Source organism: Mercenaria mercenaria, chromosome 14 (assembly GCF_021730395.1).
Source record: "Mercenaria mercenaria strain notata chromosome 14, MADL_Memer_1, whole genome shotgun sequence".
In the NCBI taxonomy this organism is placed as follows: domain Eukaryota; kingdom Metazoa; phylum Mollusca; class Bivalvia; order Venerida; family Veneridae; genus Mercenaria; species Mercenaria mercenaria.
In genome coordinates, this window is record NC_069374.1 from 17716715 (window position 1) to 17788803 (window position 72089).

At 34.3% G+C, this 72089-nt stretch overlaps 2 protein-coding genes across 2 annotated transcripts; one reads left to right on the top strand and one right to left on the bottom strand.

Moving 5' to 3' along the window:
- The first annotated feature begins 10197 nt into the window (after positions 1-10197).
- On the top strand, positions 10198-40486 carry LOC123526635 (polycystic kidney disease protein 1-like 2). Its single transcript, XM_053522520.1, has 17 exons — positions 10198-10218; positions 12717-12950; positions 15332-15779; positions 19674-19765; positions 20407-20643; positions 21999-22169; positions 22810-22970; positions 25180-25501; positions 26014-26270; positions 26947-27109; positions 27969-28083; positions 28383-28445; positions 28700-28935; positions 31623-31797; positions 32983-33144; positions 33935-35041; positions 35493-40486. The coding sequence occupies exons 1-17, from the start codon at positions 10198-10200 to the stop codon at positions 35630-35632; spliced, it is 4104 nt and encodes a 1367-aa protein (XP_053378495.1). The 3' UTR covers positions 35633-40486.
- Positions 40487-58683: 18197 nt separating this feature from the next.
- LOC123528176 (polycystin-2-like) lies at positions 58684-67129 on the bottom strand. The gene is made up of 4 exons (XM_045307915.2): positions 66960-67129; positions 64673-64834; positions 62769-63866; positions 58684-62073 (listed from the first exon to the last, which is right to left on the bottom strand). Exons 1-3 carry the CDS (start codon positions 67114-67116, stop codon positions 62803-62805), a joined length of 1383 nt encoding a protein of 460 aa, XP_045163850.2. The 5' UTR covers positions 67117-67129; the 3' UTR covers positions 58684-62073; positions 62769-62802.
- Positions 67130-72089: the final 4960 nt, after the last annotated feature.

Genomic DNA, 72089 nt, shown 5'->3' on the forward strand with positions numbered 1-72089 from the left:
TCAACCAGTCTCGCGATCCTGCAACGTATGCACTACGACATGTATGCTGTATTTTGTCTTTTTTTCTGATTTAACGATGATATAATAAAATCAATTATATCTTCGGTCTCTTGGGCTAACAGAATAGGGAAAGAGCTACAGGAAAAAATGAATTTTAAAACTGATAACTTACTCGGCTTGTATTTTAAGTGGATCTAAACAAATGTTTCTATTGAATTGTTCTGCATTGAATGATCAATATGACTATACATTGTGTGTCTATAGTAAATCATAATGACTGTAAACAGGTAGAAAGAACACATATATGCACTTCATATAGGACAAGGGAAGGGTGGGTTAATATTTCAGTGATTATTTTAAGACAGTTTTAACAAAGTTCCTCCGATACTTAAAGTTACTATTTTTTTTTTATTTAATACCAGATGTGAAGTCATAAATTCAAACCCAGTCGCACATAAATGAACTATGGCAATTACCTCAAAGGCGGAGCATTTCTCAAGCTTCCACTCCTTTTAACCCTTTGCCTGCTGGCGGCAATAATTCTGCCTTTGCGACCAGTGCAGACCAAGATCAGCCTGCACATCCGTGCAGTCTGATCATGGTCTGCACTGTTCGCTATTCAGTCAGTAAATTTTCAATAAACACCCCTTCAAATAATAAATGATATTGCCCAAATTGAATGATGGACCAGTCCATTATAGAAATTTAGCAGGCTAAGGGTTAAGCTGCGCTAGCTAATATGCATCGTTCTGTGAGGTACGAGCATATAACCAGACGTCCACATAAAAAGTATGCGTTTTAACAAGTGTGAGATGTTCCAAAAGTCTAAAAGTTTGAAGATTTACAAGTTTACAACTTGTATAGCACTGGAATACTTAAAACCATATAAACTGGGGCTGTATAGGTCTCCTTTGCCATAGAACACATTTAACGCGTCTAATCTGTTACATATAGGTAGATATAGTTTTATTTCTTCAACATTTATGCATAGATTAATATTTTACTTTCGTTTGTAGTTACTCAAGAACATGAGTGGTGTGATATGTGCAATCGCTAAAAGAGTTTGTCAAGACGGTCATGATCAGCAAAATGACAAGCAAATATCCTCTCTGATTTCAAACGCATTTACAAATCTAGCAGCGAATGCAGAATTTCTAGACCCAAATATTATGGTAATAAGCTTTCTCATTACAAAATACAAATGAGCCGCGCCATGAGAAAACCAGCATAGTGGGTTTGCGACCAGCATGGACCCAGACAAGCCTGTGCATCCGCGCAGTCTGGTCAGGATCCATGCTGTTCGCTAACGGGTTCTCTAATTGCTATAGGCTTTGAAAGCGAACAGCATGGACCCTGGTGCCCCTCTTTGCATTATTTCATCACGAGCGGGCACCTGGGTAAAATCACCGACCTTCCGTGAGCCAGCTGGCTGGCTTCCTCTCATGCAGAATTCCACGCTCCGAGTGAGGCTCGAACCCTCATCGATGAGGGGTTAGTGTTTTGAAGTCAGCGACTTAACCACTCGGCCACGGAGGCCCCCGAGGGTGAAAATAGGAACGTTTTTAAATTTTCAAAAAATTTTAATCCGGTTTTTGTTTTATAAACAAAGTGGAACCATCTGTTCCATTGTTTACCAATTAGCGATGACTGACGTTTTCGTACGCCTGTCAGTCAAAGGATCAAACATCGCCGACCATCTTGATAACTAGGTAATGATATTTCATTAAAGAAATGATTAGCGGTTTAGATTTTGATGTATACATCTTCAGCTTAATCTTGTGAATAATACGTTGTCAAATTTTAATGAATATTTATCCCGCTAAGTAGGTTTATAAGTTATTGGCCCTTATGCGTGCTTCTAACTCAAACTGTTGCCTTTCCCTTTAAACTTAGTCTAAGGGTGTAATCTGTACTTCATTTCTTGAATTCAGTGTTACTGTACCGGTATTTTAGGGTAATTGAGTCGGATTAGTATATATGCAATAGGATGAAGTGGCTTAAGCCAGTGTTATGGGGCATGCAACCGTAACATTCGTCTTTACCTTAAAATTTCAGACCTAGCTCCAAGGTATAACATCTCATGTTAACATGAATATACGCAATACATATTAAAAGTCTATCAACGGTTATCGATTTGAAACAATATGGACCCTGTAAGACAGATTTCAAGTATGGGGCATTTACAATTATGTCGTGCTGTTATTTAACATCAGTTGAACATCCATAACAGAGTAATGAAACTTGGCACAACCTGTACACATTTGATTCCTAAGTATGAAGTATGATCTTGACCTTTGAGGTGTGAATTAAGTATTCCTTATGAGTTGTCGTCATGCTTGCTATATTATGCAAACATCAAACGGTGCATAAGAAAATATTGGATCATGCATTTAATAGATCTTTGACATGTGATCCAAAACTTTTACATAAGCCTGAGATTGGATTCTTCGAAGTTCCATAAGATACTTCTTCACTTTGAGACAAATATCTATAGCAACTTTTCTAAATCCCATGATGTATAAGTGGACACAGAATGTATCCTGTGATAAATCAATTTGTGCCGCCTTTAGGGGAATAAAGATTCTATACATGGTTTGTTGTACGTTCCATAACCGACATTTTCTGTTGATGTTATCAACATCAAGCTTTCCGAGGTAAGAAAAAACTACTTATTTCAACGTTCAACGTGTTTAAAGAAAGCATGCTCAGTTCGAGCTGCAGATCATTCATGCTTTCCATAGTAATGTGGTTTTGGCAAGTTATTCTCTAGTAGTTTCTTCAATCATTCGGGTTAACTTACATGTGGAGCCGGTGAGCTTGAGAGTGAAACCGACGCCACAACTCGAAAGATGGAAGAAACTAAAGAATGACTGTCCAAAACCACATTACCATAGGAAGCATGAATGATATACAGCTCGCACTGAACATGGCTTCTTTAAACACGTTGCACTTCAATAAAATAAATGTTTTTCTTACCTCAATGGACACATTGACTAATATAACTTTCAGGCGGACATTGTTGAACGCTTAAAAAGTACTGCGATTCATGCTTTGGGAACAGACGACAGCGACACGATACAAGAGGTCGCAGATGGTAAATTTAGCTTGATTCTTAATAAGCTTAGTATTATGAAATATACATGAAATTTATAATAGTGCAATATATTATATTTTAGATATAAAACATTATACTACAAAAGCGCTTTTGAGTTCATTTTTTTTTTTATATTTTTGAATGAAAATGACACAAAGAAAGAAACGTCGAATGACTCAAAATGGAAGTAAACAATATATTCTTATTTTTGATATTTTAGCAGAATCATCCAACTGCATTTGGTGTAATTGCTAATATAATTTCTAATTGTTTAGAAACCTTCACAATGGTAATGATGGCATCTAAAGCCAGCGTCCTGGATACACTTGACCAATACAGACCTACAGACAACATAAATGACGCAATGAAACAGGTATTATCAACACTTAACAATCAAATAATCATTGTGACGTTTATTGTAAAAAGGGAAAATTTTACGAAGTGTGATAATAGATACAGTTTTCTCTATTGAGAATTTTTGGAAAGAACCTGTGGGTTAGGCTGTCTGTTATAGTCAGAGGGAACTAACTCAATTTACATAGGCCTACAATGTAATGTTTCCGTACATGGGCCTTTCCTAACAGTTTAGCATTTTATGGTACCTACTCAGGATGAATGTAATATCCAAGAACTATCATAAAACTGCAAGGAATATTCATGTTGACTGTCACTTTTGTGCACTTTTTTTCTTTAAACCCGATAATCCGACATCATTTTCTAAATTTCCATGAACACGCTCTATTGTTAAAACATGTATTTTTCTCACATAAAATACATTTCACAAAATGTTAGCAAGTAATCATTGCTTACAATTTTGGCTTATCAAAGACATTTCTTGAACATATCCAACGCATTATATACCAGTGGGAGATCACTTTACATGGTAAAAATACACGGCTAACCTATACCTTTTCAACCAGAGGCCTTGTAAGTTGCTTCCATCTGACATAAAATGTTTGTTATGATAAAACTACTAAAAGATGTTGATCATAAGTTGAAGGTACAGGTGGAAATATCTGGTTCGAGTTTGAATGTCTCGGCGGTAACGAGGCTCTGCCGAATTACTGCATAGTTACTCGAGAAACATATTTCTATGCGCACTTTACACTAAAGATAGATTCATTTTTCTTGCAATAAATAGAAAAAATAAATTTAATGAAAGGAATGTTTTTCTTTGAAGCACTATTTTGTTACAGTAGCGTACGAAGTTACGCGTTCTTTTATAAATTACAGCAAATTATCTTTTACATCGGGTTGTATTACGCGTTTTTCTTTCCTGTCTGGTATGCAAAAAATACGGGTTCGCTAAAGTAAAGTAATAATCTAAATTATCTGTTTTCTCTATTTATGTGTGATGTCGTTCGCACCAAATATTAAGGGTTATAATCGAGTTCGGTTTGATGCACTGATTCGCCTCTCGGTCATAGTAAAGTACATATAAAGTTATCAAAATGGAATGCTGTGCTTAGATTGACATCATCAACGAATATTTAAGGATATTTAAGTTCTTTTATTAGACTCTTTGTCACAGTTTGTAAAAATATGATCATAAGAAAATAATTGAAGAATAGTGTTAAAGCTGTAATCATTATTTCGGATTTCAGATAGATGAAATGCTTGCTGTTATTGGACAAGATATAAATATTTACGATTCTCTCCTATCGCCTCAAGAAAGAGCAGTTCTGTTTATGAAGATGCATCGTCTTCTACTTCTTCATATCGATGAAACGAAGGAAAATGTAACATATTTTTACTTATTCTTGTTAACAAAAGCTTGTGATATAGATAGAGGTTATTTGTTTGTTTTAGTGTAAGATCAAAATTTATTTCACCGAGTGAACACTATAATGCAATATTTTCACTCGTGGCGCAGTCACCAGTGAAAATGTAAATAATGGTGTTCACGTGTGAAATATATTTTGATCTTACACTAAAACAAACACATTTTCTATTTTATTTTATGTATTTTAGATGGTTTATCAAATGATATCCATTTTGTCCGAGCAACGTCACGTGCATCGCAAGATGGCGTCATAATGTCATAACGTCAGGATATCTTTATAGAAACACTGTGAATAGTTCTATTACGTTTCCTGATTTCTATTACATTTTTTTATGATAGAATGTACATATCTATTATTCTGTTACATCTATATCTTTACTGAAGTATATTTTGCATGGAATTTTCTATTATTTATAATTTGTATTCTTTTGCGTTCAAGTGTAGTTCCTTACCAGTGAAAAATAAAAAATATTTTCACTGTTTCAAAACAATGAAAATGTCAATTTTATTTCACTGATAAATTTCAGTATTTCAATGAGGAGCAAAAATAAAGATATGTATTTAATGATTTTCTTAATATAGCTGATGAGTTACGTCTAAGTTGTTACCATTAATGTGTGTATTGACTACATGAATGAATATACGAATCCATATACCTCCATGGGTAATAGGGTTTTAAAAGCACACGATTTATAAAAGTACATTTCAATAATTTAGAACCTTATGAACATATAACAACTATCTTGGCCACCACGTAGAAGAACATACCATTATAATATCATAACTGCAGATCTAGAATCGATAATGAATGTAATGAACTGTGTATGTTTCAACATTATATAAAATGTAACAAAATGTATTATTCATCATAATATAACCAGAGCTAATTTCCTATAGCAAAACTTTAGCTTATACATCTCATTAGATTTCTTAGAGGAAATTCAAAATTATTTAAATTTAATAGATAAAAATGCAGTATCTCTTTAGTTAAGATTTAAAAGGCGAGATATTTCCTTCAATCTTTTAGAAAGAGTATAGTTTATTGATAAACAAATGACGCTAGATTTTTTCCTTACTAAGCCAATTTAATAAAGTGTCGGCTTAAAACTAGTTAATTTCATATTACAATTTTCGTAAATAGTTATTCGTGTGTGTTTTTTTTAAATATATATAAAGTATCATGTCATGGTTTTTATGTACCAGTGTATATTTATTGAATGGCTGAATGGCTTGCCAGTCAAATGACAAAACAATTGTCCGATTTTTGATCGGCAAGCCTTTCCATTATAAATTTTTTATTGTTTTACATATGACAATAAAACTATATTTCTTTAACTAAAGTTTTCAAGCTTTGATTGTTACCAACAAAATATGGTATCCGGTCACATAGCGCAACCTATGTACTGGCAATTCATAAGAGTTATGTAATAATGTTAAATGACTTCCCTATTCGGGAATAAATTTGTCGTAGTTTTGTAAATTGGCGCGACTGTTTGACACAAAACGTATAAGAATTAAAAGTACAAATTATCAATTTCTTTATTCTTTTTCGCATATTTAAAAGCATAATCTTGGTTTACGATAACAACATTAGCAAGTAAGCGTACAATCGCAATACAGGCGAATAATTCGATCCTTTTGTGGGACTTTAGCTCTGATGTTTGAGACATCTTTAAATGGTAGTATTTTCAAAAACTGATAAATCTTATAGTTTAGATCAGAGTATTAAAATAATTATATAGAATATAATATGTAGCATATTTTCGAAATGTTTGGTAGGCCGAATAATAAAAGAAATGGATCTTATAAAAATGAGAGAAAGTTTAAAATTCCTTGGTATCATAATGACTGTGAAACTGCTCGCCGTGAATTGAAGTGTGCAAACAAATTGTATAGAAAATAAAATCTGGAAATTAATAAGACTGATTGGCCAGTAATGTTGAATTGTTGGTTACTGAAAACGGAGATCACGGTCTAATTTTTATCTCGAGCAAAGAAAACAAAATACATAGTTTTGCTATAGATCAGCCTCAAAAGATTTGGCCAAAAATTCAAAAGAATTAGGAAAAAATTCAAATTTATTCTATATCGCCTTAAAAATTTAGATTTTACGGTTATTTTAAACACTATATGCAAATCACAATTTTATTTGAGTGATTACGTAGAAGAAAATTTATTACGTAATAATTTAAATGTTAATATAATTGAGCAGTTTGAAATTGATTGTTCTGTTGATGAAGGCAATATCATCATTAAAAAAGGTTAAATAGGGAGATATCCGAAATGTTTAATTATGTATGCATGCCTTTTCATACGGTGGTATGTTTAAGTCATATGTTATTTTTTTTTTAAGATTTAATTATCTCATGCGAACGACATCTTATCTTGAGCGATCAACATCTTATCTCGTGCGCACGACATCTTATCTCGAGCGATCAACATCTTATCTCGTGCGCACAACATCTTATCTCGAGCGATCAACATCTTATCTCGAGCGATCAACATACTATCTTGAGCGATCAACATTTTATCTCGAGCGATCAACATATTATCTTGAGCGATCAACATATTATCTCGAGTGATCAACATATTATCTTGAGCGATCAACATCTTATTTCGTGCGCACGACATCTTATCTCGAGCGATCAACGTATCATCTTGAGCGATCAACATATTATCTTGAGCGATCGACATCTTATCTTGAGCGATCAACATCTTATCTCGAGCGATCAACATTTTATCTTGAGCGATCAACATATTATCTTGAGCGGTCAGCATCTTACCTCGAGCGATCAACATATTATCTTAAGCGATCAACATCTTATCTTGAGCGATCAACATCTTATTTCGTGCACACAACATCTTATCGTGAGCGATCAACATGTTATCTCGAGCGATCAACATATTATCTGGAGCGATCAAGATATTATCTCGAGCGATCAACATCTTATCTTGAGCGATCAACATCTTATCTCGAGCGATCAACATATTATCAGGAGCGATCAACATCTTATCTTGAGCGATCAACATATTATTTTGAGCGATCAACATCTTATCTCGAGTGATCAACATATTATCTTGAGCGACTAGCATCTTATATTGAGCGATAAACATATTATCTTGAGCGATCAACATACTATCTTGAGCGATCAAAATCTTTTCTCGAGCGATCAACACCCTATTTTGTGTGCACGACATCTTATCTTGAGCGATCAACATCTTATCTCGAGCGATCAACATATTATCTTGAGCGATGAACATCTTATCTCGAGCGATCAACATATTATCTCGAGCGATGAACATCTTATCTCGAGCGATCAACATATTATCTTGAGCGATTAACATCTTATCTTGTGCGATCAACATCTTATCTCGAACGCATGACATCTTATTGATATATATTAAGGCCCTTTGTGTGTGCATTAAGGTCATCAGTAAAACATACGGACAAGTTGTTAATTAGGGTCCCGCCTATTCCGCAGTTATTTAAACTTCCCACAAGTACATGTACAAGTTTATCACATCAGTTGGTACAGCAATGCATATAATTGGTCATCCTATCTTCAAAATCAAATGAACATAACCAGTGATGCATACTGCATGTTAGAACAGCAGCAAATTTCAGTTCGACTGATAAATTCGCGCAGAAATGTTGCATGTATGAATTAAGGGAAAACAAGGAAAATCGTTTAATATATGGGTGAAGCCTACATACTATTTTTATGTCAAGGACTTAAATTTATTTCTTTGCATCATCACTGATTTTTTTGCTGCCTTTTTTTATCAGTTTCCGTATTTAAATTTCTAACCCTGCAAACATGTGAAACGGTTATAAGTATAATCTAAATAAAAATAAAAACGGTGGCAGCTGTATGTTTTTACTAATGACCTTAATAGATATTGATAAGATGACCGGGAAAAGATGTTGATCGCTCAAGATAAGATGTGATCACTCGAGATAAGATGTTGATCGCTCAAGATAATATGTTGATCGCTCGAGATAAGATGTTGATCGCTCAAGATAAGATGTCGTGCGCACGAAATAGGATGTTGATCGCTCAAGATAAGATGTTGTGTGCACGAGATAAGATGTTGATCGCTCAAGATTATATGTTGATCGCTCGAGATAAGATCTTGATCGCTCAAGATAATATGTTGATCGCTCGAGATAAGATGTTGATCGCTCGAGATAAGATGTTGATCGCTCAAGATAAGATGTCGTGCGCACGAAATAAGATGTTGATCGCTCAAGATAAGATGTTGTGTGCACGAGATAAGATGTTGATCGTTCAAGATAATATGTTGGTCGCTCGAGATAAGATGTTGATCGCTCAAGATAATATGTTGATCGCTCGAGATAAGATTTTGATCGCTCAAGATAAGATGTCGTGCGCACGAGATAAGATGTTGATCGCTCAAGATAAGATGTCGTGCGCACGAAATAAGATGTTGATCGCTCAAGATAAGATGTTGATCGCTCAAGATAATATGTTGATTGCTCAAGATAATATGTTGATCGCTCGAGATAAGATGTTGATCGCTCAAGGTAAGATGTCGTGCGCAAGAGATAAGATGTTGATCGCTCAAGATAATTTAATCCTAAAAAAATAATTGCATGTCCTAAACATACCACCGTATTTTCACTAGACTGTGTAAACATTTTAATTTCATTTTCTCATTTGGAGTATTTTCTCACACACCCTAGAGGTATTATTGTACCTATTCCGAAGACGGGAAGTTTGTACGATGTAAAAATCTTTAGAGGTTTTATATAGAACACTTTACTGGCATCTTTTCTAAAGCATTTCCAATATTACTTGATACATAAATATTTAAGTAGGCTAAGGATGATGATATTATTTCTGATAATCGATTTGGCTTTAGAAAGGGAAAATCTACAGCCGACTGCATAGCATTTGTCGCCTTTAAAATACGTTTGACTAAGTTCTGTAGAAATGGTAAATGGTTTAAAGTAATAAAATATGTAGTTCTTCTAGGGTTGTTAAATGCTACAAAGCATTTATAATAGTGTAACATTATGTGTAAAAGTAAATGGATCGCTTACTGATTATTATACATAGGTATATATAAGAGCGAGCTTGTCGGTTGGTCTGGTCGGTCTGTCGGTCCGTTGGTTTTCACGGTTTTCGGACAATAACTCATGAAAAGCTTGACAGATTTAAATAAATTTTAGTACACAGATGTAAATCATTAAAAACAGGTTAAATTCTACTTTGAGGTCAGTAGGTCAAGAGTCAAGGTCACAATGACCCAGAACAATTAAACGGTTTCCGGATGATAACTTGAGAACGCTCCTAGGATGAGGAAAGTTGATAGGGAGGTTGGTCATGACCAGCAGTTACTATTGATTTTGAGGTCAGTAGGTCAAAGATCAAGGTCAGTGTGACCCAGAACAGTTTAACCTTTTCCGGAATATAACTTGAGAACGCTTGTGTCTGTGATCACGAAACTTAACAGGGAGGTTGATCATGATTAGCAGATGACCCTATTGATTTTCAGGTTCGACTTTGACATTGCCTTACTTCTGTGACAAGGCCGTATTGTGGGAGTATAATTCGTCACTCCAGTGACAGCTCTAGTGTTTTATTGTTATATTGGTGTTAAACAAGGAGCACCACTCCTTTCTCTCCTTTTGTACTTTTCGTTAATGATATGGATGAACAATTGCACAATGATGCACAATTTCACACTTGATGAAATACAGATATTTAACCAGGTTTTCAACGAAAACCTGAATTATTAGATTGGGGTATGTCGTTGGTCGGGCGGGCTGGCTGGCGGCGGCGGCGGCGTCAAACTGGTGTTTCCGGTCAATAACTTTAGTTTCGGTAAAGATATTTGAATAAAACTTGGTAGATATGTAGCTTATATCAAGACAAAGGCTGGGATTGATTTTGGGGTTTCTGGGGTCAAGGTCAAGGTCACTGTTACTCAAAATAGAAAAAGGGTTTCCGGTCAATAACTTAACTTAGGAATGAGCTATCATGATGAAACTTGGTGTATAGAAAACTTACATAAAGTTGTAGCTTGGGATTGATTTTGGGGTTTCTGGGATCAAGGTCAAAGTCATTGTTACTAAAAATAGGATTAGGGTAAGGGTTAGGTTAGGGTTAGGGTTAGGGTTGTGCTTTAAAGTGGTGCACTGTGATTCAGTATACTTTTTTATTCTTATGTTGTAGCTTGGGATTGATTTTGGGGTTTCTGGGATCAAGGTCAAGGTCATTGTTACTAAAAATAGGGTTAGGGTTAGGTTAGGTTAGGGTTAGGGTTGTGCTTTAAAGTTAGGGTTAGCGTTAGGTTAGGGTTAGGGTAAGGCTTGTGCTTTAAAGTGGTGCACTGTGATTCAGTATACTTTTTTATTCTTATGAAAAGTGTTGAAAACCTGGTTTCGTGGCATTGCCGCGTTTCTTGTTCTGTTATTGTTTGCTGGTGATACTTTTTTTTCATAATCTAAAGAAACAACTACCCTTAAACAAATTGCATCTGTATTGCAGAAAGTAGAATTTAACAGTAAATGTGGACAAATCTGTTGTAATGGTATTCAATCAAGGTAATAGACGTGGGAATGTTGAGTTATATTATAACAGCCAAATATTGAAGGTAGCACATAGGTTTTTACGTTGTTTCCACTTAATACACCGTTTTATATTGTTAGTGTTTAAGCTATTTGATGCAATAAGTTTGCCAATATTAACATATGGATACAAAATCTAGGGTTTCCTTTGTGGTCCAGATATAGAGCGTGTTTATCTAATATTCTTAAAACAAATTTGGGTGTACGACAACAGACTACAAATATTGTTGTTTATGGTGAATTTAGAAAATGCCTTAATCTATCCTTCGTTTTATACGAATTATAAAATCCTGGACTAAATTCATGAAAACTCCTAGTACTATTTTGTATAAAATGTACTTAACAGATAATCGCGGAAACAATATTAATTCTTAGTCTTTAAATGTAAAGAAACTCCTATGTGAACTTAGATTCACGTTTCTTTTGGATAGGAAATCAGTAAGCAATTGACAAATAGATAATGTAATACTACGAATTAAAGATCAATATGTACAACAATGGTTTGCTGACATAAAAAGTTCTAGAAAACTTGAAATTTACAGAGAATTTAAAACAGAGTTTAACTTTGGAAAGTAGATGAACTATGTTAAAGTATTAAACAAAGAAATGCATTATCAAGATTTAGATGTTTTTCTCATAGATTAGCTATTGAAGAAGACCGATTTAGAAATATAGATAGAAACCCCAGACTTTGCACAAAATGCAATATACAGGTTGTTGAAACAGAGAACACTGTTTATTGACATATCCATATTAACTTGACATTTACCTAGATACTGTTGACCATGACTAAATTTTAAGTAATTTTAAGAATGTAATGAAATCTTCCAAGAGAAATGTGTTCTGATTATATTAGCCAAATTTATCTATCTTTCAACTGTTAAAAAGATTCTGCAAACTAAAGTCTTCGATAGTTATAATTTGTAAAATTGTAATTCTTGTTTTATAATTACATTTTTTGTTATCATACCATACCTATGTCATACTTTTGTATAGGTGTGTTTGTATTTATGTTAGTCTTTAACCGCCGAATATGTAGCTTTGCGACTTACATGTATATGTTTAAGCCAATAAACTGCTTGACTTCTTTTAGTGGATTCATTTGCATATTTGAAACCCGGACGATATTACGTGGGATCTCTTCCAGAATAGTCTGATAAAATTAACTAAGGAGTTCAAAGTGTCAATTTTTAGCAATATATCAATATAAATACTCTGTTACCTGACAGTTTTCATTATTTCAGGCTAAAACTGCTGCAAACTCGACGATAAGTGTAGTAAAAGATACTCAAGACAAATTAAAACAATGCAACGGCTGCCAAAATCGTGAAGACAAAAAAAAGCAGTTGCTAAAGAAAGCAGATGCATGCAGTCTAAGAGATGAAAAGTCCCATACAGAAACGTCTTCTTTTAAAGTGGATGGCATAGTGGATGTGCATGACAATAGAACATGTGATCAGAAATATATATCCCTTTCTGTAGGTTTTTAAATAATTTATTTTGTCATGATAAGTTAAAATCATAATACTTAATATCTACATTGTCTTGCAGTACTGTTACCTTTGTTTGTTTTGGGTTTAACGCCGTTTTTTTCAACAGTGTTTCAGTCAATTACCGATGGGCAGTTAACCTAACCAGTGTTCCTGGATTCTGAACTAGTACAAACCTGTTCTCCGAAAGTAACTGCTAACTTCCCCACATGAATCAGAGGTGGAGGGCTAATGATTTCAGACACAATGTCGTTTATCAAATAGTCACGGAGAACATACGCCCTGCCCGAGGATCAAACTCACGACCCTGCGGTCCATAGACCAACGCTCTACCTACTGGGCTAAGCGGGCGTGCTTGTTACCTTTATGTACCTTGAATACAGTTACGAGTACGGCTGATGTATGATATTTCAATCATATCAGCAATCAAGCACCAAGTCGGGTTATTGCCATTACTTTAATTAACTTATGATATATTCATAAAGTCAGTATAGTAGATAAGTCGCATTAGAATTTATGAGTCATTGTAACAGCTTAGCTGACGTAATCTGTTGATGAACGTCTCAAAAGATGTATCTCTATTTTTTTATAAATAATTTTCTTTATACTGGCAAGAGACCAATATTGGTCTATCGTTTCTTTCAGTTTTCCTACTGCAAATCTCAAATATTCACCCCTGTTACTAAATGTTTCATTTGAGCCACACCATGAGAAACCAACATAGTGCATTTGCGACCAGCATGGATCCAGACCAGCTTGCACATCCGCGCAGTCTGGTCAGAATCCATACTGTTCGCTAACGATTGCGCAGGCTGGACTTGATCCATGCTGGTCGCAAATCACTATGTTGGTTTTCTCAAAGCGCGGCTCATTTGTGTTTACTAAACAAGCTGTGTTAAAAATCAAACGAATATTGCAAATAGTTACAAACATATCATTTTTCGTTTCTCTTGTACCGTACCAAGATTTATTTCATGTGAAGAGATGTGGCGATCGAAACGTTATTCTTAACAAGTCATTTCGAATTTTTTATTATGTTTTAGACGTTAATATGAAATATAGGTACTGAATTTCTTATATACGTATAGAAGTTTTGGTTTCAAAATTAGTTTTAAGGCATTTATTTTAGCTAATACACAGAAACACTCTTCCCTTAATATTTTTTGCAGTAAGAATCTGTTTTAGAGCCCCAGAACAATGAATCTTCAAAGTTTATGAATAGAGGTACCTGAAAATTCAAACTGCATCTGATATTACTTTCTGTTGAAAACTTAGTACTGGAATATCTCAGCTATATATTAACTTTCATACTTCATGCTTCATGCTGAAAGGCAATATTTAATCCGAAAAATTTGGTCCTTTTACTAGGAAAAGTGAAGCCAGTGACAGATAACTCTTCTTGGCCTATTTAGTTATCTGAATAAAGTATGCATAGATTCGTATGTGTTTCCTAAAAATATAGTTTACTTCAAGATCTACGAATAATCATTCAAACAAGAAGGTTGAGCATTATCTTTTCTTATCTTATCATTTTATTTTCAAACGAACTAATTCAAAGAGAACTGTTTTTATTACTGCCGATGACTTACAGGTATGGTATGATCATAGGAAAGAAAATATTATTCGTGAAAAAAAATGTAAATAGACTATAAGAATTTTACGACATCGAATCCCTCAACATTTTACAATATCTGTTTGCCAAGAATAATCAAGGCCTCAAAATGTATGAATTTAAAACAGAGCGATATAAAAATGTATATTCTATCTGATAGTCACGCCAAAACCATACCAAAAACTGTGTCGAAAGAAGATATTTCAGTTTTTTGACACGCACCGTGTGTTTAAAATGTAACTAATTTGCATATTGACCGAGGCTTGCGGAATCGCATTTATCTTGCGGAATCTGCTGTAACAGAAACTTCTGTTAACATAATGCATACGTTCTTTAGTATAAAGAAAATGGTTGTATTAGTTAAAAAGAAATGACAATCGTCTTTCTTTAGCGAATCCACCAAAACAACGAAGCCGATGTCGCTGACAAACGTTCCCGTATTTACTGCACGGTGTTACGTTAAAATATTGCGATAAGCGATAAGCGATATGCACTGTAGTTCTGCACTTGATTTGTTGTTGTTGTCGTTGAATACGTAGCCTTAAGTACCATTTCTACTATGAAAATAAATCCTTTATCATTTTATGAAGGAAGAAACCATGATTTTGAAATTTGTCTTTTTAATAACGAATTAGGTCCTCTACCTGTAGTCGACTTTAACTAGTTTTAAAAATAATGAAAGATAAGTCTAATCTATTTCTATCGAGCATTTATCTTTGGATCATACAAACCAACAAATCAATTTGTATTTTTGTAGGCGTTTGAATTCGATGAGAATGTCTTCATGTATGACAATGATGGAATGTCAAGCCTAATCACATCTAAGATTCTGCGTTTAGACATTAAAACATCAAGGACACGTACTTCAGCTGGATATATTACTTTAGAACAAAAGGTTACAAAGCCAATGTCATTACACGTGGTTCCACATGTTGACGAAGAAGATGCTTCTGAATTCATGTACCACAGATTTCTATATCAAAGAAGCACTGAAAACGTTTGCATAATTGTCAAGCCAATCGCAGCAAATCAAAACTTTACGGACTATATATTATATATCAAGTTCAAAAGTCCGCCGTCTATCATTGATTTTGATATAAAGACAAGTGTAGTGGAAGAGAAACAGTGGCATACATGTATTGAACCTCATCGTATGAAAGGACACACAGGAGCTACCTTCCTTGCCATAAGTTTAACAGGAACAAGTGAGTTACAAAGAATAACGCAGTTCTGCACGTTTGATTAATCGGATGTGATGGCGTAATGTCATTTATCCGGAAAACCTAGAATGTCGCTATACGGCTAACGTAAGGGACCTTCTCGGTGAAATAAGTGTAAAACTACTGTCTTTCTTTTTGACTTTTGACTGTAGATAGGTTTTGACTCTAATATGTTTTTGGCAAATGTTAGAAATTAGGCACACGGACCAATACAGTTTATTTACCAATATTATTTAGAATAGTAAAGTCTACAACTATTTGATAAACTTCCTTCAGATACAATGAGTCGTTGTAAAATATTCTTACATAAAATTCTATATTGTAGAACAATATTTGTTTCAAACGTGCAGAACAACCTTAAGGTGCAATTCGGGTGCGTGTAGAAAGCCATACATGTAATAAACATACCCGGCAATGCTAAATGTCCCGAATCACTTATCGGTTGTCCATAACAACATACTAAGCCTGCATCATAAAGTTGGTTAATTAGCTACTGACTTGAGTTTTTTGATGTCGTTGCCTTTTTTTCTGACACTTTGTCATTGACACTTTGTCATGAAATTGCACTTAGTGTATCATGAAATTTCAACTTACATCGCCATATTAAATTCTATTTTTGTACTTGTAACATGTACAGATTTTTAAGTTCTACTCAACCCGGGACTAGAGAGTATAGACAATACCATGCATTTCCACTACCGCCCATGAACAGAACTTTGTAACATTTTATTTTTTTTTGTGTTATGCGACGTGATGAGTTTCCACTTTTCCTATTTCATTTGAGTGTCCTCATCTCCACAGACGATATGCTGTAGTATGACTTTCACCAATCAAGTCGTAAAGACCGTCTTTGTGACAACTACGGTGAGGTAAAAGCAAACGATAATGATCGTATAAATTCAGAATGCAAGACATAGAAAGATAGAATGCATCTGGTTGGAATTGTGGCCGTGTAACAATAAAAAGGTTTTAATTGACATATGCCAATCCCAGGTGTCATCTATCTTACTCTGACTGAAAATTATGTGCTACCTCATATGAACAGATTCAGTGAAATTGTCTGTATTATTTTCCTTTGTGCGGTCCATGCTTCCGAAGGATCGTCTTACAGATTTTATTGTTAGTGATATAGGTGTTAGATATGTTATCGGTACAGTTACAGGCGATTTGAAACTGAACTTTTAGACTGATAGCGGCTATAGAATATAAATTCAACGCGCCGAGAGTTCCGGCTAAATCAGTGCATTGAAAAACCATCAACCTTCTAAAAACATTCTTCTACAGTCGCTCCTCTTTGTTTTTAATAAGTTATAGTATATACTAGTTCTTTCAGGTGTCGGTGACCCCTACTTACGACAAAATGTTCGGTAACGTTTCCCAATAAAAGGAACCTATTTTAAGTAATCTTAAGTGGCACGTTTAGAGACACTATGACACAAATGTTGTCTATTAAGTGAGAAACTGGCAGGCAGTTGCTTGGAATAGTCTTATAAAGGAAAATGTGTTTCCAATACTACTTCCGCTATAATATTAAAATCCCTCACCAATCTATCCAGAAATACAAAGTGTCTTTAAACCCTAGAGAAAACCCTGGGTGAATATTGAAATCAAATGCAAAATTAGACACAGGAAAGGTCATTACTAACAAGCACAATCTTCTAACTCAATCACTCATTGGACAAAAGTTTGCGAACTGCGCAGTACTCTTCTAAGTCTTATACGTCATTACAAACCTCTGTAACACGAGTCACCTGCCCTAGAACTTGAGAACAGACTGTCGTCTCGCGATTCGTTGCAAATTCTCAAATCTTTCATATTTCCTTCTGCTGTCATAAACAGAACATCTTTTCCATCTAAAGGCGAGTTAGATTTTTTCACCAGGAGTATGCTTACGTTACGAACGATTTCTTTGCTTAGCTATTTCAAATTAAAGACCCCACTCAGTCAGTCACCTACCAGATCTTCCATATGAAGAGACAAACAGATTTTGGAATCATTTGTAACACATTTCTTTCTAATATTATAGATGATATTAAAGGTTTAGATGTAGCAAAAGCCTGACAGTGATAGCAAATAGCAAACGAGTTCTTAATGATGCATGTGATCAGTTTTATGCCTCTTTGAATTCAGCTACAACTCCCACTGTCTACTGTGCACCGGGTTATTTCTTTTCCATTAAGCTATGGCCAATGTCACTTCTTAAAATTATGGATAAAAGTATCGAAAAACATATTCAGTTTCTTTCATGAGACAAATTTCTTCACTTTTGTACAGTCTGGTTCTATTCACACAGACTCGGCTGTTAATCAATAACCGTTTTCTCAGTGCCCTCAACAAAGGACTTGAAGTAAGGGTTATGCAAATATTTGTCGTATTCTCTACCAGCTTGAGCGCGCAGTATCCATGTTAATTCGCTTTCTTGGTTCTCTAACTATCGCTCAAACATTTGTCAACGATTTGTTATTCATAAGCCGTCCTCAAGTATTGCTAAATACAGCCCAGTGTCTCGTTAGGTTCAGCTATTGGTGCCTTTGGTTTCCTTGTACATATCAGCAACAATACCAGTTGAATTATATAAAACATATACTTTGCGCAGACGACACCTCATGCAACATCGATTCAACTACTATGATGTTTTATATGATTTCCAAATAAGCCAACACATGACTCATCAGTTTTAATCCAGCAAAATCAGAATCTCTGATCATCTCTCGTTAAAGGACGTAACGAAACTAATACACCCTTCTATAAGCATTACCAGCTCTGCAATTCCTTCTGTCAACAGTCACACATCTCGACAAAGTGGTTTTAAATGACTATGCATCTTTGTTCTGTCATAGTGCCTGGCGAGCACAGGCTGTTAAAACCAGTCTTAAAACTGATTGCAGAGGTTTCTACCAAGAATTATTAGCTTTTTATGGAATTGCATTCTAGTATATCATTTAAGGTTTCATGTACACGCCGTGTTAAGTTGTATTTTGGTACTTATAACATGTGCAAATGTATCGCGGGGTTAGAGGGTCTGTTTTCACTACGATCTATGAACAGGCTGAATCAGCCGAGCCTGCAATCGTGTCATTTTTGTCATGTTTGTGACTCGTTGGTTTCAACTTTTTTCTATTCTATCCAAACTTCACCGATATCAAAACAGTACTCCTCAATAATATTATGCCTTTAATTGACATTTTGTACAAAATCATGTTCTATGGCGACGATGATTTAAGTACATAACAATACAAGCAGATATTTGACGCTGTACATCGCTTTATTAAAGCATCAAGGCTATTTGACAATAAGTAGTATTTAAAGTATGTCCAGTAACACAGACCATAACCATTACCCCGGTTTTCTCACCCTTCGAAATCACCTACCTATAAACCATTATACTGAGACGTAACTCCTCTGTAGTGATTGTTTCCCCTCTGCTAGTTAGCATTTCCGATAGTAATTTCCTTGTCCAGTATGCGATGGCAAAGGTATAGCTAACTACATGGTTCTAAAGTACAGAAATTAAAAGTATTCACAAGTATATATTTGGATAATATTGCTTGCAAATAAGTCATCAAATCTACAATCCAAATCCGATACAATACGGAATCTCCAATACAATACGGAATCTGGAATCCGCCCTTCCCGTCTACATGTTGTTTAGATTCTACTTATCGATGTTAAATCTAGTCCTGTCACTGTTATAAACGTTAACATTTTCTGCAGATCTGTAATCACTACAGTATGATCCTGCTCTTTATCGAGTATTCTTTCGAAATATATCATACGATAATGCAATTTACAAGAAACTATTTCATCATTTGGCACATAAAAACCTATATTAATGTACAGTTTTACTTTCAACATTTTCAGTTCAAATTTTAATTTCAGAAAAAGAATTTAACTACAGTTTAACAATAACAACAATGGGTTGTCTCACTTGGGAGGAAGAAGTGACAAAATGGAATACGGAGAAATGCCAGGTAAATAAAAAATACAAAGAAATTGAGAAATACAAAGTAAATGAAGAATGGTGAGATATGTTAGTTCAGTCAAGCAATGTCATGAGAATCAAGAATGCGGTTGAAAGTCATACAGATATATTTTTTTCGGAGAAATTTCAGGTAAATCTCTTATGCAGAGAAATTTCAGGTAAATCAATAATGCGGAGAGATGCCAGGTAAACCAAGAATGTAAAGAAAGGTCAGGTAAACCAAGAATCCTGAGAAAGGTCAGGTAAACCATGAATATACTTTACAATGTTTTATGTTCTTCATGTTTAGAGTGTAACGTATATTGTAATAAAAGGACTTATATAAATTAGAAATTTGTCAATGTTCATTGGTGTTACGGTAGCAGTAAATATAATAATAGTTTGGTATTTCTGTTTTATAAAAGTACATTTGTCTAGTTATTTCATATTAGTTAAAAACACATTTTCAGTAATTAACGGCAGTTAGTACATCTGTCACCATGCACTATATTCATATATTCTCTCTGCAATGGATCTATCTCACGAGGGTGTTTTGTTTTTAGTCTTTATTGATTAATCCGGAAAGGCAACTTTAGCGTCAAACGTTGGCTTGGCCGAGGTGTTTTGATTCGATTTCTTTTTGTCTTTCAGCTCATGAACTGGCACATTGAAGAAGGAAGAATCGAATGCCTCTGTCGACATGTCACTGATATGATTTTTGGAAATTCCTTCTTTGTGGCACCCAACGCTATAGACTTTTCAACCGTTTTCTTGAAGTTCTCTCCCTTGAGCCAAGCTGCTGTAATTGGGACACTTGCTGGCATTTTTGTCATATACTTAATTTCAGTGGTTCTTCTCGCTAGACAAGACAAAAAAGATAAAATCAAGGTTATTTTTATTTCAACATATATTTTGTGTTAGATGATGCATTGATAAATGTATTGCTATAGCAAACTTAATTGGAACAAATAGCATTTTTATTGTATACCATCCCATATGTAAGCATATTGTTTTTTTACACATAGGTAGAATAGTCTATTATAGATTTAAAAAAAATATTTACATTTAGTTTAGCTGTCATTTTACTTTAACAAAACCCAAGCGATTATTTTAGCGGTTCTATAAAAGGCACAGTGAAAAACAATAGGGAATTTGCAACTTTTGGCGTTATTTCTTATTAGAAAGAACTAGGTTAAACATTAACACTAAAGTATCAAAATCGGACTACAAACAAAAAAGATATAGCCATTTAAATACCATCTATGTACTTAAATGGCAGTCACTTTGGGCACAGTGGCATTACCATTCTTTCCTTTTTTGGGTATTACCATATATCAAAAATCAGTGAATGACTACTAAGAGAAACATATTTTGTGGGCCATAATATAATATGAACCTTGGTATGTGTGTAAAATTAATATACCTTACATTGAAGCACCATGTTTCATTGTATTTAACAAAATTGTGCCATAAATACAATATTTGGTAATGCCCATATAAGGAAAGGACGATGACGTCACTATGCCCAAAATGGTTGCCGTTAAATTAATTCATAAAACAAACATGTATTTAAATTTCTTTTTTTTTGTTTGAGCCCCAGGCCGCAGGCCGATAGATTATAAAAAACAAGCCTAGAATCTAATACCTTGTTCTGGTTAAAACACCACTTTATTAACGATTTTATGATTTGATCCCTATAAATAAGTTTAAATAGAATACATATAAATAACAAAATATATAATTTCACTTGTCTAGAATAAATTCAGCTTTTGCGTTTGTTTAGGCGGAGCAGAAAGTATACCTTGTTGGTAATAAAGGGCAGTGTTAGACCATGTAATACGAGTAAAATTTGAATGATTCTAGGATTCGAACCCGGGCCGCACGGGTGGAAGGCCAATGCTCTAATCACTGAGCCAAAGAGTCGACCCCCTGACGCAGTTGTCAGAGATTGGTTTTAAACATGAGGCTATACTAGAGCGACCGTAACGCAGTCCTGTCAAATAAAATACATGCCTGTGTAATAATACACTGGCTGGAATAACCTCATTTGGCTTATTCATTGTAATAATGTAATAAGACTTAATTAACCTACCATATAGAGGTACAAAAGTATACTGCTTGGTCATAACACTTTTTTTAAAATAATGTTCTCTTTCTAATAGTTCTGTAAAATGCTGAGTTTCTTTAATAGAGCCTATTAAGTGAAAACATATAATTAATTGTGAATAAATTTGCATTTTAAGTGGGGCATTACACCTCTTCGAGACAACATTGTTAACGACGCAAGGTATTATGTTATCAAAGTTATAACGGGCATGCGCAGAGGAGCAGGAACAAGTTCACGTGTTGCTTTTATATTGAGCGGTGAATATGAGCATTCTGGACGAAGAGAATTGTTTGATGGTATAAGAGAGGTAGATACATGCACATTTGTTATGACCAACACGCTACTAATGATGGCTTATTATTGAATCAAAACAGAATAATGAAAGGCTTTCAATAATAGAACTCTGTCAAATTATTAAATTCGTCAGGGTATTAATTTTCCAGGATTTCGTAATTACTTCTATCTACAATGAAAATTTCAACAATAAAAAAAAAATGTCCCATTCATTTCATATTGTAAAATACAATTTTCGAATTCATATCTCCTAGAAATAGCCGTTTTGGTTAAAATCAAGAATTTTCCTGCCATAGAAATATAATTATTTCTCAGTATAAACAAACTAATAGGAAATTTTATAATTTCACTTATGTTTCATTAGCTCATTTTACGCAAAAATAACAGTAAACAAATACTTATGTAGTTGGAATTTGTAATTGGAATATTTAACAACCACCAACTATAAAGAACGGTTAAGCTCGATTACTACAGCATATACTTCTTACTAACAAATATATATACCCCCAAGAATGAGATGATGGAAGTCAGTGTCGTAAGTCGAACAAATAACCGCAGGAAAATGACTCTCTATCATTGTACAATGCACTTCTGAGTGGTTATGTTTCTTGAAAATCTTCATTAACTACGACAAAAGGTATTGGAATTTTCAGGAGTTTAGTACAGGAAGTATCATGTCCTTCATAATGTCAACAAGTGATGATCTTGGCGACTTGCAGAGCTTACAAATATGGCATGATAATAGTGGAGACGGAAGTCTTGCCTCATGGTACCTTGACAGGGTGGATGTTTATGATGTTAAAAGGCAGAAAACGTAAGCGAATAAATCTAGTTCGTTTCATTTTTGTAGTTTTCATGACAACATTATATATGTGGGGTGCATTATAATTTAGTTAGACCGTCTTTCTACCGGTAAAAGTCGGAATTTGAAATGTATCCGCAATTTCTTTAAAATATTTGAGCTCCCTTTGTCACTTTTTGCTCAAATTTTCAAGTCATTTTTTCTATACGTAGAAGAAATACAATCAAAAGAATATACGAGGGTGACAATCGTACTGCCATACGGTAAACAGACTGTACAGACTTCAAATAAATTTTAGTTCTGCAAAGTATTCGCCGCTGACTTCCGTGCATTTCTATAGTCGAAAAATCCAAGAGGCGAATGTTGCAGAGTAGTTTTCTCTTGTTATGGTGTTAAGTAACTGACAAATGCCATTCCCAACTCCTTTATCCGATTAATATTTGCGTTTAGCCAGTATTTTTGTCAGCCTTGGAAAAAGGAAAAAAATACAAGGACTTAGATCTGGTGAATAAGTGCGATGATTGATTTGTATCACTTTTTCACTCTCAAAAAGTTTTGTACGATGGCACTTTTGTGAGCCGCAGCGTTGTCGTAAATCAACTGGAGACCGCGAGGAATAGTCCTTTGACGCATGTTTTTTCTCGTTTAACAGCTTTCAGCACTTTGTCTTTGTAAAACTTCCCAGTGACTGACTTTCTTAATGGTGTCGGAATTTGTACAACAGTACCCTTGAATTAAAGAAACTGGAATACAGAACTGTTTTGACACTTTTTGTAATAACTGGTCAAGGATCACTTCTTTTCAGGCACTGTCTGCTGTGGCTCATACACGTATTTCCAGGTCTCATCTCCGTTTAGGAGCTGTGGCATTGTGCGATCACCTAAATTTGTCAGCGTGTCTTTAGCAATTTCGACTCTATTAGATTTTTTAGCTCCTCGGTTAACATGTGAGGCACCCAACGAGCACAAACCTTTCTTTAACCCAAGTGCTTGGTGAGAATCTCATTAGTTCTCACCGTTGACATATCAAGAAAAGGCACTATCTGAACATCGTCTACATGGCGTCTTCATCAATCAGACGTCTTACAGCAGCAATGTTCTTTGATTTCACTGCTGTTTTGGGCCTGTCTGACCATTTCTTGAATTTACTTATCCACTTGTTTCTGATAATATAGACTTCCCATATTAAGTATGCTGTTAACTGAGTATCTGACTTGCAGGTATTTCTAACGAACAACGTACTAATTTCGGATTTGTGTTTGCTTTTCATAGTTTCGTGTATTTTGCATAGTGTATTTGACTACACCTGATACAAAACTAAGTATCTCCAAAACAGTACGATAAGTCCATACAAAATTGCACCTATGGTTAACGTCCACCGGCTAGTAGATTTTCAGTTGTCTGATCGAAACAAGAAAAACATACCTGAAACTATTTCAAAAAGCTTGTGATTGCGAATAAAACATTATAACAGTCGCCAATTCTGTTCATTGCAGAAATGCTTGGAGCTTTCCTTATTTTCAAAAATATATTTGCATTTTATTTTTGTACTTTAGCGGTCTCATGTAAATAAAAGCAACACGCTTTCACAATATAATTTGTTTAACATATTTATAGATGACAGTTTATTACTTAAATGTGTATGTAGCTTTGAACACAATGGCATGTCTTAACAAAACTTCAAACCAAAAATCAAATCCTTAAGAGGACAGTGAATAGACAGAACAGAGTGCGTATAGTTCCTTTATTGAAAATTAAGTTAAACGCATTAGGTGTTATTCATTTTATGTCTGCTTTGGTGTAACATAATAACAATCCTTTTATGAATAATTCAGTCTTACAGAAAATACATGTCTAGTTGAAAAAGTCCTTAGGTGTGCAAGTCAATTCAGTTTTGTTTTCCTACATCTTCTATGCAATTTTTGTTTATCATTTGCACAATTTCAACGGTTATTGTCGTCTGTTTTTGTTTAAGTGAACATATTTTATTTATGTTTTACTTTATTACTCAATTTAAGGCCATATAATTAATAATGTATGATGTAGTGAAAGGAAGGTTTTAACCTCATTCATCCACTAAAGAGGCATCAGCTTCCCTGTGTGGTATTTGTAATCACCCTGATATTTAATTGTTAATACAAATGTATGCGATATTTGTATTACGTTTTAGTCATATGAACAGCCATTACATAATCATGATAAATATGTTTAAATGGTTACAGGTACTCTTTTGTTGCCGATACTTGGTTGTCCCTAGATACAGGTTTGGAAGCTCATTTACCATCAAGTCCAACAGACCGGCCAATACAGTTTGAATCCAGGTTCTTTAGTCACCTAAGACACAGACTGTCGGAAAGTCATATGTTGATATCTATCTTTTACCGACCAGGGATGAGCACGTTTACACGTGTTCAACGTGCCTCATGTGCTCTTGTGTTTATCATGCTTAACATGATTGCCAGTGCTTTATATTTTAATCCCAGAACGAATTATGTGTCTCAAGCGATGTTTGAAGTCGGACCATTTAGGTTAACACCACAACAGGTAAAGAAACGCCGTTTTAGTAAACAAGTTACATGACTATTATTCAAATGAAAATTATACATATAATCGTTGGACATTGGAGAACTATATTCTGTTTTCGTCCTAGATTGTTTCACGTCATCAGTGTTCTTCATTTACGGTTACTTTTCAAAGGAGCAATATCAGTATAATTTTGGTGCATAAACATAAAAAATCATTTTCATATCCAGATAAATGACCAAAACCGCTTGTCGATTTTTAAGCTGAAAGTTATTTTCTCTCTCATTATTCTAACTTACTCATTTTTACAGCCATATATTACACTTACATAGTTGATGGAATAGAAAACCGTCTTCCGTTGCGTTACAACGACACGTTTCGGCATTTATTTTGATGTTGTGACGTATCTAAACAAACGGGTGCAAACTGAGATTTGGGAATTCATAAAAGCTCTATCTACGATCACTGTAATACAATACTTAGGTCATGTAGAGAATTACTTTGTTAACGTTTTCACTTCTTGTTTATTGCAGGTATATATTTCCTTCGTTTGCGCTTTGATAACAACACTACCGACATTTTGTCTCATAATCTTATTTAAACGGATAAAGGGTAAGCCTGAAACGACCTGTTGCGATTGTTACACGTGTTGCCTTAGCTGTACGTGTACCCATGCCGCTAGAAATTCAAACAAGCAGGACAAACAGAGACAAAACAACGAGTTACTGAAGTCAATGTCTATTTTGCCAGAAACACAAGATTATAAGAACAGAATTTATTTACCTCATTGGTTAGTAAATTTTACTCATAAAATAGATTCGTTATAATTTAAAATTACATTTACGTATATGTTACCGAGACAAAAAAAAACAACTATAAAGAGGTCATTATATTAACAACAGTCTAGCCACGATAATCACGAAATCATCGTTATTTGCTTTCAGCTAAAACAGAGAAGTGGAATATGATTATGGAAACCACACACGCAGGTCGCCAAAAATAAGACATTTTCTAACCACGCATAATAAATGTATAATGGGGTTGAAAAGATGTTATTACCTTGGGTCTTCGTCTACCATCGAAAGCTAGAATAGCTGCCAATTAACAGAAATTATTTCTCTAACCCCCTTCCCACAATTCAAAATACAAAAATGTTTATTTTCGTCCCTAAAACATTAACCTTATATTCGGGAATGAGAGTAACTTCATTACGCATTCAGTGCAATTTGACTTTTGAATTTTTAGAGAAAGTAAAAGATCAAGTTTCTTTGTTTATGTTTTACGTTTAGTTCCGGTATTTATCCTCCCATCGGGAGGATCAGTGGCCCTCTTTTCAACTTGCATCATATTAAAGGTAAATCCAATACTTACGGTCCATGTATATATTTGCCGTTTTTGCAAAATTTCTGCTTAGGACATAAATTATGTATCTCAGTTTGTTCAGTACTACATTTAACTTTCCACAGGTTTGTCTATTTCGCTTGGTTGATTGTTCTTGGAGGAACTGTGGCACCTGCTTTCTTTGTTATGTTGTTTAGTATGGAGTGGGGTAAACAGAAATCTGAAGAATGGCTGACAACTTTGTCTATGTCTTTATTGGAATCCGTGTTGCTGGTAGACCCTATACTGGTATGTATGATTTGAGCTATAAGATTATTTCAGTAAGTAAAGCACAAAAGTATCAGAAGATAGAAGGTTCAAATTCGGACGAGACTTGCATTGCCTGACATATATACACTCGTATGAATTAACAAGAGATATTATAAGAAACGATTTTTGAACAAAGAAAAGTTTAATAATTCTAACACGACCAGCAAATTACCTATATACACATAGAAGAACAACAGTCAACGGTTATTTTGCGATAATCCATGCGCATGCAATGACGTCATCCGATCCAGGTGCGTAGCACGGTCGTAAAATGTAGTTACCATTTTTTTTCTAATCGAATCGAAATAACAAGTTCCCAAGTGTGATTTATGGTAGAATTACCTGAGTTTTTCGTTCTTAAGCGGAACAATATATCACTCAGGCCTATGGCCTTCGTGGTATATTCTTACGCATAAAAACTAAAAACACGGGCTATTCTACGATAAACCACGATTGGGAACTTCTTATTTCTTAAATAAACGCGCTTATTTCAATTTTCACACGAAAATTACCTTTGACCCTTTTATTACAGGTTACAGGACATTCACACATTTTTTGTTGATATTTTCACCACTTACTCTGTCTGGCATAAATACATAAAAATGAATAAAATCATTTTCGACGCTAAGAAATAAAGGTCATAAAGAGGGCCACAAATGTAGCAGGCGCATGCGTGTCTTCGTGGGCAAATTTAAAATGCTATTGTTTCGAATCCTTTTTGCTCTGTTTTGCACTTTTAATGGTACAATATAACAAACAAGTTCTTCCTTCAATTTCTTTTAATTTCTTACCTTCAGTAAAATTGCTAACTAGTAAAGACATGTTGTTTCTATTGTAGGTACTTTTTGTCTCCCTCTTTCTAGCAGTTATACTACGGTCGAGGTCAGGGGGCAACGATTCAATTGTACCCAATATTGTAGGCAAGTACAGGCAAAAACTCGGCAAAGATGATAGTGAGTATAAATGAAAACTGTTCAGAAGATGTTTCGAACAATCTTAGAAATTAACGTTGCGAAATAAAATTCGAACCTCCTTCCGCTTTCGATTGCACTATAAAGATTAAGAACGTTAATATTGATAACAGAGATGTAAAACACTTGTAAATCATTGTCTGAAGTACGAGTCATGCTTGTTTACAGGTACTTGACAACGCGATTAAAGTACTTAGCATCTTTGTTTTCGCAGACACATCATTAGATATAAGCCATCTTTACACGTATCATTACCTCACCATTTCATCATTCTGTTACAGATACGTTAGCATCTAGCGTAACTATGTTAAAGTCGGTTGTGACTGAGTTTAGGTCGTATATGTGTAAGTATTTCAGTGCATAAAAGGTAACTTAAATTTCTTTCATTTACAAATTACACGTGAGAAAAGAAGTTTTGCATACATCACTAAGTCGCTAAAATTTAAAACACAAACTTCGAAAGCAATGGTACATGTATTGTACACGTTCAACCATGATATATAAAGAATAATTAATTACGAAGACATGTGTATTGTTTTCTTTTTTTAAATGAGTTCAGAGGTTAAACGTATGACATGATATCTTCTTATATTCAAAGCTGCTCCAAGGAAACTTTCATTGACCCTCCAGGGAGACAAATTGAAGAAAATCACAGAAAAACATCGTCAATATAGAAATTTTGTTGACAGCTTGAAGGACATACAGCTAAACCTTATTTTCATTCTTCTTGTGTCAGTTATTTGTTATGCCAACAGAGACGACAGGTCGTATTTACACCACTCTCAAATTACCAATACTCTTGTAGAACCTCGAGGTACCCCAAAGTACAATATGGTATGTTACTTCTTCAGATAATAGAATTTAATATTTAAATATGAAGTTCGTGTTTCATTAAACAATTTCGTTCTGTTAGTTTGAAACAACACTATATTATATGCATAGAAAGTAAAAATATACAACCATGAGACTGATGAGAAAGTATTTGATTTGGTACGTTTTTTATCTAATATTTAAATGTAAAATTCGTATTCCATTACACTTTTAGCTATATTATTATGAAACAACTCTATATTATATGCATAGAAAGTAAAAATATGCAACAATGAGATAGATGAGACAGCAATTGATTACAAAATTTGTTATTCTAATATAAATTGTTACTTTGACATATAAGGCCTATATCCACTGCCACGTAACCGTCCCTTACTACTTATACATTTGTATTACAATTCCAGCCTAATCTGCATCGTATCAGTCAAAATGTTGTAGCTGTTTATTTTAGGGAAATAGGCAGAGACCTTTGATGGACCAGGTACTTTATTTATAACGTAACAATCGTACCATAGAAATGATGTTATCCATTAAAAAGTGATTTAGATTTAGTAAGTGAGTGAGTTGGGTTTTACGGCGAATCGACACAAAATGGTCATATATCGCCGAGTTAAATTTAGTAGGTAAAGAATAAAAACTGTAAAGAAACGCATTGCTAAATAAAAGTAGCGTTGCCTTGTTTAAATATATTGCATTGGAACTGACCTAGCTAAGGAAATAAGAAGATTTAAAACGAACCAAACAGCTTTCAATAATTTATGAATTTGGTTATTGATATTATACACTCATGGGGTACTGCCTTAAACCTGTCAGTGGCAAATACCACTGAAGATTTAATGGAGGTTAAATGAGGTCTAAGAGGACAAAGCAAAAAAATTACGAATCATCATGGAGTACTGCCCAAAACCTGCCAGTGGCAAACACCACTGGAGATACAATCAATCCGGTTAATGGTGAATCAAAGGTCCCTCTAAAGTCGGACTAATTATCTGATATATATACATATTTTTAATGTCTTTGGGGGGAGGCTGCCTTTTTCGAAACGTGGCATTCCATGTTTGATATTTATCATTTTTTCTTTTCTTTTTTTTAGTGGGGTAGGGGAGGGAAAGAGGGCAGGGGTTGATAAAACTTCTGACGTAAAGAAGTTGTCAAAGATTTTATTTGTTTTGGGTTTAACGCCGTTTTCAACAGTATTTCAGTCATGTGACGGCGGGCAGTTAACCTAACCAGTGTTCCTGGATTCTGTACCAGTACAAACCTGTTCTCCGCAAGTAACTGCAATTTTAAGATTTTCAACTTTTAAATGATAATGGCTTCATATGTAAAGTATTCTCGAAGTCATTGTAAAGTATGAAAACCCACAGGTACAGGAAGGCTTAACAAATGATTATCACTTCTAGAAAGTACCATGAAAAGAGCATTATTAATTGAAATAAAAATGTGTGAGGTGGTCTTAATTAGGAACGATCTTAAGGTAGTTCAGATAAGTACTCCTTCTACAATATAGAAATTGATTAAGCCACAATTTTCAACAAAAATAATCCCCATAAAGATATACTTATATTATCCGACCAGTCGTAGGCCTATGTTTTATTTTTTGCTAGACCGATTTCGAATATATGTAAATAAATCACATTTACATTGTAGTCTATTGAAAAATCACGAATTTGATATGATGACATTATCGCAGGCAGGAAAAGTCTTCCAATAAGATTTTAATGGAACTTCTCACAGTTGTGAATTCATATATATCCTATAATTCAGTGAATTAAATGTTTCGGCTCATGTGCTTTTTTGAATTATTTTTCTCTGATTGGCAAAACCCTCTAATATGAAGCTGATTGTTTGGCTTAATTCTGAATTTTCATGTTTCAGCAGCGTTAGTCATACAAACAATCTTAATAAAGACAGAAGAATCGCCGATTTTATAGATTAATACATTAATTTGCGTTTTCATATGTCGAATCCGTTCTTTATACTATGTTTTACGGATAAATGACGTTATGCCATCGCCTCCAATGTTTCACATGTGCAGCACTAACTTAATGCAGAGTATTAAATGTTTTCGTAAAATTATATAAAGGTTTGAACAAATAATACTAGAAAATTGTAATCTGTATTATAAATCAAACGCTTCGTCAAATAATGCAGCAATATATTTTATACGAACACTTTTGTAAATTGAATATCGTGACTTCCGTTAGCATTACCAATGTAATATATTCATCTAGAAGGAAGATCTTATATTAACGCTGCCGTATTACTTTGGAAAAATGGTGAGTGTTAGGCCTTAGGGATTGTGCACATGAAGCAGTTTAAACTCCCCAGATGTTTTAGCCACTGCCAGATCCATTGCGGTGCTCCAAGATATTTATTTGTAAGGTTGATGTGTCCTTGTTTTCTGTTTTTCATTGTCCATCATTTTGGCGTAAAACTATATCATCTACACTTACATACAAACACTACTTTATAGTAGTGTTTTGGACACTGAGCTCTTGGAGAATGACTATTTTAGTAGTTGTTTGTCCATGTATTTCAAAGCAAAACCCTTTTCAATTTAATGCAATTTGAATATGATATATCTGATATCGAAGTTTCCTTCGAAAATGTACGGAATCTCATTCACTCTACTGTATTACGAATTGATTTGTATTCCTTCCTCGATATAAAATTTTATTACTTTATAGATAAAAACACCTAATGATATGATCAGCTGGTTAAATTATACTGTGATTCCGTATTTGTTCCTCGAACGTGATGAACATGGCGCAGTGTTGAACTGGACAGAGAGACAATTCACGAAGGATTACATTCATTATAGACTGGGACCACCAAGACTGCGACAACTGCGAACGAAAAACGGTAAAATAAATAATATGGTTCAAGAGAAGTAATTTGTGATGACCAATACTGTACGTGTTGCCATAACTTTACATCATAAAGGCTGTAATATCGTACACAGGGTAACTTTTGTAAAAACTATTGTAGTTTCCTTGACATTCGGTTTCGCAACCTGGATAAAATTGAATTGATGGTTAAATACCATTATTTGACCTCAGTGGGCAATTCTATATATGTTATCTACGTATATAAAACTGGAATAAATGTTAAGAACAATTTAATATACCTTTCACAGTGTGCAGCCAGTCCGGGACTCGAACCCGGGGTCTCGGAATACCGTTCCGATGCTCTACCGACTGAGCTACCCGGCCACCTACACACTTTCTCCCCGTTTTAATATTCAAGTCCTATACCGTGACATACTACTCCGCTATATGAAATTCGTCCTCGAATTTCTAATGGGATAGAGAACAAGGTAAACATGATCTCGGAGTATATTCAGTCACGGTCCAATGTTGGGCGCCAAAAAAAACGGTCCCAGGGTGAGAAAAATGTGCAGCCAGACCGGGACTCGAACCTGAGGCCTCGGAATACCGTTCCGATGCTCTACCGACTGAGCTACCTGGCCACCTACTCACTTTCTCCCCGTTTTAATATTCAAGTCCTATACCGTGACATACCAAATATATAACCGTTCTGAATGACCAAAGTGAATTTACAAATACGGACAGAAGTACTTTTATATCTGCATCATGGTTGGCGTATCAGATTAAATTTTGAATGTTTAATGTTCATAATGTTTCCAAATCGAGCAGACTTGGGCTCGGAATTCATAAATGCTACAACGAAAACAAAAAGTAACATTAGAGAACTGCAAAGGTTAACTTATTAAATATTCTTGCCTTTTATCCTTTGTATACTTCAATTAAAGCCGAATGTACTGTTTTTGTACAGAAACAAAAGCTAAGATTTTGACCTATCCAATCACATTGCCTATATTGAATGTACAAATACTTTATATTAGACAAGCAAGTCGTTACAACAGGATCGGATCTCTGGTGGCTATTACATAAAATGTCATTCCTCTCCTAAAACACAAACAACCCGATAACTGTCATAAATGCCATACTTCTTAAGTCGCACAATATTTCCATTGCAGAACTTATTTCCTGATACAAATTTTATAATATATTCGAAAATTTTCAGGTACGTGCAACATTCCGTATATTGGTTACATGACTTGTTATGGCGAATATATCATATGGAATGAGGAGGACGAGGATTATTGCATTGGATGGAAAAGGAAACCATGTAATATAACAGAGCTTGCTTACAACGTATCATCGGATGCGTGGAAGTTCACGTCAGGTAAAATACAAATGTCACGTGTAAAAAGACTGTTTATAATGATTTCGGTGTTAAATAAGCTCTGATCTCTTAGTGAAACTATTATTTGAGTAATAAAGTCAACGGTGAATATGAATGTAACCTTAAATAGAAATGCCGCTTTCATGTTATTGCAGAACGCATGAAGAGAAGCTAATAAAGAGCTAGACAAATATCGACGATAGACATATTACATCGAAATTGTAGAAGACTGCAAATTGTGCGAACATTAAAATGTGATATATGAAATTCATAATTTATTCATTGTTTATTTTGCAACACACGTTGTCTGATTCTGGGACAGCAGAGCTTTACATATTTATTTTGTTGTGTTTGGCGTCGCACCGACACAATTATAGGTCATATGGCGACTTTCCAGCTTTGATGGCGGAGGAAGACCCCGGGTGTCCCTCCGTACAGTAACACGATCAGGCACCTGGGTAAAACCATCGATCTGCCGTAAGCCAGCTGGATTGCTACCTCACATGCAGATTTCAATGCCCCGAGATAGGCTCGAACCCACATCGAAGAGGGGCAAGTTATTTGAAGCAGATACTTAGTTTTTTGACTGAATTATATGAACAGAAGCGGACATTAATTGTTTGAAAGCTAACTGTGTACATCTTCAGAAAAAAAAAACACTTAATGTATTTATTTATTTTCATTCTAAATCCGTGGTATATGCTATTTGATTCTCAAACTCATGAATAACTGTCTATGATATATCGATTTGCGTATCAACAATTTAGTTTATCCTACATATTTCTTTCAGCTTTAGACAACTGGGGTTTACCCTGGCCGGGCTACTACACTATGTATGGTGGCGGAGGTTACATAGCTTCACTTCATGTGAATTTAAATTATTCAATCGATATTATAAACGAACTATACCGTAACTTATGGATGGATCGACAGACGAGAGCTGTTATTGTCGACTTTACAATATATGATGCGGCAACAAATATTTTCGTCTACAATATATATGTTATTGAGTTTCCTCAAACTGGTGGAGCATTTACGTCCTTTTCAACATATCCAGTACGAGTTTACCCTCATCACGGTACCTCAGGAACATGGACCAAGGTGTGCGAAGTGTTGTTTGTGATTTATCTGGTTGGTTTGTTAGGAAAAATATGTCTCCGAATATACCGTCAACGTTGGGACTACTTCGTACAATTTTGGAGAGTATATGACCTTGTGATCCTTCTTGTTGCTGTTGCAGCCATAGTTCTGTTTGCCATTCGTATTGGATTTTCACTTGAAACTATCAAGAAATTCAAGCAAGATAAGAAGTTGTTTGTAAACTTTATTCACATCGTGTTTTGGGACCAGCTCCTTGTATTTTTCCTTGGTTTGTTAGCGTTTTTGGCAACCACAAGAATGCTGGAGGTATTTTCAACAATGAAGAAGGTCAGAGCAATTGTGGAAATCTTTAGTCAATGTGGAAAAGATCTGTTTTGGTATGGTTTGACATTTGTTCAAATTTTCATTGGCTTTTGTGGCTTGTCTCTTCTATTATTTGGATCGCAGCTTGCATCATACAGAAATATGTACCAGTGCATGGGGACTCTTTTTATTGCAATGATTGGAAAGAGTAAATTTACAGAAATTAACGAAATACAGCCAAACTTAGCGAAGATTTTCTTCATGCTATATGTTTTAGTGGTTGTTTACTTCATCCTGACAATATTTCTATCGATTCTTGGAGCGAGTATCGACCAGGTGGTTCAAGGCAATCGCGAAGAGTCAGGATACGACCTTCTTACATTCATAATGCAGAATATCAAGGCTCTCTTATTCAAACTTAGACGTAAAAGAAAAGTAAAGGATTCTCAGAACTCACCATTGGGGACTGGCATTATTTTGCAAAGGCGTAAATGTAAGTGTTAATTAAAAAATTTCTATCGTTGATTTTAAGCATGGCGTTTAAATTTCCTCTGTATTTAAATCTCAGCGCAACTCAGAAATATGTTACGAAACTTAGAGTTAAAGGCCAAAAAAAAAGATCGTACTAAAGCTAGACCGGGTAATAGTTTCCGGCAAATTACGTTATTTTGGAAAATTACTCATGCCAGATAAAATCCCAAAGATTTTGATTAATTAATACATATATCCCAAGGCACGGTAGTATTACACTAATAACTACTTCAGTATACAAATACATTAGTTGATAAGAAACATTTGAATGCTCAAAATAACTATCAAGAACTGGATATTAACAATATTCTGGATGATTCAGCTTAATCAAGGAATCTATTTATGTCTAACGTGTCGGATTAGTGTCAGCATAAAGACTAATTTAAACTTTTGTTCTTTTACTTTTCCGACAGGTATTCAGCTGAGACCATATCGTGGAAACCTATATCAAATACAACCTGAACTTACATTAAAAAAGATTGATGCTAGAATAAATCGCAAACGCATTCCCAAGAAACGTACACGCAAAGACAAAAACATATTAACAGCATAACAAAAATGTTGGAATATCTAGCCACTGATAATTACCATTTTATAGTTTCGTGATGACCTTGATATTCAGTGCAATTTTGTCTATAATATGAATTGTGACAATGTCATCTTTACTGTAGTTAACGCTTGTAACACGGCTATCTGGCTATCTGCTTCTGTTTACGGCATTGAAATTGCACTCTACTGTGTGTGAGTGAGATTTTGTCGTGTTATATTTGAACAAGCGGTAATTTATCTTTCATCTGCACCAGTCACATTGTGTCAATACTTCATACCGCATATTTTTTTGCTTTTGTCAACGTTACAACAAAACTTGCGTGAACATCCGGTCTAGAGGACGCAGCAGTGTGCACATGTTAGGCGAAATATAAACCAATGAAAATAGAATGCAAAACATCCACAGTTATACAATAAATATCAAATGATAAATGAAATTCATATTAGAAATGGTTTTGAATTTGAAGTCATACATGGTACACATTTATATTGTCTATCTGAACTATGTAAAGCGCCTTTGAACGTGAAATTGATCATGAAAAGGGCGCTATATAAATCTGGTATAATAATAACAATAATATTTAAATTCACATTGCACATTTATGCTACATATGCACATTTTAGCCTACACGTGTAGTTAAACGACGACTGACATACATTTGTATATTTTTACATTAGCCAGTCATAATAATTTTGTAACCTAGACCGGAACCCAAGTTTTTTCTGTAACGTTAATGAACTATGAACTACACGTTGTTTCTCTGAGATGAGAACTATTGAAGGAATGTTATCGGTACACAATGGTAGACAAAATACCATTTGTTCAATATGCATAGTACAAATTTAGCAAACTGCCCGTTTTAGGTGAGAAATGTGCAAATGGGTATATCTTCCCATTCATGACTATGGTTCTTATAGTATACCAAAGGGTGAGGTAAAATATATACAGTGGAATATTATTTCTGATTTGGTGCCAGTGACCAACTGCCATCCGTCATTCACAATTTGTTTGTTTACACTAGCATCCAAATTTATAGAGCAGTTTTGTCGAAACGTAGATACAATGAATATGGCCCAAAAGTGCCTCGGTCAAATCAAATAGATAAAGTGCAATAGTTATTATGTGAGCGATATAGAATTGTTATGGCCCTTTTGCTTCTATTGTACGTTTTTAAGTTAGCATTTGCATATGTATATATACAAACCATGACATTTCACTGCGTATATCAGTTTGGCATTAGTGTTTATAGGCTCACAGCCTACATTTTATATTGAGACTTTGACGTTTCCCACATTTGTTTTATTTAAAATGATCAATTGTATGTATTGTCTACATCGTGACCCAATCATTGTTTCCCTCTTGTTTATTCGATATTGTCTAGTATTGTTTTCAGTTATATATTGGGAGCCCTACGAAGTCGACCGGTGACTACAGATCACTTACTCTTCACCTGGGGTTCGAAACATTACTTGGTTTGTAGTATTCTTTCATATAAGAAAGTCATCCAACTGGCTTACCGAAGGTCTTTGGTTCTACAGATGCGCCCGACCTTGATGAAATCAGTTCCGGAGGGGCATCTTCGGTCTTTCTTTATCATGAAGAGTTGGGACGTCGCCCTATGATCTAAACAATGTCAGCGTCACGCGTTGAATCCAACAAAATTTCCATTGTGTATTGTGATCATGTTTTTCCATCTGCCTTGTAGGTTTTTATTTCCGATTTATGTGTTTTGTCAACAATGTAACTTTGATATTGTTATTGTTTTTGAACATTGCTGTGTATTTGTAATATTGACATCTGTTTTTGCTGTATGTTGTATTCATGATTTTAAAGTGAACAGTTTGTTTAATTAACATTGGTATCAGTTTTCATTCTGACTTTGACAAAAATCCATTTTGTGCATTTTTTGTTTATTATATGTATTTCTTGTATTGCTATTGGTCCTTGTCATTACGATTTTAATTTGATCCACACCTTAGTTATAAATCAAACTCTATGTTTTCAGAAAATGAATACATGTTTTATTTTACGCTTGTGCGTTTACGTTAAAAGCGCCACCTGGTGGCACCTGATTATTCACATTAATTGCTAGTTTTTTTGGTCATATTTTCTCTATTTAGACGGATTTCCAACGTTATTAGTTGCCCTGCTGTTTCCCCGGCTATTTTGATCTTTATGTGTGGCAAAACGACCTCCAACAATAAGAAAACCTACAAAAAGTCATTATATTATGAATTGTTTTGCAACAATTTGCTCACACATTATATACAGAATGCCTTGATTAATTTAAAAGATGAATATTTTGTCAATCATATTTTACCCGAGAAGCCAGCTTTATTCTTATTTTCGTCAGAAAAGAACAAACATTTTATGTCTAGATGTACTTTCAAAACAAAAATAAAATTAGTTCCTTATATTTGAAATGTCATATTTTCTTTCATTTTATCTGTCAAAGGAGCTTAAAAAAGCTGTTGTATATATTTTTCTCAAACTTGAATGGCATCTGTTATAAATTCTTAGGGGACGTTGCAATTTGTCACTGAAGTTGCTGTTTTAAGTAACTGTTATGCAACTGACGTGATCAAGACCCTTGTTTGTCACCTAATTAGACCAGATCATAAATGTTACTGAAGAATATTAGATGATCAAAGTTAATAGCCGTATGATACTGTATCTTGTGCATTATTTCATATACATATTACATATATGTGTGAAGATTCTCCTTTTTAATAAACAGTGTGGTTACCTTTAACTATTTAAGAATTCATTTTGTTCTGTTATAACGTTTAGAAGTGTTTTCAGAATATCAAAGTAATGTAGGAAAGTTAAAGTATTCTTTTACACTGTATTAACGGAACGTATTTAACACGGTAACGTCATAGTTTATACAATTTAACACGTTGCGCGCTTTTCGGCATTTAACTACGATTTATTAGCAAAAAATTCAACAAGAACGCATGATTTATTTTTGTTAATTCTATAGGACAAAATGCATAAATTTACATGTTCATATTTTATAACGATTTCGGCGTGAGTCAAACTTGTGTTCAGAAAAAAACGGCGGTCTTTTAATGCACGTAATACATTTAGATTTAGTCGCATCATTTGGAACAGACAACTCAAAGCACAATCGAAACAAAATAAAATCGCCAACATATTAGTGAAATTATGACAGGAAATAAGCGATTGACGTGGGTGTAAGAGATCAGGTAAGAAAGTCAAATATAAGTAGGCGCTGAAATCTTTTCCCAGTTGTGTGAACATGTTTTAAATGTCAAACTGATGGTAAAATATTAAGACAGTAGGTCAGTAGGTCATATTCATGGTCACTGAAAGTCAGTTTTAAAATTTGTGCAGAACTGTATGTCATCCAAATTTCATAGCCGTGTGTAAAAAAAAACAACAAGAAAGTAGGTCAGTAGGTCAAGTTCAGTCAAATGACCCCTAATTACTTTGGGTCATCTGGTAGTTATAACGAAAGTTTCTGAAATATGATAAAATGATTTTTGAAGTCTTTTTTTCTATAGTACTCATATAAAAGTGACCCCGGGGCCGGGCTTTAAATGGACCCTGAGTCATGATTTGAGCACTATTAGTAAAGGACCACTAGACAATGTCACATGTAAAATATCTAATCTCCGTGCCTCTCGGTGTAACAGAAGAACATTTTTTATGTTTCCCTTTAGAACTCAATAATGTAAATTCGAGGGACCACGGGACGGGACCAATATTGACCACAGGATCATAATTTGAACAATCTTAGTTAAAGTTCACTAGACAATGCCACATACCAAATATCTAAGTTCTAGGTTTTCAGTTTTCAGAGACGAAGATTTTTGAAATTTACAATATAGTCATAAAGGGAAAATAAGCCCTCTTCCATCCGCCCCCCACCCCCTCCCCACCCCCGCGGCGGCAATTTTTTTTAATGAAATAAAATGGCTTAAGCAATTTTGGTAGAAAGTCACCTAGAGATCATTTCTACAAAATATTTTTGAAATCCGGCTAACAGTTTCTGAGAAGATTTTTAAAGATTTTCCTTTCTGTTGCCATGGCAATCACAGTTCTGAATGGAATATAATTCTTTGTGTGACTGTGAAAGTGTGCCACCCAATAATCATTTCTGTGAAGTTTGGTGTAAATCTGCCCAGTAGTTTTGAAGAAGAAGATTTTTGAAATTTACTATATAGCTATATAGGGAAAATAAGTCCCGCCCCATGGCGGCCATGTTTTTTACCGAAATAAAACTGTTTATGCAATTTTGGTAGACGGTGATCTAGTGATCATTTCTACAAAATATATTTGAAACCCTGCAAACAGTTTCTGAGAAGAAATTTTTTTTATAGATTTTTGTTCCGATTGCCATAGCAACCACAGCTCTTCATGAAGTTTAATTCTTTGGGTAATTTTGAAAAAAGGCAACCCAAGGATCATTCCTGTGAAGTTTTGTGTAAATCGGGCAGATTATGGAAATATAGAGATCTATAACTGAGCCAAATTTCATACTTTTCCGTCAGATTTCTACATTCAATCCTAAGGTGTTGGTCGACTTTAAAACGAAGAGTCGAACTATTTGTTGTGCCTGTTTCATGCCGAACGTTCAGAAGTACACGTCATGAATCCATAATACAATTTACATGTTTTCAAACATGTGTGTAACTAAGGGTCACATAAACAATGTTCTCATAGATTTTTTGAAAGTACCAACTGCAAAAAAGGTACTGAAATAGTTTGCTGTTTTTTTTTCTTCTGAAAATTACAGCTGTATTTATTATGAAAAAGAAATTTAATGTGTTTCAACATTTGTATGTCTCTAAATATTTGTTACTTGAGAAATAAATTTCATTGTTCACGGGCGTTTATGCTTTTGTTTCTCTTTTTATCTTTTTTTTCCAAATAATGCGAAGCATTGGTTTAACTTCTTTGTTGTGTCTAGTTTAGTTCATACGTAAGGCCATACCAAATTGATTAATAGTTCTTCGGAAAATTTTCAAAAAAATAGGGTGCGAGCGAGCGAAATTTTTATTTTATTTTTTTTTTCTCAATTTTCATTTTTTCAGAGGCGGGTAGATTTTACATGGAGCGAGCGGGCTTTTTTTTAATTTTTTTTTCCCAACTTGGACCCTTGAGGAGGCGGTTATGATTATACATGAAGTTAACATTTCTTTAGAAATAACACAGAAATCAAACATTTACAGTGTGGGTAACAAAGTATATAGCTTTTCTATATGTTTTAAAGACTACATGAATGATTTTGCAAATAAATTCTAGCCAAATCTCACTGAATCACTTAGTTTCTTTTTTTTATTTTGTAATTATAATTACTAAGGGATGAGTGTCTTATTTTTATTTTTTATTTTTCTACATTAATCTGAAGGCGTGCCTATTTAACGGCACAGGATGAGGAATATTTAAGACCAAACAGGCACATGTGTGGAATAACATTTCTGAAACACAGTTAGATGGCTTCGACACATGAACAACTTTGTGCCCCTAGTGGAACTCCAACCCATAGAGGTGAGAGGAAGTAATAAACCACTTGACCGGTGAGACCAAACAGAGTTGGGCATACAGATGCTTCGACATTGCTCGAATCCCTTTGGAATGATTTCTTAACAGATCAGGCTGGCTTAAGTTTTTGTGGTAGAGATTCATTTCAGGCAAAATTGATAACAGACGGACAAAGTATGATCCCAATATGGCCACCCTTAAAAGTGTTATTTGTTGTGCTTTGACTGAACTAGAAATTTAGAGTTGGGGAGGTCTGTTTTTTTTCAGTTTCTTTCGATCAATCAATTCACTGCCAATTAATATACAAACAGGCAAAATTGGGGTTACAAAAGGTCAGATTTTGTTAGAAATTGTTTTCATATCATTCTACACTACTTATTTGAAAAGCTAAACAATTTTTAAATTGACTAAATGTGTTTTGATAGAATATCTGACTGCTGTACTAAAGAAGTTACGTTAAAAAAGATTTGGGTCGAGACAATGTGATGGGTCAGTCAGGATCTGTGAACAAACATTTTTTTAAGATAGTAGTCGGCCTCGGCTTTGGGCTCTAGATCTAACATACTGAACTAAACAACTGATAACAAATGTTTTGAAAACTTTATATCGGAACAATATTTCTATGTTTAATCCAAATATTTTTAACTGCATCCCCGTGCACGTCTTAAAAGTCGGGCTTCATAATTTCTTTTCACTGTATTGAACAAAAGTAGAACGTGGCTACTTCATTACCTACCGGCACATCGAAGGCCATGTGTGGCACTAGCACAGATACTCCAGATATAAAACAAATGATGGACAACACCATAATTCCTGACTTTTTGAGTTTGGCCCAAACTTTGGGTCATCAGCTACATGTATTACGGACGCACGAAATCCGATCAATATCACTTTGACGCATTAAAACAGCGATAAAACCTGTTTTGCCGTTATTTTTCCGGACCGCGTAATCGGAATTTTTTTTTTCGGAGATTTTTATGTACGTGCGGGCGGGTGATTTTTATTTTTTTTCTCGGGAATGAAATTATTGATGCGGTAGTTCCGACGAACGACATATCAATTTGGTATGGCCTAAACACGATTTTTGTGAATTAGGTTGCAATGTTCTTAAATTAATTTGTGTATTATAACAAAATAATAGGCACTGATCTAGAAGGAAACCATCTGTTGTAAAATAATTTGGGTTGAGAGCCTAACTTTAATAATAATGTGGGTAATTTGTAGGTATAAGACTTAGTGATTGAAATAAAACTTAATTATATTATCAACAACCTTCATGGCATTGATAACAGCTGAAAACTACAAAATAGTTTTAATTTTGAATTGAGTGGATCACTACCCGTCTAGAATATATTAAATTGTGAATCAAATATACTTTAGAAGCCGGTATTTACTGTATTTTTTATTTAAAGGCAACTTACAATACGAACATAGGCCGGTCTTTTCGGCTGTTGCATTAAGATGTTGAAAGTATCGATTTCCTGATATCAGTTTTGATTTTTGATAGCCATGCAAAGCAAACTACATATTTTTGTAGTAAGAAGAATTCCCAATATGGTTTATACCAATATAAACGCACAGAATATAACATATTTTCCTATAAATGTACATATATAATTCTAATTCGCCTAATCCGGTGCAAGGCGACTTAAGAGGTGTAACATTTTTCATTACACCCCATGAATATTCAAATCGAGGCTGCTATCACTTTCCATACTATTTTTCAACTATGGAATATCTGACAAGATTCAGGATAAAGTTTGCATATTATGGATTCATACCAACCCAACTCAGCCAAAATAGTAACACCAGGGCAACTTCTACAGTAGGAAGCAAGGTAAATACATGAATCATTTTGACTGATTATAATTTTCAGGTAAATACGTTACTCCGCGTGATTCTTTAAATGCAGCATTTTAATAAATTAACATCGAAATAGTCTTTCTGTACTCACTTTCAAGAAATACTTTAAACAAATATCCGTCACATCTAAGTGATGCAAACCCCACTTGAGAAGTAGAATTATTTCATTGAGGATGCCGTCTACCTGTCTTACGAAAGGTTGGGGATTTGAGGTGCTCATCCGTGCCAGAAATAATACCCGGAAATACACATTTGATATTCCTCCACCTTTAAAAGCAAGCACAGAAACATTTTCATAAGGTTAAGATTTTGGATAAGGAAGACCGGCTGTATTCCGTGGTCTTAATATATTACAAATGACAATGCAGCCCGCCCGCTTAGCTCAATAGGGAGAGCGCAGATCTACGGATCTCGGGGTCGTGAGTTCGAGCCCTGTGCTAGGCGTATGTTCTTCGTGACGACTTGATAAAAGACATTGTGTCTGAAATCATTCGTTCTCCACCTCTGATTCATTTGGGGAAGTTGGCAGTTACTTGCGGACAACAGGTTTGTACGGGTACAGAATCCAGGAACACTGGTTAGGTTAACTGCACACCCCCCCCCCACCCCCCACGTTACATAACTGAAATACTTTTGAAAAACGGCATTAAACCCAACACAAACAAAGGAAATATATAGATCTAAATTTTAGGAAAAGGAGTCTCTATGCCTTTAACCGGTGTATCAAGGGCTGAAAGTTTTCATGTTTCATTATTCCTTAAACACCATTTCATTGCCTCAACATCCTATGTAATAAGCTCATTTGTTACTTCATTACTATTTCATGATTATTTTCATAACAACATAATACTGTTATAAGATATATGAAATTTTGTTTCATTATATATTTAGAATACACAGGAACCTTTACTATAAAATATACAGTATTTGCAACAATAAGTAAGTTAATGAATGAAACACTGAGTATGTATGGGGACTACATATGATATTTTGACGATTGGGAGAAAGCTGTTTTTCTTTGCCCAATGTGCTTATGTGTCTTTGATAAAGTTATCTAGCATTACTTTTAAATAGAAATATAGTCAGAATGAAGAATACGACTGTCAGAATATAGAACATGAAGTACGCCTTTGGCAAAATTGGCTGCGTTTCATTTATTTCTGTAAACTTGCTTTTCCCAATCACGGCTGTAAACAGTGTGCCCATACACTGGTTTATGTGACTGTAAGAAAAAAGTTCCGAACCAAACAAAAGCATGCCCAAGAAGCACAACCTCATAAAATATACAAGAAAGTCATTCCGTACCAGAATAAATCTTTTCCACAGTCTTGAAATAATTTTACTATTGCACCAGTTTTCTTCGTTGTTGCAAAAACCTCTAATATCCTAAGTGTTGACATAAATACTGTGAAATCATTTTTATTCGCGTACGACGAATGTTCGCGTATTTCGCGCTAAGACCGATGTGCGAATTGATGACCGCGCTATTATTAATCCATTTAGTACATAGTTATCCGAATTCATTTCCTGTCCGAAATATATGTATGTTATGGGACTCGTGTATTTCAGTTTTTCCGAAAACATCATAATTGATCTGCAGTTAACTAAAGGTTGTCTTGATAGGAACTTATTTGTTTTTGCAAAAACGGAATGTGAAGTCTGATTAAATTAATAATTTTAACTGATTAATTTACTATTCTTTAAGAAAGCTTCAATTACTAACTGTACGCTAGAAATACGAAATATATCACCAGACGTCATTTAATCTTCACAGAAAACTATGTAATTGTATAAATTATATTCGTCGTCGGATTCATGTGGATAAATTTGCAATTACTAGCAGAAAACAGGCTTTCAACAACACTGGTTAGGTTATTAGTAACTGTCCACCGTTACATATCTGAAATGCCGTTGAAAAAACGGCGTTAACTTAAAAACACTTATTAAAGCTTGCACTGTTCTCGGAGTAATTCAATAGGAAAATATCAATAAATCATCCTAAACGGCCATAAAAATACCAGTAAATGTAAATGTACATGCATGATAAGAAAACATAGTAAACAGTTAATCACATTTTAGTTTATTTTTCTGTGTGTATTTAACTCCAGTGTATGTCATGACAATAAACATGCATAAATATCGACGTGGTGAGATTTACGAGAAATGCATCATTTTTAAAAACTGTCAAGCTTACTATAATAGATGTATATGTTTCGGTTACATGAGTCTATACGGATTTTACACATCATCATTACATCAGAAAGTGAAACATGTACAGTTTACTAGTACTGAACCACATTTCAATGTACATTATTACAACAGTCCAGCCTTAGCGAAACCTCTCACAATGATATCACGTTTAAGTTCCATTACAGCGTAAGTTGCTATCAACCACCTTGCATGAACGGGTTTCAGCACAGATGTCCTAGTGTCCACACAAGAGTTCTCACTGGTTTCATGATCCAGTTGTTCCAGAACTTGTTTCGTGTACCAGTCATGAAACTTTGACTTCAGAATGTCCTTATATTCCTTATTCACGGATAAATCCAACGGTTAAAGTTTGTCTGTGCACGCGGCGGGAACGAATAGCGGTGTAATGTTGTTATCCTTCAACAACTGTATAAGTTCCTGGGAACGAGGAGCTCTGAATACGTCACAGATACAAACGGCCATCTGAATACACTGTGACAGCGGAAGAGAATCGCGCACACTGTTCACGTACGGTAAAATAATCTTCTGCACATATCTCAACATACTTTCTTCATTTGACCAGTGCGATTCAGTGTATGTCACGTCCCAGTCTGCAGGAAATTCCACACCCTTCGGTAGGCAAGGTCGGTTTTTCCAGCGTAGATGACTTGTGGAGGTAACGTCGATTTCAACAGAAAAAAAGATTTAAAAAAAATTCTAACATTGAAAATGCGCGAATTAAAGCCCACGCTAAACAGTCTTTTTTCACGTTTGCGCGAAATTTAGGACCTTTGCATTTGCTCCTCAACTTGTTCCCGCCAGTTGTTTTAAAATGCGAGTTTCTTGAAGGCCTTTGGCCTTTAATGTCAGGTTTGACCTTGACTAATTTTTCATTATTATTTCGAGAAAGATATCATCTGTTATACATACTTAAAAATGAATAATGATCAGTTACTAGTTTTGACAAAAATACCCTAAAACAATAAAGAAAAATCATTTAATTTGCAAAAATGCTGTTTTTGCGAATTTTCACACAAATTTGACCCTTGACCTTTGATAATTGTTTTGGCTTTGACTTATTGGGATAAAATCTACATTGCTGACAGTGAATTAGAACAACAAGCTATTTTTAAACAAAGTAATAAGTAAGTATGCTACATTTTGATCTTTTACAAAAAATGACCTCTTTCATGACATCGTCTGACATATATATAGTAAAATGAACAACGATCAGTTAGTAAAATGACAAAACAAATACTTTTAAACAATAAAAAATGTTACAAATAGGTGATATTATTGCAACATTTCACTCACGTTTTTTACCTTTGACCTTTGATATTACGGTTGACCTTGAATGTTTTGAAATTACATGTGCATACCAGACATTGCCTAACATTTATATATTAAAATGAACTGATATCATTGACTAAAATCGACAAGATATTATTTACAAGGAACAGTTAAGGAGCTATTTGTTTCATTCTTCTACTTGAAAATGACCTTTGATACTTAATATCAGATTTGAACTTGTCTGATTTCAGACGATATCGTTATTACTGACATTGTGGGACATGTATACATTAACATAAATCACGAGAAATTACTTATAATGATTAAAAATATCTGTTATATTTCAAACAGGAAGCTATTTATACGATTTTTCACACGAATTTGACCTTTGACCTTTGATATTAGCTTTACCCTAGGCAGTGTTTGAGTTACATCTGCACTGCTGCTGACTTGCCTGACATACAAACATTAAAACGAATTAACCTCAGTGGCTAATAATGTGAATACATATTAAACAGAATAGAAAAAGTAAAGGTAACATTTTTCATATTTTTGCATGAAAATGAACTTTGTCCTTCAATTATCAGGGTTGACCTTGACGTTTTGCAAAAAGATTTGCATTTCTAACTTTGGCTGATATAAACACATTACATAAATAAAGCTGAGTGACTTATGATGACAAACTAATTTTTAAGAATAAAAATAAATTTCAAATATGCCAATTTTTGTGATTTTAACATAAATTTGACATTTGACCTTGAATATCAAGTTTGCCCATCATTCCTTTTTGATAAATTTCTTATTGCTGACATAGTTTGACATATATACATTTACTGACAATCAAATAGTTACTGTAATTAAACAGTGAAAACAATGATAGACGTAAACTTTTCCCTACCCCCTAATATTTTTACAGGTGAGTTTCACCTCCCCTATCACAAACATAAGTGAACAAAATATAGATAGACACGGCTTTGACACTTAAGAAATTGGTTTTCATGGTGGATATGAAATATTGTTTCCAAAAAAAGTGCAAACCTCTTTAGGCTTCAGTTGTTGCGATAAAAGTCCGTGAGCTCTCGGGCCACAACTACATTGTAGCAAATTGCCGTTGAGTAGCACACGACAGATTTTCACTCGTTTTTCACTTTTAAACTTTGATTTTTATATCCTGGTTGCGTTATATAAGCATAAGTATAGATTTAATAAACATAATTTTCCTAAGTAAAACTAGAAATTATATTGAAATTAAAAGAAACAATCTACTTTTTAAACGCTTTTGTATTAAATGGAGATAATTTTAAAATTTCATTAAAAGTAAAAAATAAACATTTCTAATAGGAATCTAAATCTATGTAATAGGTAATTGTGTTCCTTAAATAAAAAACAAAACAAAAACTATATATGAAAATTGAAAAATGAAAGAAAATGTTGCTCAGATGTGATTGACCACCTTTAAAGAAGACTGTTTCTTTTATAAAAAAATAACGTGACTTACAACTGCTTAAATTACTTGTTAAAACAAAACAACACAACTAACTCCAGCCAGCTCAGAAGTAATCAAAGAAACCTTAACGACCTTGTAACAAACTTTAAACGTCAAAGTGATAAGATAAATTGTAGAAAATATATAAAGTTTTTTTTTTTCGTATTATGTACCTAAATATATAATACATAAATCTGAACTCAAGTTGATGTTTTCTAACAAAGATAAGCAGCGGTTGTGAAATAAGAAACAACAGAAGCAGACAGGTAAATAAATATAAAAAAATATTTCGTTTCCGTAACATAATTTGGGTCTAGAAATAACACTTGATATACCTGATTTGAATGTCCATTCATCTACTGATACATTGTAAACAAATCTATCTTAGGGCAAGGTGTCGCTTGCCAGCCTATACAATAATCATCTTAATTGAATATTCTCCGTAGCATGATACTTTGCCAATATATGGTATGTCGCAGGTCCCTAAAGGAAAAATGCCTATTTTGTTATTCTAAGATATGTGTCAAAATTCCGCCTTTTGGAAGATGTTTACATTATCTATTTGATAGAAGTATTTTGTCTCTGTCTAAAGTTTGACACACTCTCATCTTGAGGTTTAAAAGCAACTTTCGTACATGAGCCTCCATAAAATTTAAAATTATTAATGAAGACTTTATAAAACAGTGTTCTTGTTATGCAATTACACAAAGAAAATACACAGGGAACAAAAAATTATTATTGGCAGAGGATTAAAGGACAACACTGTTGCTATGTACTACTATACAACATCAACGCATAGGTACAAACTACACATTGCACGAAAGTAAAGAGCTTTTGATGCTTATCCGTTTTAGTCCTTAACTGACGTAGTCGAGGTGGACCTAAACGGAGATTGTTATATCTTATTGTGAATTGTTTTACTGTCCAATGAAGGGGCGCACCATTCATGTCGTATTCTGGGTTCTGGGGAGAGACTTGGAATCACCGATATATGAAGCCAAACCATTAAGTCCCCAGATGTGGTTATCTGATGAAAAAAATGCTGCTTTAAAGATTTATTCAAACTGCGTCAGATTTTATTTGGCTTTGTTGACATAACTTTTTTCTTTAAAGACATTCATGTACGTTTAACTTAACTTACCTATAAGTATTGTACTATGAATAAACATGCGTACTTCACAATTATTTCGATTTTATTAATATCTTCGTATTGAAATAATATGGAATATTAACACTAAATAATTTAAAAAGCACTCTACAAAATAAACTGTTGTCAAGTAAGCTCTATATGATGTAATTTATGTGCAGTTACTCATATCTAATTGACATACATAGCACTTCAGTTTTCAAAAGTCTTTGTCAGAATCACTAGAATCATCATCTGCATCATTGAATATTTCACAAATAGCCTTTGTCCATCTTTACTGAGAGGTACAGATTTTATGGCAGTTACAGAATATTGTGCAGGCGAGATGATCTACAGAACAATACCTCCGGAATTTTGCAGATGGATGCGTGTCTGTATGTGTGCTCTTTTGACATTCTCATAGAAAGAGTCTGATGTAGGTGGGAATGATTGTAGTCTGCGCATATTTTGAATATTTTCCCATACTTGATACCCAAACGTCATATCTGATATTTTTTAGCTCCTTTCTTATCCAAACACGCTTCAATGAAACAACTTCTTCGAAATCCTGGTTCATATCAGCATCGACATATCCACTTTGGTCCAGATTGAACTTTGTTGTTTCACAACGTCTGTCTTTCGTATGCCACTTAGGTTGGATACATTATCGAATGCAGACGCCCTGTCTGGGCATGAACAGCTAATAACTTGGGCATAATAGTTGATTTTTTATGTACCTTACATGTTGCTTTAGGTTCCACTACTGTCCACTGAGGACTAGTTCCTTCCATCGGTAATCATATTCTGCTACCTGCACCCTGTGTTTGTCAGGACCATATGTTATGCCTGTGATTGTGTCATGGTATTCAGTTTATGAATAACAAGATTCAAGTGATAGACATAATTTACAGGCACCCCAAACACAATGCCATGGGGTACCTGCAGGCTTCAGTCAAAGATGACAAACACAGGCTCCTTAAAGAATAAATAATAGCAAGTAGGAAGCTGAAGCTGATGTCGTAATTCTACAGCAGTTGGTGTGTGAGCAGAATTTTTAACAGTGACATGTGATGACATACTAGTATTCAGATTTGTTTTGTTCATTCCTTTTTATGTTTTGTTGATGCACTTTCATGCACTCGAGGAGTTTGTCATGCTCTCTGCTGATGGAGGAAACTGTGCTCAGCAGACAATAGTTGATATTGTAGCAAGATGTAAGATGATAAGGATCTTTTATGACTGCTTGTGTAAGACATGCATTCCAGACGAACCTGGATATGTAAATTTGATTTGAACAAGGTCTTTTGAGAAACTATCCATTTTTATGATGTCCCTTATGACATGAAATAGCTGAAAGCTGTCCGTTAGCAGAAATGATATTTGGACATGAAAAATGGGAAATAAAAGTGCTCAAATGATGTCCAAACATCAATTGATGCCACCTACATTGGAATCTTTCAATGAGAATGTTAAGAGCACACATATAGACATGCATTATGATGGATTGGTTTGGACCCAGACCTTCAAATTATGATGCTATCAGTTTTATATGGATCAAGGATCCAGCACTTAAGAGGCTTGTTTTGCGGAGGCGACAATCCTGGAATACAACCACTGCCCCGGCACCAGCTTTGTCCTAAAATTGGAATCCTTTGTGACCCGGCACCAGCTTTGTCCTAAAATTCATCCTTTGTGGATCAAAAACCCTATGTGCAACATCCTGCTATCGTTCTGTGGCTAACCTCGCCTGTACAATATTATGCAACTGCCATTAAAATAGCAGCTGCCAAAAAATAGGCTAATATTTTTTCATCTAAGTCCCTTTAAAGGAATTACCCTTCAACAATAACAGTCTGTATTAAAACACTTAAATAGTCATGTAGAGAAACTTATTTTTGATAAGATTTTCATTACAGAGGAACAGTGTGACTATGTATTTTCGCGAATATAAATTTTATTGCAATGTTGATTTTAATGAACCTTCTCACAGCAATAAATAAACAAAGGGTGTATACTAAAGCGAAATATACAAAAAAGTGAAATAGAACGTTTGTTCCGTGTGCTTGTTTTGAGATATTTGTCAATGATAAGTGATATACGAATATTTCAAGCTGAATTTAAGATATTATCTGGAAGTGATTAAGGACTCAAACATTTTAAAATGACATTGCCGTTCCGTAATCGGTTTCACAGACTGCCAATAATTCAAGAAAAGATTTTAACTTCAACATACCGAGTCTAAACATAATTCTACGTTATCCAGATAAATGATTTTTCGCTATAACTTTATCTCGGTCGTACAGAATTTCCTTAAAAATCACTGTAAGTTAATAATAATCTACACCTATAAATTAAATGTAAAAAGTGACAACAAAACGGTAAACATAGTAAAATTTTGCGGTTTAGTACTTTTCATTTTAGCATAAATAAAAGTTAACACCCGTTAAACAAGCCCATGTACAAACTATGTAAAATAATATATATATAGCTAGTACATCGCGATGTACTTCTGCAATATACTCACTCAAGTAGGAATTATGATCCTCTTTAATAGATTTCAAAACATTAATACTTGATGATATTCCATCTGTAATAAATGTAAGCTAGGAGCTATACAAGAAATAAATAATGAACATTATATTATTAAGTATAACGTGTACAGAGAATATTGTAGCAGTCGGCCTGTTGTATCAGTTTCGCAGCCCCATTATCCATTCATTTTCTGACTGTCTCCATACCGCCCTATACATTGCTTGCTATGAAGTGTTTTTACAAACGTTTTCTGGATTTATAGAACACTCTATCTCCCCCATTCAGTCCATTCTTATCAACACTATATGTACTATGGTGCGAAGTGTTTTTATGAAAAAAAAAAAAAACACACCCAAAAACAATCCTTCAGTGCGTGATTCGTACAACCGTACGGCATTGGGAATAATATCAAATTAGAAAAAAATAGCAAGTGATTTATAGTTAATTAACTTTTAATGATTCAAGATGTTAATAATGATCAATTTACAGATAAATTTAAAACCACTCACAGGAAGTTTTAAACAATATCGCATGCTTTTAAACGGGTATAAACAATAATCGCAAACTAAACGTGATTCTTAAATGATTTGTTCAGAATTCAGATAAGTCTAAACGCACAAAATGTAATTATTTCTTACAGTATCTTTTAACAAAAGGAAGATGGTGTCTTAGCATGAGTATTAGAAAATCATAATGAATGCAAAATTGTCAATCTTTTTTACCCCATAATGACTCTTATATTCTAAATGTTCAGGCTCCTTCCGGTTAGTTTTTATTTATATTTGCTTAACGTTAGTAAAACGTTACAGAAATAATTGTTAAATAGAGATTCTAGGTGTTTAATGAAATGTTCTTTAACAATGTTGTGACTGACTCGAGGTCATGCAATCTCGCGAGAACAGCCGCCTGGGTATTGTAACTCAGTGCTGTTTGAAGAGTATAGATTTCTTTCTTTCTAAACACAATGCGTAGTGCAAGCTATTGTATGCAAATAAACAGTACACACCAAGTATTAAATAAGTTTTAAAACATAGTTAACTCTTCATATGACAAATAACTAAAACTTTGGAAGACAGTATAATTGAGCATTAATACATTTGAACCATTGGTTCAATGAAAGTACCTTCTCCGTCACCTGTCATAGCTCTTTAATTACGGACAACTATGGCTGTATCAACATTTGTGTCGGTTTTGTTTGTTTTTATCTGCAAAGCGAATATAAAAGCCATGCAGATCAACTGATGTGAAGCATATATTCGCTATGCAAAACGGCAACTGAATAAAAAGAAACTTGTTTAGTCTATGAGTGGTCAAGCTGAAACGTTTATTAGTAATACATGTATATTGTTTCAGATTTTGTTATTAAAGGCAATATTAACAATGTTAAGATTCAAATACAATTAAGTTATTACTTTGAAAACAATTCAATTGTCAACATATGTTTCTTGTAACAAAAACGTGACAATACTGACGTCAAGTTGATATATCATTTGGCCCGTTGTTTAGGGGGTTTGCGGGTGTCCGACCACAGCTGATGGTTCAGAATGCCTCATGCGGGTCTCGTGCCAAGTTTGAGGTAACCTCATGGGTTTAATCTCACCCAACTATTTCACATGTATTTTAATAATATATATCCCTGTATGTATGCATACCGCTGACACGTTATTATATATTGTAATTTATTTTTTTGCGGTATTTGCGTTGTAAATTAATGACGTACTTTTTGTCAATTGCTGACGTATTTTCCATAGTATGAGTAGTTGTATCGTTTTATAATTGATACACTGGTATAGGATTGGAAGCTTTTACCAGGAAAACAATATCCTGACGCAAAAGCGCTTTCGACCCGAAGGTCTTTTTCAGTTGCTATAAAATCTAAATCCTACGTTAGTAGAATTTTATGGATTTGTATTAATATTTGTATTCATTTTTCATTTAAAATTATTAATCAATATATTACGTGGATTCACGTTAGATTTTATTAAAGCCTGTTATTGTGTTAATGCTCTTTCAGGGTAGATTCCTGAATATCCAGGTGAAACCTGGTGTAAGTGAGCTCCGCTATGTTCGAGGTAGGTTCTCGTTATTTTGTGTAGCGTGTTAAAATGAAATAGTAATGAATTTTTTTTTGCATTGTAAGTAAGATCTAACAAACATTCTAACATGACTCGGTTTGATTTCCAGTTAAACAAAGAAGGAAATCAAGCTCTGTATATTCTGCGATAAACAACAGTTGACGCGCGGACCGGTAAGAGAGCGTTATGACGTCAATTATGACGTCAAATTGCCGCATCACGTCCGATACATTACTCCTCGGGTAAAAGAAGTCTAGCATAATATCTATTAAGATATTTCAATGAGCATTCAATTCCTACGCATCTGAACTCTGAACCGTGGTAAATCAGACGATAAACCACTCGAAGGCCTTGATTTTTTGTTAAATAAATTTACTATCTACAAGGTATGCTTTAAAGGATCATGTTAGCCAAAATAATTTAGCTAGTACACAGTCTACATTAAAATATATAACTGCCGGCAGTGATAAATAGCACAGCTTCTAAATAATCTGAGCTTGGAGGTATTCAATTCAACAGAAATACAATCGCTACACAAACATACACATTCTGCATTAGTCATTAGGCGCGTTGAACAGTTTCATCAGTTTCATCTTGTTTTAACCCGCCCGCTTAGCTCAGTAGGTAGAGCGTTGGTCTACGGATCGCGGGGTCGTGAGTTCGATCCTCGGGCGGGGCGTATGTTCTCCGTGACAATTTGATAAACGACATTGTGTCTGAAATCATTAGTCCTTCACCTCTGATTCATGTGGGGAAGTTGGCAGTTACTTGTGGAGAACTGGTTTGTACTGGTACAGAATCCAGGAGCACTGGTTAGGTTAACTGCCCGCCGTTACATGTCTGAAATACTGTTGAAAAAAAACGCCGTTTCTGCCATATATTATATTGTCTTACACAACAGATCAACAATTTTAGGGTTTAATGTATTTATTATTCGTTTAACTATAAAATATGTCGTTTACAATCAACCATATAATTAGTCTTGGGCCAGTTCTGTGTGTCCACTAGGTTTTCGATTTCGTAACCATTTTCAGCCTTTAAAACATTCATTCAGGGATTGTTTCAGACCGAATGTTGCTTTCTACCGTATGCCAAACAAAAATAATACTCATTTGAATAAACCTTGTGTATGGAAAATGCGGAATTTCTCTCCCTTTGAAAGCATTATTTGCTACACATTTTATACAAATTTTCAGTAGATTGTTAGTAGATTGTTTCAATACTGACTTTCAGATACTAGCGTTTTGCTTATGTAACTGTTTTAAACCAATTAAAGCCTCACTGTAACCATTTCTTCCAAAGTTTGACGATTTCTACCAAAATTTAGGGGTTGAAATACCCCAGCTACATTTCGTCATTTTTTATAACTCATAATATTATCAAAATTACAGTATTTTTTAATGATACATCATCAAATAATTGTGTTAAGATTCAAAATTGTATAAATTTTCATGAGAAAATATAATACTTTGCAATCAGTTTAAGTTGTAGACAACGTGCATACAAATGTAATACATATAAATAACATGCTGTTTCTCAACAGATTGAACCTATTTGAGCCGTGCCATGACAAAACCAACATAGAAGGTTTGCGACCAGCATGGATCCAGACCAGCCTACGCATCCGCGCAGTCTGGTCAGGACCCATGCTGTTCGCTTTTAAAGCCTATTGCAGTTAGAGAAACCGTTAGCGAACAGCATGAATCCTGAACAGACTGCGCGGATGCGCAGGCTGGTCTGGATCCATGCTGGTCGCAAACCCACTATGTTGATTTTCTCATGGCGCGGTTCAATTTTGTGTTTCGTTCAGACAGCTGTAGGGTATGGTAGGTATAAGCCTCCATTAAAGTCTTGGACAGCGGAAGAGAGCATTCTTAATTTAAGCATGTCCTCATGTAAAAGTGTAAATCGTCATATTTAGATTTTCTTAAGATACGATATATGAATAAGATCATGATCATGATGATGTATCTTGAAAAAAGTGTATTGTTTTAAAAGTAAATTCATTGAACATTGTAATATATAACTCTGAATTGTTCACGCGTTTTTCCTTGCTTTTGTGTATGTTACTGAAGTTAGCCAAATATTTTAAACAAGTGAGAGAAATGCTGTAACCAGTAATATTTGATGTATATATATGGTTTTGGATTATGATTTTTGTCGTATTAGACGTTAATAATCTTTAAACAATAATATAAGAAACATAAAGCATAACATACGTTATGCCTGTGACGGTCATTTTATAACAGATTTGAAAGGTGTGCAGAGGAGTTACTTTCAAAATATGCGTTGCAATAAATGGATACAGCGTTGATCCATTTTGATATAAAATCATTGGATAGATGTCTATTTTCTTAGAAAACTATTGGAAATTGAAAGCAGTTAGTTTTAAAAATTCCACCAATCAGATCTGTCAGATATGAAAAACATTAAATAAAATGTTCATTAAGCCATTTCTTATAGAACTTTCTATTGAAAAACACAAAAAAAAATGTTGCAGCATCTTTTGGTCTTGGAGAAATGTGTATCATTCAATATAACGTATCTTACGCTGTACCTTCTGAGTGTTTATTTCTTATATTCTGGTACAAAATCTAGGACCTGTTTGGGTCCAATGACTTCAGATGATGACTGTTGAGACATTGTTCAATCAAATAAAAAACACTCAAAAACCATTTGAAGATTGGTGTTTATCAACTAGTTTTATTTAAGAATTGAACGTGTTAACGTAGAAACAATGTAAAGATATGGCAGACTGAAATATAAGAAAATGTCAGATAATGGAGGCAGCCACTTTAGTGTGTATAGGACGTCAATTTCACAGGCCTGAATTATTGATTTAGCAAATAACCTTTTAAATAGATAAATTTGAATAATTTCGTATGTTTCTTGCGTGTAAGATGTAAAAAAAACCATGGTAATTTCTTTCGTTACAGCTGGAAAAAATGGAGAAATTATTTTACAGAAATAGGTAAATACAGTTCAAATATGTATCTAGAAACTGAATAAATCCGCCATTTTGTACTTTTGTTGCCACGGAAACAAAATGGCCGCCTTTTTAATATTTAAATGCTCCTAACTTTTTTTATTTTTAACCCGATTTCGGAACTCTGAAAAACGCGTTACAAACTAGAAAGATATCACCCTTTGACATGATTATAAATTGATAAACGATGTCATCATTCTTTTCTTATACAATGTATATGCATATATATTGTAAATCTGTGAATAACGACCTAGAAAATCAAATCATAAGTTGTATGCTAAGATAATGTACTATAATACTGAGTTTATGGGTAAAAGTGCATATCTTAAACAGTTCCATATTAAATTATATTTAACAAATTATTATCATCAATATCATATGTGGCTAGGCATATATTAGGAAGGAATGAGGGCATCATGCTTAAAATGGCTGCTGTTCCATTGAAGGCTCATAACCTTTGTTTAAAACGGGCAATAACATTTTTGTTATGAGCATAAAATATATTAATTTTTGTTAAATCTTATGTATGTTTTCTTTAACATTTGGCAAAGGTTTGAATATTGATGAATATAGTAGAAGAAAGATTTAATCTGTTTACTTTGATGATCTCTCTTTTTAGCTCAATCTGTACAGCCCCGTGTTTTGGATTAAAAAAATAAAACACTTTTATCAAATAATTTTGCATAACATCTATTTGGATAGCCTTTTATCAGTTTAAAACATGAAATTTAAAACCTTAGGGAACTTCACATATGCCTTTTTTTAGCCCGTCCGCTTAGCTCAAATGGGAGCTGACATATCTACAGATCGTGTGTTCGATTTTTTGTTATGTGACGATTTGATAAAAGACATTGTACCTGAAATCATTTGTCCTCCACCACTGACTCATGTGGAGAAGTCAAACTTTGTAGTTACTTACGGAGAACATGTTAGTACAGATATAGAATCAAGGAGCACCGGTAAGGTTATCTGCCCATCGTTAAAAAACTACTGCTGAAAAACGGCACAAATAATAAAGCAAATTTGTTTTGTGTGTCGTGGCCTATTTTCATAATTTTCCGCAAGTTTGTATGTTAAGGTATTTGTGCACGTTTGACCAAGCGGGAAGTAATGGCATAACGTCTTTTATCCGAATAACATAGAAAATAGCATGTACTCGGTATACGGAAATGAAAATCGTTGTTTGAATTTATGGCAACCCGTGAGTGAATCTATTTGTATCTGTATCTGTTTTCTAAGATACAATTTGATATTAAAACTTTTGAAACATTAAATGGTTCCATAAAATTTTTTGATATCAGCGTGCAATCTTCGAGTCTCTTTAACCATGGGCAAATATCTCAACATTTTATTTACTCATCTTATAGACCGTATGTTTATTTTATGACTCTGAGACGTTTCATTAAAATCTACAATGTAGAGAAATTTCTATTTGCAAAATGTTATCAAAATTGTGATTTTCTGTGCGTCTATACGGGTATAAACCATACCAGGAATAGTTTGCTTTGCATGATCAGAAATCAAAATTGATATCAGGATATCGATATTTTCAAAATGTAGATAGAACAGCCGAAAAGACCGGCCTATGATCAATAATATTGTAAATTGCCTCTAAATAAAAACTCCAGTAAGTACCGGCTTCCATGTTGTTTTTTTATTCATAATTTGATATATTTAAGACGAGTCGTAGATATACTTCAGGTTCACTTCATTCAGAATTAAAACTATTTTGTAGTTTTCAGCTGTGAACAATGCCATGAAAGTTGTTAATAATATAATTATGATGTTTTATTTATTAAATTATCTTAGCTAGGCACCAAATTGCTTTTCAATAGATTGTCTCCTTATAGATCAGTGTCTGTTGTATTTTGTCGTCATGGCTGTTTTCAAGTGCATCCACATTCACATAAACTATGTTTACGTATGATTCAAACCAATGCTTTGCATTATTTTGAAAAGATAAAGAGTGAAATAAAAGCATAAACACCGTGAAGAATGAAATTTATAAATCAAATAACAAATGTTTAGAAATATACAAATGTTGAAAAACATAAATTTTCATAATAAATCATGCTGTATTTGCAGGAACAATAACTAGCAAACTATTCTAGTACATTTTCGCAGTTGGTAAATTGCATTATAGATTCACGGAATATAGATATATGTATAGTAAAGAGAATTTATACGAACTAAATCACCACCACAATATAACAGACCAATTACGGCAAGGCGCCTAGCAGTACGAATGAACACACACATGCCACAAGTCCACTAATCCAGTAAGATTAGTTTCGCTGCTGCTTTATATACGAACCCAAATTGTACTACACATTCGTACTGGTTCAACATTTGCATATATTTACTCAAATCTCCGTTTTAATGTATCATAAATTAGAAGTGACGTTTTAGTCTTTTTAACTGATTGGGACCAGTGAAGATATATTTCCTCTCTTTCTGATGGTAAACTGGATCTCGAGGACACACTGAACATATAGAGATAGTTTGCATTAAGGGATATTATTAAATTCAGAACAGTTGACTTTCCCATACGTAAGATTCGCTAGGATATAGGTTCGCATTATAAATCATGATATAGTAGAGATAGATTATACGAACTAAATCACCACCACAATATACAAGACCAATTACGCAAAAGCAGAAAATGCACAAAAGGGGTTATTGTCAAAGTCACAATGAAAACTGATACAAATATTAACTCTACATGGTTACAACATACAGTGAAAACAGATGTCAATATTTTAAATACACAGCAATGTTCAATGTAATAGATGAAACTGCCCAAACCAGGAGAACAATACAAAATACATGTCAAATTTAAAAAAAATACACATCACAACAAAAGAAAAATATCAAGGTTACATTGTTGACAAAACACAAAAATCGGAAATAAAAGAACTACAAGGCAGATGGGAAATCATGATCACAATACACAATGCATTTTTGTTTAGATTTAACTTGACGCCGACATAGTTTAAGTCATAGTCTTTATGATGAAGGAAGACCCAAGATGCCCCTCTTGAACTGATTTCGTCACGGGCGGGGACATTTGTAGAACTAAAGACCTTTGGTAAGCCAGTTGGATAGCTTTCTTACATGAAAGAGTTCTACATGTTTCGAACCCTTCTTTCTACAAACCAAGTAATGTTTCAAACTCACAGGTGAAGAGTATGTGATCGGAAGACACCGGTTGGCTACGTAGGGCATCCAGTATATAATTGAAAACAATTCCAGACAATACCAAACAAACAAGAGGGAAGTAATGGTAAGACAACGTTGTAGATAATACACATAAGTGATCATTTTAAATAAATCAAATGTGGGCAACTCCAAAGTCTCAATATAAAATGTAGGCTGTGAGGCAATAAGCACAAATGCCATTTGACAAGGTTGCTGACACAGAGACACAATTGAAGTACAACATACTTAACATAAATATATAAGGTAACAAACCAATTCAAGAGCACAAGCATATCTTACATGTCTGGTCTCGCCAATACTCTAACTGAAATCAACTAAAAACATAAACACTGTATTAGATTTGACCGAGACATTCCAAGACCATTTCATTGTATCTACGTGTAAATAAAATTGATCTAGAAATTTGGATTCTAGTGTAAACAAACAGATTGTGAAAAATGGATGACAATCGGCCACTGGAACCAGACCAAGAAGAAAATTCCACTATACATGTTATACCTTACCCTAAGTTATACTATAAGAAACATGGTCATGAAATGGAAGATATATTAACCCATTTTATTTCTCATCTAAAACGCGCAGCTTGGTAAATATGCTCTGTGCATATTGAACATGTGGTAACTTGTCTTCCAGGGTGGACGGATAGCTCAGTGGTTTGCACACTGGCCTTCCAATCCTGAGGTCGGGGTTCGATCCCCGGCAGCTACTCGGGAATTTTCAGAAACGCTTTTCAGTGTTTCCCACCCAGCTAGAGGTGTACTGGTCAGGAACCCAGGCAATCCTTGCGTGTATCAATGCTATACACTGGGCACGTTAAAGAACCAGGCTGTCTATTCGCAACGAGCTAGGCTAAGTTAGCCGGACAAGCCTGTATCTGATTTCTGATCTCTCTGTGGGGGCTTTGTCTCACTCTGTCCCTCTGGTCAGATCGCTCTGTGTCTGTACTAGTAGAGGATGATTTCGCGCCCTGTGTGGCTGCAGTTGCTCTAAAGCGCCTTTGAACGTGTTTATCATGAAAAGGGCGCTATATAAATCTGGTATAATAATTGTGTACCGATCAGATTACTTCAGTAGTTCTCATCTCAGAGAAACAACGCGTAGTTAATAGTTTCATCAACGCTACAGAAAAAACTTCCCTAATGAAGTTCCGGTCTAGATTACAAAATTATTCTGATTGGTTGATGTGAAATTGTATGTCAGTCGTCGTTAAACTACACTCGTACGCAAAAGTGTGCATATGTAGTATAAATGCGCACTGTGAATTCAATAAACAATACAAATGTGTACCAATGTGTCTTCAAATTCAATATCATTTTTAAGATGAAATTCAGTCATCATTTATTATTATATTATTACATTTATTGTATAACTGTGAATATTTTGCTCTCTGGTTTTATTTGTTTATATTTCACCGTACACGTTCTTGCTTGCACACTGCTGTGACCGGAAGGGAAGTTCACGCAAGATTTTTTGCAAGGTTGACAAAAGCAAAAAATTTTGCGGAGTATCTCTGCAGTAAGACATATTGAGACAATGTGACTGGTTCACAACCGCTTGATCAATATACCTGGTACCCATTCATCGAAATGCTCGTGTTAGGTGAGAAATGTACGATTGAAATGGGTAAGTGCATTTTCTCGTTCATAACCATGGTTCTTATAGTATACCTAGTGGTAGGGTATACATTGTAACATATACAGTGGCATTTGCTTTCTGGTCTGATGTCAGTGCAGTCGGTGGGCAATTATCGGTCAACGTTGGGGAGTTTACAAATGCCAAGGTCATAAAAATGAAAAGTAGAAGCACATGTTACGCTCGAAAATAACACTTGACAAAATCTCTCTCACACACGGTAGAGTGCAATTTCAATGTCGCAAACTGAAACAGATCATTTCAAGTTACGAACGTTAAAAACAATAGAATTGGCATGTTCACAATTTAAATTGTAGACAAAATTGCAATGAATATCAAAGTCATCATGGAACTACAAAATGGTAATTATCAGTTGCTGGATATTCTAACATTGATTTAATACAGTTAATATGCTTTTGTCTTTGCTTGACGTTTCTTGGGAATCTTTGCGATTTATTCTAACATCTATCTCTTTTTCTGTAAGTCCAGGCTGTATTTAATATATATTTCCACGATATGGTCTTAGCTGAATATCTGTCGAAAAAGTAAAAGAACAACATTTTAAATTAGTCTTTATATTGACTCTTATCCGACACGTTAGACACAAACAAAATTCTTGATTAAGCTGGATTATCCAAAATATTGGTAATATACTAGTTCTTGATAGTTACTTTCAGCAATCTACTTGTATACTGAAGTAGTTATTTGTCTAATACAGTCAAACCTGTCTATAAAAAACTACCATTGGGAGAGCCAAAAAGTGGTCTTTATTGGGAGGTTGTCTTTATTCACAAGTTCTTCCACCATAAAAGCTGGAAAGTCGCCATATTACCTATCATGTGTCGGTGCGACGTTAAATAAAATAATATATTATTCACAAGTTAAAATACACTGTAAATATTAAAATGGGAAGCAAAACATTTAGTCTTTAGAGCCAGGTGGTCTCTGTTCAGAGGCGGTCTTTGACACAGGTTTGACTGTACTACCGTACTTTGACTATGGGATATATGTACTACTGAATCAAAATCTTCGGAACTTTGTCTGGCACAAATAATTACGAAACAAACGTAATTTGCAGGAAACTATTAATTTGGTCTAACTATATTACTTTTTTTTTTGCCTTTCATCCTAAGTACCGGTATGTATTCTCAGTTGCGTTAGCTGAGATTTCAATACAAATGAAATTTAAGCACCATGCCTATAATCAATGATGAAAATTTATCACTTACATTTACGCCTTTGCAAAATGCGAGTCCGCTATGGTTAGTTCTGAACATCCTTTACTTGTCTTGTACGTCTAGGTGTAAATAAGAGGGCCTTGAAATTCTGCATCAGAAATGTAATAAGGTCGTACTCTGAACTTTTACGGTTGCCTTGAACCACCTGGTCGATACTCGCTCCAAGAATCGAAAGAAATATTGTCAAGATGAAGTAAACAACCACTAAAACATATAACATGAAGAAAAATTTCGCCAAGAGTGGCTGTGTTTCGTTAATTTCTGTAAATTTACTCTTTCCAATCATTGCAATAAACAAAGTCCCCATGCACTGGTACATATTTCTGTATGACGCAAGCTTCGATCCAAACAGTAGAAGAGAGAAGCCACAAAATCCAATGAAAATTTGTGCAAATGTCAAACCATACCAAAACAGATCTTTTCCACATTGACTAAAGATTTCCACAATTGCTCTAACCTTATTTAGTGTTGAAAATACCTCCATCATTCTTAAGGTTGCCAAAAACGCTAACACACTTAGGAAAAATACAAGGAGCTGGTCCCAAAACACGATGTGAATAAAGTTCACAAACAGCTTCTTATCTTGCTTGAATTTTTGGATAGTTTCAAATGAAAATTCAAGACGAATGGTGAACAGTACTATAGCTGCAACAAGAAGGATCCCAAGGTCATATACTCTCCAAAATTGTACGAAGTAGTCCCAACGTTGACGGTATATTCGGAGACATATTTTGCCGAACAAACCAACCAGATAAATCACAAACAAAACTTCGCACACCACGATCCATGCTCCAGACGTACCTTGATGAGGGTAAGCGCGTACTGGATATGTTGAAAAGGACGTGAATGCCCCGCCGGTTTGTGGAAACTCAATAACATATATATTGTAGACGAAAATATTTGTTGCCGCAGCATATAGCGTAAAGTCGACAATAACAGCTCTCGTCTGTCGATCCATCCATAAATTACGGTACAATTCGCTCATAATATCGATTGAATAATTTAAATTCACATGAAGTGAAGCTATGTAACCTCCGCCACCATATGTAGTGTAGTAGCCCGGCCAGGGTAAACCCCAGTTGTCTAAAGCTGAAAGAAATATGTAGGATAAACTTGTTGATACGCAAATTGATATACTATAGACATTTATTCAAGAGTATGAGAATCAAACAGCAAATACCAAGGATGCAGAATAAAAACAAAATAATAAATTAAGTAGTTTCCAACCTGAAGATGTACACAGGTTTACTACAGAAATTGGCTTCCAAACAATTTTAAAATGTCCACTTCTGTTCATATAATTAAGTCAAAAATATGTTCTTGAATCAGGCAACATGTATTGCGGAATAACAATAGATATGAATATCATATATCATTTATTTATTTTATTGGGTAATTACGTCGCATACACAAAATTATAGGTCAAAATGGCGACATTCCAGCTTTGGTGATGGAGGAAGACCCCTGGTGCCACTTCGTGTACCTGGGTAGAACCAGCGACCTTCCGTAAGCCAGCTGGATGGCTTCCTCACATAAAAAATTCAACGCCCCGAAGTTAGGCTCGGACCCTCATAGATGAGGGGCAAATGATTTGAAGTCAGCGACCTTAACCACTCGGACATGGAGGCCCCACGAATATCATATGTCACACTTTAATGTTCGCACAATTTGCAGTCATATACAATATCGATTTAATCGTCGATATTTGTCTAGCTCTTTAACAGTTACTCTTCATGCTTGCTGCAATACAATGATAGCGGCATGTCTATTTAAGGTTACATTCATCCTAACAGTTGACTTTATTATTCAGATAATAGTGTCACTGAGAGATCAGAGCTTATTTAACACCGAAATCATTATGATTAGCCTTTTTACACGTGACATTTGTATTTTACCTGAAGTGAACGTCCACGCATCCGATGATAGGTTGTAAGCAAGCTCTGTTTTCTTACATGGTTTCCTTTTCCATCCAATGCAATAATCCTCGTCCTCCTCATTCCATATGATATATTCGCCATAACAAGTCATGTAACCAATATACGGAATGTTGCACGTACCTGAAAATTTTCGAATATATTGTAACATTTGTATCAGGAAACAAGTTCTGCAATGGAAATATTGTGCGACTTAAGAAGCATGGCATTAATGACAGATATCGGTTAACATAGGTTAGGCTGTTTGTGTTTTAGGAAAGGAATGACATTTCATGTTATAACCATCAGAGATCCGATCCTATTGTAACTACTTGCTTGTCTTTTATGTATTTATTAGGGCTCTTACGATACATTTGAATATTCGATTTAATCGAATACAGTTTTGTCCGAATTGCATTTGTTATTCGCCGTGTCACGAACAAATTATTTACGGATATAAGTAAAAATGCATGATTTTAACTAAAATCACTTAAATTTACTTAAAACACAAGAAATCTACCGTAAACGATTCCGTTTCATAGCGCATTTTGCAATATTTTGTCGTGTTTTTCGTATTACCCCGCCTACAACGGTTGACGAATATTTTCACAACACTGATTTGGTAAGTTTTATGGTCGGTATTTGATGCTGTTTCACCATTGATAAAATGCTTTTTATAATTTTCTCTTAAAAGTGTGATTGAATTCATAATTAATTTCCTTTTCAAATAAAACTTGATTTCAACAGGTCGGAATTCCCATTTTACGACATCCGAAAACCGTCTACGTAAACAACATGTTGAGCAACGAGCAAACCGTTGGGTATTTCAAATAATTGTACTCAAGGGTTGAATATCGTTTTATTGTTTTGATTAGTCGATCCCCAACGTGAAAAGTCAGAGGTCTCATTATTTAGATTAACCGTTGGGTGATATCGTGGATCTTTCTGCCAAAAACACGTCGCATGACTTAAGTTTACTGTTCTATACATTCGAATCTAAAGCTCTTTAAGCTTCATGTTTACTCAGGTTTATTTTTATATTTGAACAGTATTTTTTTCACAGTGTTTTGAGTACTCAGTAATTTGTTGGCATATGCCGCATAATGTTCAGTGATCTTTTAGTAGGTCTATATCGAATTCATATTCAAGAATACATATTCGTATCCGTCACCCTGTATTCGTGATGCGTATCATGTATTTGTTACAGCCTTGGTATTTGTATATTCAGAATAGGCAATGTGATCGGGTTTGTCAGAAAAGTTAGCTTTTGTTACTGTGCAATTAAATACGGTACATTTGGCTTAAGGATAACATGGTGTATTAGGTTCAATTGCACAAAAAGCGTAAATACAACTTGATAATGTAAGCATTAAAAATGTCAAACGATAGAAATAAGATGCATATTTACAAGTTATATAGTGACAGAAGTTCTCGAAAATTTCCTTTAGATTACCTCCTTTGATAAGTTTTATTTTTTTAGTTATCTCCCCTGAATACTAGAAAAAAATGATTTTCCCCTTTTCCCTACGGGGAATTTTAGATTTCTTTTAGATATTTGTACCAGAATCATATAATGCAGCTTTCTACCGCAAAATTTTCTCGAAGCTCAAGTTAGAGTCTCATAATCAAAGAAATTATATACTTCCCATAGGCATCAATATTAACTTCAATACCGATTATCTCCGCAAAAACTGATGAAATTTGAGAAATCTCTCTGTGAAAAGTTTTTAATTTGAATGTTTTTAAAGTGGCCAAATTTCATTTAAATATTACCATCCAGTTACAAGATATGAAATAATGGCTATAACACCATGTTACCCTTAATGGAAATAGACAAAAAAGTAGAAGCAACGAATATTCAAAGTCTTTGCCTTCCTCTTATAATACTGTTTGTTTTCCTAGTAGCATTTTATGATATCCGATCCTAAGTCTGCTCGATTAGAAAACATTATGAACATTAAACATTCAAATCCGATACGCCAAACGAGTAGATTTACAATGAAGCAGATATAAAACTACTTCTGCCGGTATTCGTAAATTCACTTTATTCTACATTAAGAACTGTTATATATTTGGTATTTCAACTTGTAACAATAATTCAAATTTTTAAAACGTAGATAAAATATATACAATAGCCAACTGAGGTCAAGTAGTTGTATTTAATCATTAATTCGTTTTCATCCAGGATGCAAAACCGAGTGTAAAGAAAAGTACAATATGCTTTACTTAATTACAAATTACTTTTCCTGAACTATATTCTTTCTATTACCGTTTTTCGTTCGCAGTTGTCGCAGTCTTGGTGGTCCCAGTCTATAATGAATGTAATCCTTCGTGAATTGTCTCTCTGTCCAGTTCGCTACTGCGCCATGTTCATCACGTTCGAGGAACAAATACGGAATCAGAGTATAATTCAACCAGTTGATCATATCATTAGGTGTTTTTATCTACAAAGCAATGACATTTTATTTCGAGGAAGCAAAACATTTCCGAAAGAAACTTTGATATCAGATATTAGATATATCATAATATTCAAATTGCATTTAAATGAAAATGGTTTTGCTTTAAGATACATGCACAAACAGCCACAAGAAGAGTTCACTTGTAAGTATAGACGACATAGATTTTTTTTTGCAAAAATGCAAAGAAAGATAGAAAACAAGTACACAACAAACATATAAACTAGAACTGTCAAAGGAGTGACGAATACCCCCACAATACGGTCTTGTCAGAGAAGAATGGAAATCACAAGAAAGACATGGACACAGGAAGGTGCAATTTTAATCGAACTTGACCTGTATTTTATTATGTTGCAACTCTGTACCAAAATTTATCCAACTCTGTCAAGAACTGTCACTGGAGTGTTTAATGACTCCAATGGTGGATGAATATTGCGCAAATGCCTGAATCTATGTTAAAAAAACCATTAAAAAAACTCTATAAATATTATTCTAAGCAAAAAAAGTGCATAATTCAGTAAATATTGGTACAAGGGTTATGCACCTCGTGTCATATGATGTGGATGATGATTTCGTAATAACTGAGATATAGTGAAAATGCATCAAAATTAACCTTAAATTCTGAATAAAAAGGGAAAGTTTGGTGTCAGAGTTATGCACCTTATATCACATGATGTGGGTGATAAGGTGGAATATCTATTTCAAGTTTGAATCAAATACGTCTAGCAATATCTGAGATAGAGTGTAAGTGTATCAAAATTTTAACCTGAAATTCTAAGTTAAAGTAATATGCGCCACCTAACGAAAGTCAACGGACCGTTATGAAATTTTGCCGAATCAAAATTGACGACATTTTCGATTGACTGGTATTTTTTTCATTTTTCTGTTTTTCTCCATTTTGCTGCTGTAAATCTTCAAACATGGCCACTAACGTCATTTTTTCAGCAGAGCGCAAAATGACGTACTTGATTGGTTTTTCGATTATCGTTTTTATATAAAACTAAAAAATGGCAAAAAATCTTTATTTTCACGTTTATATTAAAATTATCTCTCCAGTGATATATAATTTGACATGTTTATTTCAACGTCACATCAGAGGCAAGCGATTTATGAACGCATAATACGAAAAACTGACGTTGAGTTTCACCCAAAATTTCGCGTAAAAACGCCTATATCTTAAAAACTGTGAGATAGCTTTTTGAATAAATTTCAACAGAAGTACAAAATTTCAATTGCTATCGATTCCTTAAAAGAAAAATGGGGGTCACCGATTTAGATTTCGCTCTATTTACCGTTGCGCTTCCCCTACCCCCAGTAAAAAATAACGACGTTTTCATACTTATTTCGTAAATTTCCATTAATTCAAATTCAGTGTCTTCTTCTGTTGGTGGATATAATGAAATAATATCAGTTTCTGCTGTTGGATATAATGAAATGATATCACAATAATGATAAAATGAAGACGTTTTTTTGTTTATTAAATTTTTCAAACAGATGAATGTTTTCTAGAAAATGTTCTATACATGACAAACAGACATGTTTTATTACAGACAATTTTGCCTAAGTGCCTGTGCACTCTATATAGTATTTCGAAGAGTGCGCAGTTAATGATTCCATCTTTACATAAAAACAGTTTACAGAAATTTAGATTACGCATACAGTACTCTAATGAGGAGAGAAAGGAATTTGTCCCATAAGTTTATTTAGGGTGTTAAGAATCACATGTACCTCCAAGACGTTCACACTGCAAAGTTTCGCTCGTGGTACTTTTGATTAATGTTTAGTACTTTAACAAAATACTTGTTTTGTTTATATATCCCGGTAAACAAATGTTACAAACAACACCGAGGATAGTATGCGCCTGATATCAGAAGACGCAGGTTCATACATGTGCTATATATCCCGACAAAATTATAAACGTCTGCTGGAAATTAAGCAGTAAATTGAATAAAATGCTCACAAAACGTGAGCACGGCTTTATATATTACCCTATTTTATAATTTAATTTTATACTACAGTCTCCATTTTATTTTCTGGCCACATTTGGTTAATTAAACTATCTACCGTGCGCATGCTTTCAATGCCTTTAAAATGAGACATTTAAAATTGTGGCATTTGTATGGTTTGAACCTACGTCTCCTGATATCAGACGCAAACTTTCATCGGTGTAGTCAATCTAGATGACGATCTTAACATTTGAGCCAAGCCATGACAAAACCAACCAAGTGCGTTTGTGACCAGCATGGACCCAGACCAGCCTGCGCATCCACGCATTCTGGTCATGGTTCATGCTGTTCGCTAACAGTTTCTCTAATTGCAATAGGCTTTGAAAGCCAACAGCATGGATCCTGACCAGACTGCGCGGATGCGCATGCTGGTCGCAAGGCAACTATGTTGGTTTTCTCATGGCGCGGCTCATTTATGTTTTGACGTTTAAGTGACAGATATTGGACAGTCACTGTAGTAGCAAGAATGACAAAGCAATTAAAATATAAAAAAGAATGTGTAAGAACAAAGAATCAGTCTTTATATATCCAAACTGCACTTTTAGCCCCGATAATCTATTGTTTTAATAGAACCTATGTAAAACTGCACTCATTTATCGAAATAACTGCATTTAAAGACCGCACAGTCTTCTGTGATTTCTTATAAACCATTTTATCTTGTTTACCTCACACGAACCGGCCAACTGAACTTCCGGCGGGATAGTTCGAACTTGTACCTGTTTCCTCTCCAGATAACGGTTTGTGTACACAAGTCACGTGCAGAATTATTTTCTAGAACGGTTCCTTTTGTCCCTATCATGCGTTCGACAGAATACCAAAGTAAGATAAAAATACACTGACATGGAAATATCCAGTACTGGCATGAAGCATACCTGCGGGAACATAAATTTAAAAGTCAACGAAGTCTAAGATGAACACCAAAATATCCGGTAATAGAATCTCTTTAAGATTGACTACACACATTTTGCTTAGAACTTTAACATTTGATGTGCTTCACTTTTCTGCTAAGGTTTTAGCGTTTTGACAAATGTTTTTAATTTTATTAAATTTAAACAAAGTTTGCTTAAGAATTGAAGCTGCAACTACAAATAAAAATCAGCGTATTCTAGGTGAATACAACTTTCGGCTAAAATGCACTTTACCGATACGTATATCCTGTTTCAATAAAAAGGACTCTTTGTGTTTCTGTGTCATGTATAGTAGAGCAATTTCCTGAAATTATTCATTTATTTCAATAATTTCATTTAATCATATCTTCTTTTTATCATTACTGGAATTTAATAGCATTATATCCACTAACAGAAACAGAAACGGAATTAAAATTTATGAAAATTTACGAAATATGTATAAAAACGTTGTTATTTTTTACTGGGGGTAGGGGTAGCGCCACGGTAAATAGAGTGAAATCTAAATCGGTGACCCCCATTTTTCTTTGAAGAAATCGATAGCGATTGAAATTTTGCACGCTTGCTTAAATTTATTCAAAAAACTATCTGACAATTTCTGAAATATAGGCGTCTTCACGAAAAATTTTGGGTAAAGCTCGACGTCAGTTTTGCGTGTTTTGCGTTCATAAATCGTTTGCCTCTGATGTGACGTCGAAATAAACATGACATATTATATATCATTGGAGAGATAATTTTAATATAAACTTGAAAATAAAGAATTTTTGCCGTATTTTAGTTGTATATAAAAACGATAATCGAAAAACTAGTCAAGTACGTCATTTTGCGCTCTGCTGAAAAAAATGACGTTAGTGGTCATGTTTGAAGATTTACAGCAGCAAAATGGAGAATAACAGAAAAATGAAAAAAATACCAGTCAATCGGAAATATCGTCAATTTTGATTCTGCAAAATTTCATAACGGTCCGTTGACTTTCGTTAGGTGGCGCATATTACCTTAAAGGGGGGCATTATTTTTAATTTTTGGCGCAAGAGTTATAGCCCTTGTGTCATATAATATGGGTGATGATGTTAAAGAACTATTTCAACTTTGAAGCACATCCATGTATTAATAAAACCCTTCAAGGTACATAGAAGTTATGGAGCAAAACACCAAATATCTAACCTTTGACCTTGAATTGTGACCTTGACCGTTGACCCTCAGGCATAGGTGATATGTTCAACATGTCATCTGGTCTTGAAGAATAATAATGTGAAGCAACATTAAATTCTTTCCAGGCATATAGATTTTGGGACGGCACAGAACCCCACTCCCCTCTTTCAAACATGTTTAGTGGGGGTGTAATAAATTCAGTGGAGCACCGCAATAAAACTGGCAGTAGCAAAGCATCAGTGGGGTTTAAACCGCTTAACGTGAACAACTCCTCAGTCTTCACACTCAGCATTTTTCCAAAGTAATATGACAGTGTTAATGAAATACCTTTCTTCTGGACGAATATATTACATGCGTAATGCTAACGGAAGTCACGATATTCAATTCACGTAAGTGTTCGTATAAAACGTATTGCTGCATTAGTTGATAATTTTAAATTGTAGTAGCGTTTGATTTATAATACAGTTTACAATTTTCTAGTATATTTGTTCCAACCTTTGTATAAATTTACGAAAAAAATTAATAACCTGCATTAAGTTAGTGCTGCACATGTGAAAAATCAAAAGTGATTGCTTAACGTCATTTATCCGTAAAACATAGTATAAAGGACGGATTCAACATATGTAAACGCAAATCAATGTATTCATTTATAATATCGGCGATTCTTCTATCTTTCTTAAGATTGTTTGTATGACTTACACTTCTGGACATGAACATTCCGAATTCAGCCAAACAATCAGCTTGATATTAAAATGTTTTGCCAATCAGAGAAAAATAATTCAAACATGCAGATGAGCCTAAACATTTAATTCATATATATAGATTCAATAAAATCTGCTTCGAAGATCGTGATTTTGCTACAGACACCAATGTAAACGTG

Bases quoted from the DNA above. Each gene is read 5' to 3' on its own strand.
- LOC123528176 (XM_045307915.2), bottom strand. From the start codon at position 67,116: ATGATCAACTGGTTGAATTATACTCTGATTCCGTATTTGTTCCTCGAA. The intron at 64,835-66,959 runs GTAATAGAAAGA...GAAAATTTTCAG, and splicing joins ACAACTGCGAACGAAAAACG to GTACGTGCAACATTCCGTAT. The intron at 63,867-64,672 runs GTAAAATACAAA...TATTTCTTTCAG, and splicing joins TGCGTGGACGTTCACTTCAG to CTTTAGACAACTGGGGTTTA.
- LOC123526635 (XM_053522520.1), top strand. From the start codon at position 10,198: ATGAGGAAAGTTGATAGGGAG. The intron at 22,971-25,179 runs GTAAGCGAATAA...AAATGGTTACAG, and splicing joins GATGTTAAAAGGCAGAAAAC to GTACTCTTTTGTTGCCGATA. The intron at 25,502-26,013 runs GTAAAGAAACGC...TGTTTATTGCAG, and splicing joins TTAGGTTAACACCACAACAG to GTATATATTTCCTTCGTTTG.